Genomic DNA, 72,089 nt, shown 5'->3' with positions numbered 1-72,089 from the left:
CCCAACCCAACTCCGGGTTAGTGTTATGGTTGGCCCCATGGATGGGTCTGACTCTGAACCCAACCCAACCCAGGGTTAGTTTTATGGTTGGCCCCATGGATGGGTCTGACTCTGAACCCAACCCAACCCAGGGTTAGTTTTATGGTTGGCCCCATGGATGGGTCTGACTCTGAACTCAACCCAACCCCGGGTTAGTGTTATGGTTGGCCCCATGGATGGGTCAGAATCTGAACCCAACCCAACCCAGGGTTAGTGTTATTGTCGGCCCCATGGATGGGTCTGACTCTGAACTCAACCCAACCCAGGGTTAGTGTTATGGTTGGTCCCATGGATGGGTCTGACTCTGAACTCAACCCAACCCAGGGTTAGTGTTATGGTTGGTCCCATGGATGGGTCTGACTCTGAACTCAACCCAACCCAGGGTTAGTGTTATGGTTGGTCCCATGGATGGGTCTGACTCTGAACTCAACCCAACCCAGGGTTAGTGTTATAGTTGGCCCCATGGATGGGTCTGACTCTGAACTCAACCCAACCCAGGGTTAGTGTTATGGTTGGCCCCATGGATGGGTCTGACACTGAACCTGGAGTTATTGTTATGGTTGGCCCCTCAGAGCGCTGTTCCATCCCTGGGCGGGAAGAAGTTTGGGTTGCTTGCCCATCTCTTGGGATGTTGGCAGTTACATGTGGTTTCTCAGAAGCCCTCTGTGGGAACAAGTGCACCGTTGGGGGTTTTCTCTTTGCGGTTTGAGCACTGTGCAGGAGCTCATGTTTTTCACTGATGTAGAGAAAGAAAGTTCACTGGGTTTCCCCCGGTACCCGTTGATACATATCTTACTTCAGTTCTGAAAGTGTTTGTGATGGGAAAAGCTAGAGGTGGTGGTGTCATTAGGTCTGTCCATTTTTCAAATCAAATCACATTTTATTAGTCACGTACAGTTTCCAGCAGGTATCAAATACGCAGTGAAATGCTTGTGCGCTAATAACTCCCTCAACATTGGCGTACAATAATACATATCAATAATAATAGTAAAAAGTACTAATAGTAGAGGTAGCGTGCATAATAATAAACTGACATGTACACAATAGGATATACATATAGATAATGAACGTGCTATGTCAAGTATGACTGCATTTGCTAATATAAAGTGGCTAGTGGCTGGTGGCTGGTGGCTAGTGGCTGGTGGCTGGTGGTTGGTGGTTGGTGGCTGGTGGCTGGTGGCTGGTGGCTGGTGGCTAGTGGCTGGTGGTTGGTGGCTAGTGGCTAGTGGCTAGTGGCTAGTGGCTGGTGGCTGGTGGCTAGTGGCTAGTGGCTAGTGGCTAGTGGCTGGTGGTTGGTGGTTGGTGGCTGGTGGCTGGTGGCTGGTGGCTGGTGGCTGGTGGCTAGTGGCTAGTGGCTAGTGGCTAGTGGCTGGTGGCTGGTGGTTGGTGGTTGGTGGCTGGTGGCTGGTGGCTGGTGGCTGGTGGCTAGTGGCTGGTGGCTGGTGGCTAGTGGCTGGTGGCTGGTGGTTGGTGGTTGGTGGCTGGTGGCTGGTGGCTGGTGGCTGGTGGCTAGTGGCTGGTGGTTGGTGGCTAGTGGCTAGTGGCTAGTGGCTAGTGGCTGGTGGCTAGTGGCTAGTGGCTAGTGGCTGGTGGCTGGTGGCTAGTGGCTAGTGGCTGGTGGCTGGTGGCTAGTGGTTGGTGGCTGGTGGCTGGTGGCTGGTGGCTGGTGGCTGGTGGCTGGTGGCTGGTGGCTAGTGGCTGGTGGCTAGTGGCTGGTGGCTGGTGGTTGGTGGCTGGTGGCTGGTGGCTGGTGGCTGGTGGCTGGTGGCTGGTGGCTGGTGGCTGGTGGCTAGTGGCTAGTGGCTGGTGGCTGGTGGCTAGGTCGCGCAGTTGTTTCAACGTTTATTCGCCACGTGCACAGGATACAACAGGTGTAAAACAGTACAGTGAAATTCTTACCTTGAGAGTTCTTTCCCAACAATGCAGTGATAATACTACTACTACTACTACTACTACTACTACTACTACTACTACTACTACTACTACTACTACTACTACTACTACTACTACTACTACTACTACTACTACTACTACTACTAATAATAATAATAATAATAATAATAATAATAATAATAATATTATAGAATAAAAAATGTAAGTAAGAATAAAAACCACACAAGAACTACGATGAGACTACAGAAACACATATACAGGTCAGTGTCAGTACCTTATTCAATGTGCAGGGGTACTGGAGTGGTTGGATATACAGGTCAGTGTCAGTACCTTATTCAATGTGCAGGGGTACTGGAGTGGTTGAATACACAGGTCAGTGTCAGTACCTTATTCAATGTGCAGGGGTACTGGAGTGGTTGAATACACAGGTCAGTGTCAGTACCTTATTCAATGTGCAGGGGTACTGGAGTGGTTGTATATACAGGTCAGTGTCAGTACCTTATTCAATGTGCAGGGGTACTGGAGTGTATGAATATACAGGTCAGTGTCAGTACACATATATACAGTGGGGAAAAAAAGTATTTAGTCAGCCACCAATTGTGCAAGTTCTCCCACTTAAAAAGATGAGAGAGGCCTGTAATTTTCATCATAGGTACACGTCAACTATGACAGACAAAATGAGAAAAAAAATCCAGAAAATCACATTGTAGGATTTTTAATGAATTTATTTGCAAATTATGGTGGAAAATAAGTATTTATAAGTATTATGGTGAAAAGTAAGTACTACACTGGCTCTGACGATCGTCGGATGTGGCAGGGCTTGAAAACTATTACAGACTACAAAGGGAAGCACAGCCGCGAGCTGCCCAGTGACACAAGCCTACCAGACGAGCTAAACCACTTCTATGCTCGCTTCGAGGCAAGCAACACTGAAGCATGCATGAGAGCACCAGCTGTTCCGGATGACTATGTGATCACACTCTCCGTAGCCGATGTGAGTAAGACTTTTAAGCAGGTCAACATTCACAAGGCCGCAGGGCCAGACGGATTACCAGGACGTGTACTCCGAGCATGTGCTGACCAACTGGCAAGTGTCTTCACTGACATTTTCAACATGTCCCTGACTGAGTCTGTAATACCAACATGTTTCAAGCAGACCACCATAGTCCCCGTGCCCAAGGACTCTAAGATAACCTGCCTAAATGACTACCGACCCGTAGCACTGACGTCTGTAGCCATGAAGTGCTTTGAAAGGCTGGTCATGGCTCACATCAACGGCATTATCCCAGAAACCCTAGACCCACTCCAATTTGCATACCGCCCCAACAGATCCACAGATGATGCAATCTCTATTGCACTCCACACTGCCCTTTCCCACCTGGACAAGAGGAACACCTACGTGAGAATGCTATTCATTGACTACAGCTCAGCAATCAACACCATAGTGCCCTCTAAGCTCATCACTAAGCTAAGGATCCTGGGACTAAACACCTCCCTCTGTAACTGGATCCTGGACTTCCTGACGGGCCGCCGCCCAGGTGGTAAGGGTAGGTAACAACACATCTGGCACACTGATCCTCAACACGGGGGCCCCTCAGGGGTGCGTGCTCAGTCCCCTCCTGTACTCTCTGTTCACCCATGACTGCATGGCCAGGCACGACTCCAACACCATCATTAAGTTTGCCGACGACACAACAGTGGTAGGCCTGATCACCGACAACGATGAGACAGCCTATAGGGAGGAGGTCAGAGACCTGGCCGTGTGGTGCCAGGACAACAACCTCTCCCTCAACGTGACCAAGACAAAGGAGATGATTGTGGACTACAGGAAAAAAAAGAGGACTGAGTACGCCCCCATTCTCATCGACGGGGCTGTAGTGGAACAGGTTGAGAGCTTCAAGTTCCTTGGTGTCCACATCACCAACGAACTATCATGGTCCAAACACACCAAGACAGTTGTGAAGAGGGCACGACAAAGCCTATTCCCCCTCAGGAGACTGAAAAGATTTGGCATGGGTCCTCAGATCCTCAAAAGATTCTACAGCTGCACCATCGAGAGCATCCTGACTGGTTGCATCACCGCCTGGTATGGCAACTGCTTGGCCTCCGACCGCAAGGCACTACAGAGGGTAGTGCGTACGGCCCAGTACATCACTGGGGCCAAGCTTCCTGCCATCCAGGACCTCTATACCAGGCGGTGTCAGAGGAAGGCCCTCAAAATTGTCAAAGACTCCAGCCACCCTAGTCATAGACTGTTCTCTCTGCTACCACACGGCAAGCGGTACCGGAGTGCCAAGTCTAGGTCCAAAAGACTTCTCAACAGCTTCTACCCCCAAGCCATAAGACTCCTGAACAGCTAATCATGGCTACCCGGACTATTTGCACTGCCCCCCCACCCCATCTTTTTACGCTGCTGCTACACTGTTAATTATTTATGCATAGTCACTTTAACTCTACCCACATGTACATATTACTTCAACTACCTCAACTAGCCGGTGCCCCTGCACATTGACACTGCACCGGTACCCCCCTGTATATATAGCCTCCCTACTGTTATTTTATTTTACTTCTGCTCTTTTTTTCTCAACACTTTTTTGTTGTTGTTTTATTTTACTTTTTTATTTAAAATAAATGCACTGTTGGTTAAGGGCTGTAAGTAAGCATTTCACTGTAATGTCTGAACCTGTTGTATTCGGCGCATGTGGCCAATAAAATTTGATTTGATTTGATGCATGGTGGTGGCAGCATCATGCTGTGGGGATGTTTTTCATTGGCAGGGACTGGGAAACTGGTCAGAATTGAAGGAATGATAGATGGCGCTGAATACAGGGAAATTCTTGAGGGAAACCTGTTTCTGTCTTCCAGAGATTTGAGACTGGGACGGCGGTTCACCTTCCAGCAGGACAATGACCCTAAGCATACTGCTAAAGCAACAAGGGGAAACATTTAAATGTCTTGGAATGGCCTAGTCAAAGCCCAGACCTCAATCCAATTGAGAATCTGTGGTATGACTTAAAGATTGCTGTACACCAGCGGAACCCATCCAACATGAAGGAGCTGGAGCAGTTTTGCCTTGAAGAATGGGCAAAAATCCCAGTGGCTAGATGTGCCAAGCTTATAGAGACATACCCCAAGAGACTTTTAGCTATAATTGCTGCAAAAGGTGGCTCTACAAAGTATTGACCTTTGGGGGGGGATTGGGGTGAATAGTTATGCACGCTCAATTGTATTTATTGTTTGTTTCACAATAAAACATATTTTCCATCTTCAAAGTGGTAGGCATGTTGTGTAAATCAAATGATACATACCCCCCCCCCCAAAAAAAAACCCAACAACAACAATATTTATTCCAGGTTGTAAGGCAACAAAATAGGAAAAATGCCAAGGGGGGGGTGAATATTTTCGCAAGCCACTGTATTGTCCTCTTTCCTGTTGAGTAATTTAGGGGTGTGTCAGTGATTAGGGTTGTGTCGGAGTAAATGTGTTCTAACCTGTTTGAAGTGGGTGTGTGTGTTCAGATGCAAAATAGCACATAGATTAGTAATATGTAAGTATGAGAGGTTACTGTAGGTTAGAGTGATAGAGTGTGAGAGATTGTGAGTGTATGTGCTTGCATGAGTGAAATCTTGTCAGGCTTTGATTGTCATGCTACGCCATCCCATCTGGTTTGGGCTTAGTGGGACTATCATTTGTTTTTCCACAGGACAATGACCCAACACACCTCCAGGCTGTGTAAAGTCTATATAACCAAGAAGGAGAGTGATTGAGTGCTGCATCAGATGACCTGGCGTCCACAGTCCCCCCGACCTCAACCCAATTGAGATGGTTTGGGATGAGTCGGACCGCAGAGTGAAGGAAAAGCAGCCAACAAGTGCTCAGCTTATGTGGGAACTCCTTCAAGACTGTTGGAAAAGCATTCCAGGTGAAGCTGGTTGAGAGAATGCCAAGCGTGTGCAAAGCTGTCATCAAGGCAAAGGGTGGCTATTTGAAGAATCTCAAATATAAAATACATTTTGATTTGTTTAACACTTTTTTTGGTTATTACATGATTCCATATGTGTTATTTCATAGTTTTGATGTCTTCACTATTATTATACAATGTAGAAAATAGTAAAAATAAAGAAAATCCCTGGAAGGAGTAGGCCCCGTGTAGCTCAGTTGGTAGAGCATGGCGCTTGCAACGCCAGGGTTGTGGGTTCGTTTCCCACGGGGGGCCAGTATGATTTTTTTTTATTCACTCACTAACTGTAAGTCGCTCTGGATAAGAGCGTCTGCTAAATGACTAAAATGTGTGTCCAAACGTTTGACTGGTACTGTATGTGTGGAATTATTTTTGACTTAGAATGGCCCACACATTAGCCTGCAATGGAACAGCAAATGGAGGTTACATGCGGTTAAGTTTTTAATATGCCAAGTAGGCTACACCATTTGTAAAGCGGATTTTAAGAATTTAGCAATAAATATAGCAGCACGAGAAAGCTGGGATCCTCTTTTAAAACAGTAGCCAGTCAAAACACTGTTTTCACACGTGATTGAACAAAGACTGGGCTTACAAGAACACATGTTTCACTAGGCTCTGTAGGATAAAGGCTCTCCAACCGTGTTCCAGGGGTCTTTGGCCTACAGGCTGCGTTTGGATTTAATTTTGCTACTTTAGTTGTGATACATTTTACATTTACATTTTAGTCATTTAGCAGACGCTCTTATCCAGAGCGACTTACAGTTAGTGAGTGCATACATTTTTCATACTGGCACCCCCGTGGGAATCGAACCCACAACCCTGGCGTTGCAGGGGGCCATACAAACCTTAGGCCTACATGATGCATGCGACTATGATTAGAAAATGTTCACTTGCCAGCCAGGTAGGCTACTCCGGTTGTAAAGCGAAGCAATGTGCTTGATATTAGGAAAGTTAAGAAGATAATATAGTAGGTCTAGCCTATAGAAGACTGATGGGATCCTCCTCTTTTTAATAGAGGCCATCACTCTGTTTTCTCATACCATAGTCTATAAACATGTTGCACAACATGGGCTTATACATTTTACATTTTAGTCATTTAGCAGACGCTCTTATCCAGAGCGACCTTACAGTTAGTGAGTGCATAAATTTTTTTCATACTGGCCCCCCGTGGGAATCAAACTCACAACCCTGGCATTGCAAACGCCACGCTCTACCAACTGAGCTACATCCCTGCCGGCCATTCCCTCCCCTACCCTGTGTGCCGCCCCATGGGATAGGAACACGTATTTCATTCCATGCATCAACCAGCTATGAGGAGCTGTCACTCGTTGCACAACAGGTGATCCTATTCCACTCAAACTCTGAATGCCAGGGCTCTCATGAAGTGTTTGTTTTGATTTTCGGTTATTTGCATTGAGGTCAGAGTGATTAGGGGGACAAAAGAGCGCTGACTACCAGGCCATTAGACACTGGCCGTTTAGCAAGTTTGATACTAATGACCATCAGAGGCATCAGATCGCAGTTTTGGAGAACCCTAGTGACGTGACTCAACGGTGGAATTTGACTGCGGTCATGACACTTTAACAGCCCTAGGTATGCATGCTTTGCCGGAGTTGCTATGGATCCAGATATGACGTGTGTTTATATCTGTGTGTTTAGTTTCATACAAATACACTTCTGTTAGCGTGAGGGGGTTGAGCGTGAGGGGGTTTGTTTGTTTATGTGTATGTGTATGCCTGCATGTGTGTTTAAGTCCCCGTGTAACTCAGTTGGTAGAGCTTGGCGCTTGCAACGCCAGGGTTGTGGGTTCGTTTCCCACGGGGACCCAGTATGAAAAATGCATGCACTCACTAACTGTCACTCTGGATAAGAGCGTCTGCTAAATGACTGAAATGTGTGTGTGTGCTAACATGTGTGTATGTATGTGTGTGCGTGCGTCTGTTCCCCCGCTATGAATGACCCAGTCTCTGAAGACCCTCCCTGTGAGTCCCCACTGTCAGTGACCCAGTCTCTGAAGACCCTCCCTGTGAGTCCCCACTGTCAGTGACCCAGTCTCTGAAGACCCTCCCTGTGAGTCCCCACTGTCAGTGACCCAGTCTCTGAAGACCCTCCCTGTGAGTCCCCACTGTCAGTGACCCAGTCTCTGAAGACCCTCCCTGTGAGTCCCCACTGTCAGTGACCCAGTCTCTGAAGACCCTCCCTGTGAATCCCCACTGTCAGTGACCCAGTCTCTGAAGACCCTCCCTGTGAGTCCCCTCTGTCAGTGACCCAGTCTCTGAAGACCCTCCCTGTGAGTCCCCACTGTCAGTGACCCAGTCTCTGAAGACCCTCCCTGTGAGTCCCCACTGTCAGTGACCCAGTCTCTGAAGACCCTCCCTGTGAGTCCCCACTGTAAGTGACCCAGTCTCTGAAGACCCTCCCTGTGAATCCCCACTGTCAGTGACCCAGTCTCTGAAGACCCTCCCTGTGAGTCCCCACTGTCAGTGACCCAGTCTCTGAAGACCCTCCCTGTGAGTCCCCTCTGTTAGTGACCCAGTCTCTGAAGACCCTCTCTGTGTGACCCAGTCTCTGAAGACCCTCCCTGTGAGCCCCCATTATGAGTGACCCAGTCTCTGAAGACCCTCTCTGTGTGACCCAGTCTCTGAAGACCCTCCCTGTGAGCCCCCATTATGAGTGACCCAGTCTCTGAAGACCCTCCCTGTGAACCCCCATTATGAGTGACCCAGTCTCTGAAGAGCCCCCATTATGAGTGACCCAGTCTCTGAAGAGCCCCCATTATGAGTGACCCAGTCTCTGAAGACCCTCCCTGTGACCCAGTCTCTGAAGACCCTCCCTGTGAGCCCCCAGTCTCTGAAAACCCTCGCTGCGAGCCCCTACTGTCAGTAACCCAGTCTCTGAAGAGCCCCCATTATGAGTGACCCAGTCTCTGTAGACCCTCCCTGTGAGCCAGTCTCTGAAGACCCTCCCTGTGAGCCCCCATTATGAGTGACCCAGTCTCTGAAGACCCTCCCTGTGAGTCCCCTCTGTCAGTGACCCAGTCTCTGAAGACCCTCCCTGTGAGTCCCCACTGTCAGTGACCCAGTCTCTGAAGACCCTCCCTGTGAGTCCCCACTGTCAGTGACCCAGTCTCTGAAGACCCTCCCTGTGAGCCCCCTTTATGAGTGACCCAGTCTCTAAAGACCCTCCCTGTGAGCCCCCATTATGAGTGACCCAGTCTCTGAAGACCCTCGCTGGCTGATGTGTGGCATACTGCCAAGTAACCACACCACCACATGCTGCTTCTGTGTGTTCTCCTCCGCGTGCGTGGATGCTACTTTGTGTGTGAGTTCATGTTGCGTGTGTGTGTTTCCCTCCCTGCTGCCGCCCTGTGCTCCACAGCATCCATCTCAGCCGGAGTCACAGCAGCATTCTAGGTGTCTTTTCACGTGGACTTTGCAAACATATCGAGCCCAGAAAGAACCTCCTTTTGACTGGGGGGAGCCATGGAAACTGGCAGCGACCACAGCGCTCAGCTTCTAGGAGTCCAGAATGGCAGGGTGGTTGTCCCGGGCCGGCGGGCTGAAAGCAGCAGAGCTAGAGGTGGCGGCGAGAGCGTGAAACAGGTTTTCAGGGGGCCTCTGATTGATGTCTGGGAAACAGAGCGGCCATTCTCTGTGGGATGTGCCAGGGGAATTTAAAAGAGGACTTTTGGCGATGGGAGATGCCACAGAGCAATAGATGGGAGATGCTACCGAGCAGTAGAGCACACTGTGGGAGGAGAGAGGAGGGGAGAGGTGGGGTGGGGAGGGGTGAGGAGGGGAGGGGTGAAGAGGGGAGAGGTGGTGTGAGGAGGGGAGGGGTGAAGAGGGGAGAGGTGGGGTGGGGAGGGGTGAAGAGGGGAGGGGAGGGGTGAGGAGGGGAGGGTTGAGGAGGGGTGGGGTGGGGAGGGGAGAGAAGGTGAGGGGGGAGGGGAGGGGTGGGTTGTGAAGGGGTGAGGAGGGGAGAGGTGGGGTGAGGAGTGGTGAGGAGGGGAGAGGTGGGGTGAGGAGGGGTGAGTAGGGGAGGGAAGAGGAGGGGTGAGGAGGGGAGGGAAGAGGTGGGGTGATGGAATTAATGGAACTGTAAACTAGGCGTTGTGTTGGGGTGTGTTTGCCTATCTGTATGGGTGTGGGTGTGTGTCAGTGGAGGCTGGTGGGAGGAACTATAGGAGGACGGCTCATTGTAATGGCTCGAATGGAATAAATGTAACGGAGTCAAACATGTGGTGTCCATATGTTTATTGTGTTTGATACCGTTCCAAAGATTCCATCCAGCCATTACAATGAGCCTGTCCTCCTATAGCTCCTCCCACCAGCCTCCACTGACACACACCCACACCCATACAAAAGTGTTAAACAAATCAAAATATATTTTATATTTGAGATTCTTCAAATAGCCACCCTTTGCCTTGATGACAGCTTTGCACACTCTTGGCATTCTCTCAACCAGCTTCTCTCAATTAACAGGTGTGCCTTCTTAAAAGTTAATTTGTGGAATGTCTTTCCTTCTTAATGCGTTTGAGCCAATCAGTTGTGTTGTGACAAGGTAGGGCGGGGGGGGGGGGTATGGGTATACATAAGATAGCCCTATTTGGTAAAACACCAAGTCCATATTATGGCAAGAACAGCTCAAATAAGCAAAGAGAAACGACAGTCCAACATTACTTTAAGCTCCCCCCATTATAGTATACTTGATGCACCATGTAAACCTCCTTCACTATGGCAGTCTGCCTGTGTGATGACATAGCAGATTATCCAGGCCCAATGGTTGGATTGGATTTACTGTACTCATGCTTCCCTGTAAAAGTCTCCCAGACTTTAATAAAAACTAAGATGTCCATCCCTCTATCATCCCCAGGTGAGTCTGCTGGGCGATGGAACTCAGTTCGCTGATGAAGGATGCAACTATCAAGTTTTTCAATGGCCACATTTTGGGGTGGACCAAACGCAATAAAGTTTTGTATAAACAACTCATTCATTTTAATTGTAAGATTACAAAACAATAACTTTTTCATAGCATGTTTGTCACGCTGGTCTTCACATTTTTACTACCTCCTATGGTAAATTAAACATAAAGACAAATACATTGTACACTTATGATTCAAAAGGTCTCAAATAAATGCAAGTCTCATGTCCAGAGTGATTACATGTCTATTCATGTATATCATGCCGTGTCTAGACTTGACGGTCCAAGCAGCTTTAGTAGAATGGAATTCTGATAATGGAATTCTGATCATGGAATTCTGGTCATGGAATTCTGATCATGGAATTCTGATCATGGAATTCTGGTCATGGAATTCTGATCATGGAATTCTGTTCATGGAATTCCGAAAGCGCCATGCGTCTACACCTACATTTAAATGTCTCTACCGTGTCTAAAGTGTGTCCGGATTCCCTTTTCCCGCGCTATATTCAAATGCCAGTATGCATGTTAAAACAGTTGAATCAGCTAAATATGATAATAACACAACACCAACTGACGGTAGTAGCTAACTACTGTCGCTAACTAGCCAGCTAACCTCTGTTGCTAACTAGCCAGCTAACCTCTGTTGCTAGCATTTATGAGGCCAGCGAATATGTTCCTCACACGCTAGCAACGTGTTTCCTCCAACGTTATAATGAAAAGGTGCCTCTCGCTCCGAAAAAAAACCACACATTTTCTGGAGACTTGTGGTAGGAGTGCTGATGAGGAGAAATCCGCACCCAATGCATCCCTGACCACCTCCTGAGGTGGTCAGCCAGATCTGAACTACAATCCGACCACAAAGCGACTTTTGTGCGTCTAGACCCGTCTTTTCAATGTGATCTTCGTATTCTGATAGCAGAAGTCGCATGTAAGTGTCAAGTGTAGACACGACCTCAGACACATCACACAGGTCAACTAAATATAGAATACAGGCCCTGGCTTTCTAGTGATCCAACTCCCAACTCTAGTCAGTCAGTAACTTAGCTAGCTAACGAATGAAACACTTGTGTAAATGTGCACAAGCCTGTTCTTAAATTATACCAAAACAACACAGCCTATTTGCAGTGAAATCAAGAGGGGCAATTTTCTTGGCAACTTTTTCAGTAACCAATGGATCAATAAACAGGCAGGGGAACAAAGTAGTTTGACAAAAGTGTTCAATAGTCAGTAAATATAGCTAGCAAATACAGTGCCTTGAGCAAGTAGTCACACCCTTTGATTTTTTCCACATTTTGTTGTCTTACAGCCTGAATTTAAAATGGATTAAATAGAGGTTTTTGGCACTGGCCTACACACAATACCCCATAATGTCAAAGTGGAATAATGTTTTTAGAAATGTTTACAAATTATTTAAAAATATGAAAAGCTTTAATGTCTTGACTCAATAAGTATTCAACCCCTTTGTTATGGTAAGCCTAAATAGGTTCATGAGTAAAAATGTACTTAACAAGTCACATGAGTTGCATGGACTCACTGTGTGCAATAATAGAGTTTAACATTATTTTTGAACAACTACCTCATCTCTGTACCCCACACATACAATTATCTATGAGGTTCCTCAGCGAAGCAGTGAATTTCAAAGACAGATTCAATTACAAAGACCAGCAAGGTTTTCCAATGCCTCGCAAGGAAGGGCACCTATTGGTAGATGGGTAAAAAACAAAACAAAAAATACATTGAATATCCCTTTGAGCATAGGGAAGTTATTAATTACACTTTGGATGGTACAGTATATCTATACACCAAGTCACGACAAAGATACAGGTGTCCTTCCTAACTTCGTTGCCGGAGAGGAAGGAAACCGCTCAGGGATTTCACCATGAGGCCACTTTAAAACAGTTACATTCCACAACGTCCAGGGGGTGAGCACACTCTACCACTAAGGGACAGTTTAGTAGGCACAACGTAAGACCAATTGGTTGTTTTAGTAGCGTGAATCGTTCCTGTTCACACCGAGGTGAAGAGAGGAATAATTGAAGGAATGAATCCGAGCCTCACGCTTTTCACCTGTGGAAGGCGGGGCTTCCAGCGAGGCGCGGATTTCATTGGCCTTGTCAGGCGTGATTGTAGACCCTTCAACCGAAGTCGTGAGAGTGTGACTCTCCCATAGTATGGTGTACCGAAGTTGACTGACTGAAAGGGAACAGGCAGACAGACTGGCAGGCTGACAGCTGAGTGTAGAGTATAGAGTCAGCCTTTGGGTCACATCTGCACCAAAACACCATTGGACCATTTGACTACACTTAGAAAACAAATTCCTAGAAAACTCAGAACATGAAAACATAACATGTTCTCTTCAGGCTCAATACTACAGGTGAGTGCAGGTTTTTAGCTAAAATAGACTAGAAGGGGATGAAAACAGGTTACAAAAACATCACAAAATAAACAAACCTGCCAATTGATAAGAGCATTTTCAACACAGTGACATACTGTGAATAATTCTCAGAATCATGCAATACATGCGTGTTGTTATGGTTTTTGTGGGGTCGTAATGTTCCTGGGAAAAGCTTACTAAGATCTCCTGTAAGTAAGACCATTACACAACCCGGCCGTGGCGTGCAAAAACATATGCATGCGGGTTGGGTCTGCATGAGACTGCTCTCTGCTGTGAAACAACAGGTTTCCCTGATGTTTCTCAGAGGTTTGGAAACACATTCACGTATTATAAAGACACACTCTCACAGATTATAGAAACAAACATGTACATTTAATCTCTCCTACGTGACGTCACTTTTAACATACCAAACTTTCAACGTCTTTAAACTCCCACACCAGCGAAAATCGATGCCCAGAGCTTATCCATGATGTTGTACAATGATTTATGTCAATAAGTCATTGTTTTAGTCAAAGTATGATATATATTTTAGCTTGAAGTGGGAAATCCGAAATGGGAACTTCGCGGAAATCCGTGTCAATGACATGTAAGTTCTTTCTGACTTAAGCGTCAGTTATAGGGCTGGCTTTAGTTCATTTGGAACCACCTACCTACAAACACGTTAGAGTCATGTTACACGCGTGACTTCCTTACTTCTTGTTTACAGCCTGTTGCTACTGAGGCTTACTGCAGTCTGCAACGCCCTCTGTCGCCGGTGAGGGCGTCAGCGGCTAGCTTCCGGGTTAAGCGGGCGGGTGTTAAGAAGGGCGGTTTGGCGGGTCATGTTTCGGAGGACGCATGACTCGACCTTCGCCTCCCGAGCCCTTTGGGGAGTTGCAGCGATGAGACAAGATCGAAAATTGGGGGAGAAAAAGTGGGTAAAATACAAAAAATTAAATAATAATAATATTGGTCCACATTCTAGCTAGTATCCATCCCTGATACAGGCTTTCCTTGGCTCGCTACAAAAAGCTTTAGGGCCAACTGTTGTATTGGTCGTCTAGTTGCCAGCTAGTGGGGTACTTGTAAACATAACAGCCTAACCTTTACTCTTCAGATAATTAGTTTATCAGAAAAACAGCTGAATGGTAGCTAGCTAGCATGGTAACAGGTACTCTTAACCTTGAAACAACTTTGGAACCAATTATCCACAGCTAATAGTTACTTGTAGCTTGCTACCTGGCTAGCTAGCTAGCTAGCTTTATTGGTCCAGGGAGTAGGTTAGCTAGCCTTTAGCTTCACCTAATGGAAACAGGTTATTTTGGACAATGGTTACACCTAATGGAAACAGGTTATTTTGGGCAGTAGTTACTTCAAATGGAAACAGGTTATGTTTTACATGAAATTATTAGTACAGATCTATTTAATTGTGTTATTGAAACACTATTGAATTGAGAAATAATAATTAGAAATAATTATGTCAGATTGACAAATTGTACTCAGGTAATCATGTTTGAACTCAATTAAAACAAGTACAGTTGAAGACAGAAGTTTACATACACCTTAGCCAAATACATTTAAACTCTGTTTTTTGCAATTCCTGACATTTAATCCAAGTAAATATTACCTGTTTTTAGGTCAGTTAGAATCACCACTTTATTTTAAGAATGTGAAATGTCAGAATAATAGTAGAGAGAATTATTTATTTCAGCTTTTATTTATTTCATCACATTCCCAGTGGGTCAGAAGTTTACATACACTCAATTAGTATTTGGTAGCATTGCCTTCAAATTGTTAAACTTGGGTCAAACGTTTCGGGTAGCCTTCCACAAGCTTCCCACAATAAGTTGGGTGAATTTTGGCCCATTCCTCCTGACGGAGCTGGTGTAACTGAGTCAGGTTTGTAGGCCTCCTTGCTCGCACACGCTTTTTCAGTTCTGCCCACACATTTTCTATAGGATTGAGGTCAGGGCTTTGTGATGGCCACTCCAATACCTTGACTTTGTTGTCCTTTTGTCATTTTGCCACAAATTTGGAAGTATGCTTGGGGTCATTGTCCATTTGGAAGACCCATTTGCGACCAAGCTTTAACTTCCTGACTGATGTCTTGAGATGTTGCTTCAATATATCCACATAATGTTCCTTCCTCGTGATGCCATCTATTTTGTGAAGTGCACCAGTCCCTCCTGCAGCAAAGCACCCCCACAGCATGATGCTGCACCCCCGTGCTTCACGGTTGGGATGGTGTTCTTTGGCTTGCAAGCACCCCACTTTTTCCTCCAAACATAACGATGGTCATTATGGCCAAACAGTTCTATTTTTGTTTCATCAGACCAGAGGACAGTTCTCCAAAAAGTATGATCTTTGTCCCAATGTGCAGTTGCAAACCGTAGTCTGGCTTTTTTATGGCGGTTTTGGAGCAGTGGCTTCTTCCTTGCTGAGCGGCCTTTCAGGTTATGTCGATATAGGACTTGTTTTACTGTGGATATAGATACTTTTGTACCTGTTTCCTCCAGCATCTTCACAAGGTCCTTTGCTGTTGTTCTGGGATTGATTTGCACTTTTTGCACCAAACTACGTTCATCTCTAGGAGACAGAACGCGTCTCCTTCCTGAGCGGTATGATGGCTGCGTGGTCCCATGGTGTTTATACTTGCGTACTATTGTTTGTACAGATGAACATGTACCTTCAGGCATTTTGAAATTGCTACCAAGGATGAACCAGATTTTTCAACAAAAAAAAATCTGAGGTCTTGGCTGATTTCTTTTGATTTTCCCATGATGTCAAGTAAAGAGGCACTGAGTTTGAAGATAGGCCTTGAAATACATCCACAGGTACACCTCCAATTGATTCAAATGATGTCAATTAGAAGCTTCTAAAGCCATGACATCATTTTCTGGAATTTTCCAAGCTGTTTAAAGGCACAGTCAACTTAGTGTATGTAAACTTATACAGTGAATTATAATTGAAATAATCTGTCTGTAAACAATTATTGGAAATATTACTTGTGTCATGCACAAAGTAGATGTCCTAAACGACTTGCCAAAACTATAGTTTGTTAACAAGTTGTGGTTGAAAAACGAGTTTAATGACTCCAACCTGAGTGTATGTAAATTTCCGACTTCAACTGTACCTCCCAAATGAATCAGTTGTGTCAGTTCTAGCTCTTTTGAGATGTGTTCATCGGAACTACTAAATGAAAAAAGCACTTCTTAAATTCAAAAGTTTTATTTCCAATTAACAATGGTATAGTGAGGATTTCAGTAGGAAGCTTTCAGCTATGTGCTCCCATCTGCTTCTTGCTCATCCAGGAGATTCTCCGCCAGCTCCAGGAGCTAGCATGGCTCAAGGTAACAGTGAACTAACAAACAGTCCAGTTTAACTACAACAACATTCTCAGAAATGGTTGCATATACGTTTTACATGTGGTTGTTTACCCACCTTAGTTGAATGCACTGACTGAAGGCGCTCTCAATAGAAGTGTCTGCTAAATGACCAAAAATGGTAAATGTACAGTTGCGGAACACAATGAGTTCTTCTCCCCAAAAAGACAAACTCTTTGGCCAAAGAAAATTTGGTCAGTTAATTTCTACATGAATGAATCTGGTGCACATCAAGTTCCGCTGAGTTAAGAAAATTCTACAAGATAAAATTACATTCCGGCATTAAACATGAATTGGATTGGTTAATGTTAACAAAATATGATAGAGCAACAAAACAAATTGTGGGGAGTGGCTCGCTGTGCTGTGCTCCGTAACGATTAGACTCTGGCTTTTTGTTTTGTTTACAAATCGCAGACTGTGGGCTGTGCCAGAAACCATCTGGGCTGTGCACACAAAGGAAGATGTGCACGCCCGATTAATCAATATTTATGAGGAGCCATATGTCAGTGTTCAGAGGGTGGAGCTAAACAAGCATTTCCTCACAAGGACAGGAATTAGGTCGAAATAGTGGCTGCAACTTCCTCTGGAGGGATCCTTTAACTCTCTCTGGGGTCAGTGTGAGGTCAGATGGGGTGGTCCATGTTGTCACTTCTAGGAGTTCCCCTTTCTCAATAATTTGACAGTCAAAGAGGGGTCATGTTATTAAAGGAATTATCTTTTATTATTTTCAATTATACTGTTCACAGAGTCATTTCCAATAATTACACTGAACAAAAATATAAACGCAACATGTGAAGTGTTGGTCCCATGTTTCATGAGCTGAAATAAAAAATCACAGACATCTTTCATACGCACAAAAAGCTTATTTATCTCAGATTTTGTGCACACATTTGTTTACATCCCTGTTGGTGAGCAATTCTACTTCGCCAAGACAATCCATCCACCTGACAGGTGTGGCACGTCAAGAAGCTGATTAAACAGCATGATCATTACACAGGTGCACCTTGTGCTGGGGACAATAAAAATGCCACAACATTTTGAAGACAGTCGTGATCAAGCTCTCACATTCTCACATCTGAATTCGACGTTCATGCATGTTTCTCAAACGACAAATTTCAAAGTGTTTGGTTACTTCTCTGTATCGTTCCAAGATTAAGATTAGGCCGTTAACTCCGAACTCTTAAGATTAGGCATTAACTCCGAACTCTTAAGATTAGGCATTAACTCCGAACTCTTAAGAATAGGCATTAATTCCGAACACTTAAGATTAGGCATTAACTCCGAACTCTTAAGATTAGGCATTAATTCCGAACTCTTAAGATTAGGCGTTAACTCCGAACTCTTAAGATTAGGCATTAACTCCGAACTCTTAAGATTAGGCATTAATTCCGAACTCTTAATATTAGGCATTAGCTCCGAACTCTTAAGATTAGGTATTAACTCAGAATTTTTAAGTTTAGGCAATCAACTCCGAACTCTTAAGATTAGGCATTAACCTCGAATTTGTAAGGTAAGGCATTAGCTCCGAATGGTTAAGGTAAGGGTTGAGGTTTGGGATTGGCCTAAAACAAAATCATAAAAAACAGCTTTCTTTCGCTGGATTACGCCCATCCGCCATCCCCGTCCACAACGCCCTAGCAAAACCAAAGGCTACTTGAAGGGAACAGCGCTCACTGTTGCCCCTAGTGTCTGGTTTCCACGTCATCTCCCGATGTCCTCAGACATGGATGGACATTGAATACGTTTGGAGAAATAGCGAAATTAGACCTTTGGAGAAATGTGGACAAACGTCGGAATCTGAAGTCAAATTTGTAAAACCATGAGATCTTGTTGATATCCCACAGGAGTCATTCCTCAACTATACTAGTCCCACAGGAGGACGTGTCTATGTCTAACTTGAACCATGATCTTAGTCCCACAGGAGGACGTGTCTATGTCTAACATTAACCATGATCTTAGTCCCACAGGAGGACGTGTCTATGTCTAACATTAACCATGATCTTAGTCCCACAGGAGGACGTGTCTATGTCTAACATTAACCATGATCTTAGTCCCACAGGAGTACATGGCTATGTCTAACATTAACCATGATCTTAGTCCCACAGGAGGACGTGTCTATGTCTAACATTAACCATGATCTTAGTCCCACAGGAGGACGTGTCTATGTCTAACATTAACCATGATCTTAGTCCCACAGGAGTACATGGCTATGTCTAACATTAACCATGATCTTAGTCCCACAGGAGGACGTGTCTATGTCTAACATTAACCATGATCTTAGTCCCACAGGAGGACGTGTCTCCTGACATGACTACTGAATGTCAATCTTAGATCAGTGTTTAAGAGCAACATAATTTCCCCCTTCAGACTGGGATAAAGCAAGGCCGAATATAAAGTCAACTGCAGAAACAGAATTGCTCGCACGGGCGCACACACTCTCACACACACACACACACACACACACACACACACACACACACACACACACACACACACACACACACACACACACACACACACACACACACACACACACACACACACACACACACACACACACACACACACACACACACACACACACACACACACACACACACACACAGGGATAAAATAAGGCCCTAATGTTAGTAGAAAACTGCAGAAACAGTTGAGACATGGAAACGGTGAAGCACTCTCAGTCTCCACCTCTCCACTGGTATCATGTGGCACTGCAGTCAGAAACTGTATCAGATTCTAATTGCTCCGTAACTCTCTGTTGGTCTGCGTTCCGAATGGCACCCTATTCCCTAAATAGCGCAGCTCTATGGGCCCTGGTCAAAAGTAGTGCACTGTGTAGGGAATAGGGTGACATTTGGGATGCATGCTTGGTCTTTACAGAGGTAAAGATAGAGAGCTATCAGTGGCAGAGTAAATCTAGTCGTCGTCCTACGTCCGTGAAACCGGATCGCAGAAAATATTCCAGTTCACCAAGTGCATTTTGGAAAGGTTATGTGAAGGGGTAAACGGGTCAGGAAAGGTGCCCAGCATTCCGACCGGACTTCTGGTGTGGTAACCTGCGGTTACAGACCCCAGCGTACCACAACCACATCCTATGCTGTGTGACAGTTTCCATAGTAACACAGCCCTCACCTGTTGGTGCATAAAGGGAATGGGTGGAGCAAACAGAGACTGTTCTAAAGGGAATGGGTGGAGCAAACAGAGACTGTTTTAAAGGGAATGGGTGGAGCAAACAGAGACTGTTTTAAAGGGAATGGGTGGAGCAAACAGAGACTGTTTTAAAGGGAATGGGTGGAGCAAACAGAGACTGTTTTAAAGGGAATGGGTGGAGCAAACAGAGACTGTTTTAAAGGGAATGGGTGGAGCAAACAGAGACTGTTTTAAAGGGAATGGGTGGAGCAAACAGAGACTGTTTTAAAGGGAATGGGTGGAGCAAACAGACTGTTTTAAACTTCCATTTCATTTGATATGAAGCCACCAATTTGTTATTACATTATAACATATGCATAACATATCCCTTTCATGCATGAATTACGAAAACCTTCAATTTTTTTTTTTTTTTTACACATTTTAGCTTTCGTGGAAATCTTAATGTGAATTGCAACAAAAATGTCTTCTGGACTTCAGACTGGAAAGCTCAACTTCTTACAACGGAAGTGGGACGTCTGCTTCCTCTTCTGCTTCCTCTTCTGCTTCCTCTTCTGCTTCTATTGCTAGCTCTATGATCTCCACAGTAGCTCTCTAAGCCCTAACCTCCCCCCTTCACCCCCAACCCCCAGATAGTGGATGAAACCCTAAACCTCCCTTAGGCTGTGTTCACACGTCCCCACCCACCCGACCCCTGCCCTGCCACACAGAGTGGAGACCCCTGCCCTGCCACACAGAGTGGAGACCCCTGCCCTGCCACACAGAGTGGAGACCCCTGCCCTGCCACACAGAGTGGAGACCCCTGCCCTGCCACACAGAGTGGAGACCCCTGCCCTGCCACACAGAGTGGAGACCCCTGCCCTGCCACACAGAGTGGAGACCCCTGCCCTGCCACACAGAGTGGAGACCCCTGCCCTGCCACACAGAGTGGAGACCCCTGCCCTGCCACACAGAGTGGAGACCCCTGCCCTGCCACACAGAGTGGAGACCCCTGCCCTGCCACACAGAGTGGAGACTACTGCCCTGCCACACAGAGTGGAGACCCCTGCCCTGCCACACAGAGTGGAGACCCCTGCCCTGCCACACAGAGTGGAGACCCCTGCCCTGCCACACAGAGTGGAGACTACTGCCCTGCCACACAGAGTGGAGACCCCTGCCCTGCCACACAGAGTGGAGACCCCTGCCCTGCCACACAGAGTGGAGACCCCTGCCCTGCCACACAGAGTGGAGACCCCTGCCCTGCCACACAGAGTGGAGACCCCTGCCCTGCCACACAGAGTGGAGACCCCTGCCCTGCCACACAGAGTGGAGACCCCTGCCCTGCCGGTGGGGTGGTCTGATGTTTGCAAGGAGTGGGTGGGTATACACATGGGCGGAGTTACTGTGTGTGTGTGTGTGTGTGTGTGTGTGTGCGTCATAGTATGTGAGCGTGCCCAATTTGACTGGAGCGTGGCGCCAAATTCCCAAGGGCTGGAGGGTCGGCCTTCTCAAGCCCGCTCCAATTTCGCTCCATTAGCGCCCCAGTAGCGCTCGCTTCACCAGCTCAGGGCGTGGCCGGCCCAGCATGCATCTGTAGTGTAACTGTGTGCTGCTATAGCCCCTTGCTTTAGCTACTGTCATGGAGTTCGCTAAATCTTTTCATAAAGAAACTGATAAAACACACAGGTGCTAAATCAAGGTGACTTACGAAGATGAGGACCAAGAGCAAGAGAAGGCGCTCCACATCCTTTCCAACCACTACCGCTAAAAACTGCCTCTCCGAATTGGTTCCATTCATTAAAATCACAATTTAACCAACACCGCTGTATTTTTGTGACTACGTGGACCTACCATTTGGTTTTGAAGCATTGAAACCAAACCATATGATTTGAATGAAAAGTATTTTAATAAATATGAAAAGGTGAATGTAAGAAGCGCTCATCATTTCAAATAGGCTACATGTCGTATTAAACCAGCACATAAACACTCTGAATAGGTCAGGAGCCAGACAGGGAGCCTAAGAAGGAACAGAAATGAATTATTTAGGCGATATTATTTCAATTATTTCAAGGCTATAGCCTACAAAGAAATACATTGTGAAGCCTTTGCGAGGGAGACACACTAGGTTGGTAGGGACATTAAGCGCTCAGCATTTAAACAACATCTCGTCTATAAATTGTGCATATATACAAAGCCAACACCTCCTTTGGTCGCCATTCCTTCCAGTTCTCTGCTGCCAATGACTGGAACGAACTGCAAAAATCTCCGAAGCTGGAGACACTTATCTCCCTCACTAACTTTAAGCATCAGTTGTCAGAGCAGCTTACCGATCACTGCACCTGTAGACAGCCCATCTGCAATTAGCCCACCCAACTACCTCATCCCCATATTGTTATTTATTTTGCTCATTTGCACCCCAGTATCTCTATTTGCACATGATCTTCTGCACATCTATCACTCCAGTGTTAATACTAAATTAGAATTATTTTGCACTATGGCCTATTTATTGCCTTACATCCATAGCTTACTACATTTGCACACACTGTATATATATTTTCTGTTGTATTTTTTGACTTTATGTTTTGTTTACCCCATATGTAACTCTGTGTTGTTGTTTTTATCGCACTGCTTTGCTTTATCTTGGCCAGGTCGCAGTTGTAAATGAGAACTTGTTCTCAACTGGCTTACCTGGTTAAATAAAGGTGAAATAAAAAATCTTCGTAAGTCACCTTGATTTAGCACCTGTGTGTTTTATCAGTTTCTTTATGAAAATATTTAGCGAACTCCATGACAGTAGCTAAAGCAAGGGGCTATAGCAGCACACAGTTACACTACAGATGCATGCTGGGCCGGCCACGCCCTGAGCTGGTGAAGCGAGCGCTACTGGGGCGCTAATGGAGCGAAATTGGAGCGGGCTTGAGAAGGCCGACGCTCCAGCCTTTGGGGAATCTCCCACAGCACTCCAGTCAAATTCAACATGCTCCGCACCTCGCTCCGCACCTCGCTCCTCGCTCCTCGCTCCGCTCCAGCTCTGCTCCGCTCACATACTCTGATGTCCGCGACTAAAGAATAATTGTGGAATCTGAAGACACATTTCCCGAAAGCATGATTGTGTACTTATTACGTGCACATGCTAAAAGAAAGGAATGAGGTGGGGTAGCTAATTAAGTGTGTCATTGTAGCAAAGTATTTATCAACTACAAATCTGATCTCTTAAACATTTCCTTCATTTATGTTCTATTATCTTGACAATAGGCCATCCTTGATGTTGGCCAAATAGGCCTGGCATATTCCAACTTTCAAGGAGCTTTCCGTTTGATTGGGTTATTTTGTCTAAAAAACCTTTAGGCCTACCTATAGAAAAATTGTGATTTTAATGAATGGAGCCGATTTGGAGCAGCAGTTGTTTTTCTTCAGCTGAGTGGTTGGAAAGGAGGTGGAGCGCCAGACTGCTCCATGAACAGTGAGCGGGATTTCTGACCAGCTCAACTCTGCTCACATACTCTGGTGTGTACAGTTGAAGTCTGAAGTTTACATACACCTTAGCCAAATACATTTAAACTCAGTTTTTCACAATTCCTGACATTTAATCCTAGTAAAAATGCCCTGTCTCAGGTCAGTTAGGATCACCACTTTATTTTAAGAATGTGAAATCTCAGAATAATAGTAGAGAGAATGATTTATTTAAGCTTTTATTTATTTCATCACATTCCCAGTATTTGGTAGCATTGCCTTTAAATTGTTTAACTTGGGTCAAACGTTTCGGGTAGCCTCCCACAAGCTTCCCACAATAAGTTGGGTGAATTTTGGCCCATTCCTCCTGACAGAGCTGGTGTAACTGAGTCAGGTTTGTAGGCCTCCTTGCTCGCACACACTTTTTCATTTCTTCCCACAAATGTTCTATAGGATTGAGGTCAGGGCTTTGTGATGGCCACTCCAGTACCTTGACTTTGTTGTCCTTAAGCCATTTTGCTACAACTTTGGAAGTATGCTTGGGGTCATTGTCCATTTGGAAGGCCCATTTTGACCAAGCTTTAACTTCCTGACTGATGTCTTGAGATGTTGCTTCAATATATCCACATAATGTTCCTTCCTCATGATGCCATCTATTTTGTGAAGTGCACCAGTCCCTCCTGCAGCAAAGCACCCCCACAGCATGATGCTGCCACCCCCGTGCTTCACGGTTGGGATGGTGTTCTTCGGCTTGCAAGCATCCCCCTTTTTCCTCCAAACATAACGATGGTCATTATGGCCTAACAGTTCTATTTTTGTTTCATCAGACCAGAGGATATTTCTCCAAAAAGTACGATCTTTGTCCCCATGTGCAGTTGCAAACCGTAGTCTGGCTTTTTTATGGCGGTTTTGGAGCAGTGGCTTCATCCTTGCTGAGCGGCCTTTTAGGTTATGCGATATAGGACTCGTTATCCTGTGGATATAGATACTTTTGTACCTGTTTCCTCCAGAATCTTCACAAGGTCCTTTGCTGTTGTTCTGGGATTGATTTGCACTTTTCGCACCAAAGTACGTTCATCTCTAGGAGACAGAACGCGTCTCCTTCCTGAGCGGTATGACGACTGCGTGGTCCCATGGTGTTTATACTTGCGTACTATTGTTTGTACAGATGAATGTGGTACCTTCAGGCGTTTGGAAATTGAACCAGACTTGTGGAGGTCTACAAAAAATTTTCAGAGGTCTTTTTTTTCTGATTTCTTTTGATGTCAAGCAAAGAGGCACTGAGTTTGAAGGTAGGCCTTGAAATACATCCACAGGTACACCTCCAATTGACTCAAATGATGTCAATTAGCCTATCAGAAGCTTCTAAAGCCATGACATCATTTTCTGGAATTTTCCATGCTGTTTAAAGGCACAGTCAACTTAGTGTATGTAAACTTCTGACCCACTGGAATTGTGATATAATCTGTCTGTAAACAATTGTTGGAAAAATTACTTGTGTCATGCACAAAGTAGATGTCCTAACCGACTTGCCAAAACTATAGTTTGTTAACAAGAAATTTGTGGAGTGGTTGAAAAACTAGTTTTAATGACTCCATCCTAAGTGTATGTAAACTTCCGACTTCAACTGTATGTATGTGTGTGTGTGTGTGTGTGTGTGTGTGTGTGTGTGTGTGTGTGTGTGTGTGTGTGTGTGTGTGTGTGTGTTTGTGTGTGTGTGTGTGTGTGTGTTTGTGTGTGTGTGTGTGTGTGTGTGTGTGTGTGTGTGTGTGTGTGTGTGTGTGTGTGGGTGGGAATACAAAGGGCTGCAGTTACTTTGTGTAATTGTGTGAAGTGTGTGTGTGTGTGTGTGTGAACAGACACACAGTGAGATATGGTGTTGCATCAGTCATTAGCCATGTCATCCAGATGGTTGAACACATAACCTATGATAACCTCCTCTATGTGCCTGCTTGGGTCTATCAACAGACAGACAGACCTGTGCCAACCTCCTCTATGTGTATCTCTATGTCCTATACCCTCTATATATCCTCTATATATCCTCTATATACCCTCTATATATCCTCTATATATCCTCTATATATCCTCTATATACCCTCTATATATCCTCTATATATCCTCTATATATCCTCTATATACCCTATATATATCCTCTCTATATCCTCTATATACCCTCTATATATCCTCTATATATCCTCTATATACCCTCTATATAGCCTCTATATACCCTCTATATATCCTCTATATATCCTCTATATACCCTCTATATATCCTCTATATAGCCTCTATATACCCTCTATATATCCTCTATATACCCTCTATATACCCTCTATATATATCCTCTATATACCCTCTATATACCATCTATATACCCTCTATATATCCTCTATATAACCTCTATATACCCTCTATATACCCTCTATAGACCCTCTATATATCCTCTATATACCCTCTATATAACCTCTATATACCCTCTATATACCCTCTATATAGCCTCTATATATCCTCTATATAACCTCTATATATCCTCTATATACCCTCTATATATCATCTATATACCCTCTATATACCCTCTATATATCCTCTACATACCCTCTATATACCCTCTATATACCCTCTATATATATCCGCTATATATTCTCTATATATCCTCTATATACCCTCTATATATCCTCTATATATCCTCTATATACCCTCTATATATCCTCTATATATCCTCTATATACCCTCTATATATCCTCTATATATATCCTCTATATATCCTCTATACACCCTCTATATACCCTCTATATAGCCTCTATATACCCTCTATATACCCTCTATATATCATCTATATACCCTCTATATATCCTCTCTATATCCTCTATATACCCTCTATATATCCTCTATATAGCCTCTATATACCCTCTATATATCCTCTATATACCCTCTATATATCCTCTATATACCCTCTATATATCCTCTATATAACCTCTATATACCCTCTATATACCCTCTATATACCCTCTATAGAACATCTATATATCTTCTATATACCCTCTATATACCCTCTATATACCCTCTATATACCCTCTATATATCCTCTATATATCCTCTATATAACCTCTATATATCCTCTATATATCCTCTATATACTCTCTATATATCCTCTATATATACCCTCTATATACCCTCTATATATCCTCTATATATCCTCTATATACCCTCTATATACCCTCTATATATCCTCTATATACCCTCTATATATTCCCACCATATACCTTCTATATATCCTCTATATACCCTCTATATATCCTCTATATATCCTCTATATACCCTCTATATATATCCTCTACATACCCTCTATATACCCTCTATATACCCTCTATATATATCCGCTATATATCCTCTATATATCCTCTCTATATATCCTCTATATACCCTCTATATACCCTCTATATATAGCCTCTATATACCCTCTATATACCCTCTATATACCCTCTATATAATCTCTATATATATCCTCTATATATCCTCTATATACCCTCTATATATCCTCTATATACCCTCTATATATCATCTATATACCCTCTATATACCCTCTATATACCCTCTATATATCCTCTATATACCTTCTATATACCCTCTATATATCCTCTATATACCTTCTATATACCCTCTATATATCCTCTATATACCCTCTATATATCATCTATATACCCTCTATATACCCTCTATATACCCTCTATATATCCTCTATATACCTTCTATATACCCTCTATATATCCTCTATATACCTTCTATATATCCTCTATATACCCTCTATATACCCTCTATATACCCTCTATATATCCTCTATATACCTTCTATATACCCTCTATATATCCTCTATATACCTTCTATATATCATCTATATACCCTCTATATACCCTCTATATACCCTCTATATATCCTCTATATACCTTCTATATACCCTCTATATATCCTCTATATACCCTCTATATATATCCTCTATATACCCTCTATATACCCTCTATATCCTCTATATACCCTATATATACCCTCTATATACCCTCTATATACCCTCTATATAATCTCTATATATATCCTCTATATATCCTCTATATACCCTCTATATATCCTCTATATACCCTCTATATATCATCTATATACCCTCTATATACCCTCTATATATCCTCTATATACCTTCTATATACCCTCTATATATCCTCTATATACCTTCTATATACCCTCTATATATCCTCTATATATCCTCTATATACTCTCTATATATCATCTATATACCCTCTATACACCCTCTATATACCCTCTATATACCCTCTATATATCCTCTATATACCTTCTATATACCCTCTATATACCTTCTATATATCATCTATATACCCTCTATATACCCTCTATATACCCTCTATATACCCTCTATATATCCTCTATATACCTTCTATATACCCTCTATATATCCTCTATATACCTTCTATATATCATCTATATACCCTCTATATACTCTCTATATACCCTCTATATACCCTCTATATATCCTCTATATACCTTCTATATACCCTCTATATATCCTCTATATACCCTCTATATACCCTCTATATACCCTCTATAAAGCCTCTATATATTCTCTATATACCCTCTATATATATCCTCTATATTCCCTCTATATAATCTCTATATATATCCTCTATATATCCTCTATATACCCTCTATATACCCTCTATATCCTCTATATATCCTCTATATACCCTCTATATACCCTCTATATATCCTCTATATACCCTCTATATATTCTCTATATATCCTCTATATACCCTCTATATACCCTCTATATATCCTCTATATACCCTCTATATACCCTCTATATACACTCTATATATCCTCTATATATCCTCTATATACCCTCTATATACCCTCTATATATACCCTCTATATCCTCTATATACCCTCTATATAACCTCTATTTACCCTCTATATGCCCTCTATATACCCTCTATATATCCTCTATATACCCTCTATATACCCTCTATATATCCTCTATATACCCTCTATATACCCTCTATATATCCTCTATATACCCTCTATATATCCTCTATATACCCTCTATATATCCTCTATATAACCTCTATATACCCTCTATATATCCTCTATATACCCTCTATATACCCTCTATATATCCTCTATATACCCTCTATATATCCTCTATATACCCTCTATATACCCTCTATATATATCCTCTATATACTCTCTATATACCCTCTATATACCCTCTATATATCCTTTATATATATCCTCTATATACCCTCTATATACCCTCTATATACCCTCTATATATCCTCTATATACCCTCTATATATCCTCTATATACCCTCTATATATACCCTCTATATACCCTCTATATATCCTCTATATAAACTCTATATACCCTCTATATACCCTCTATATACCCTATATATATCCTCTATATACCCTCTATATATCCTCTATATACCCTCTATATACCCTCTATATACCCTCAATATACCCTCTATATATCCTCTATATACTCTCTATATAAACACTCTATATACCCTCTATATATCCTCTATATACCCTCTATATATCCTCTATATACCCTCTATATACCCTCTATATATCCTCTATATACCCTCTATATACCATCTATATACCCTCTATATATCCTCTATATAACCTCTATATACCCTCTATAGACCCTCTATATATATCCTCTATATACCCTCTATATACCCTCTATATACCCTCTATATATCCTCTATATATCCTCTATATAACCTCTATATATCCTCTATAAAGCCTCTATATATATCCTCTATATACCCTCTATATATCCTCTATATATCCTCTACATACCCTCTATATACCCTCTATATACCCTCTATATCCTCTATATACCCTATATATACCCTCTATATACCCTCTATATACCCTCTATATAATCTCTATATATATCCTCTATATATCCTCTATATACCCTCTATACATCCTCTATATACCTTCTATATATCATCTATATACCCTCTATATACCCTCTATATACCCTCTTCATATCCTCTATATACCTTCTATATACCCTCTATATATCCTCTATATACCTTCTATATACCCTCTATATATCCTCTATATAACCTCTATATACCCTCTATATATCATCTATATACCCTCTATATACCCTCTATATACCCTCTATATATCCTCTATATACCTTCTATATACCCTCTATATACCCTCTATATACCCTCTATATACCCTCTATATACCCTCTATATACCTTCTATATACCCTCTATATATCCTCTATATACCTTCTATATATCATCTATATACCCTCTATATACTCTCTATATACCCTCTATATACCCTCTATATATCCTCTATATACCTTCTATATACCCTCTATATACCCTCTATATATATCCTCTATATACCCTCTATATACCCTCTATATCCTCTATATACCCTATATATACCCTCTGTATACCCTCTATATATCCTCTATATCCTCTATATACCCTCTATATCCTCTATATACCCTCTATATACCCTCTATATATCCTCTATATATCCTCTATATATCCTCTCTATATCCTCTATATATCCTCTATATATATCCTCTATATACCCTCTATATACCCTCTATATATCCTCTATATATCCTCTACATACCCTCTATATACCCTCTATATACCCTCTATATATATCCTCTACATATCCTCTATATATCCTCTCTATATATCCTCTATATAACCTCTATATACCCTCTATATACCCTCTATATACCCTCTATAAAGCCTCTATATATTCTCTATATACCCTCTATATATATCCTCTATATTCCCTCTATATAATCTCTATATATATCCTCTATATATCCTCTATATACCCTCTATATACCCTCTATATCCTCTATATCCTCTATATACCCTCTATATACCCTCTATATATCCTCTATATACCCTCTATATATTCTCTATATATCCTCTATATACCCTCTATATACCCTCTATATATCCTATATATACCCTCTATATACCCTCTATATACACTCTATATATCCTCTATATATCCTCTATATACCCTCTATATACCCTCTATATATACCCTCTATATCCTCTATATACCCTCTATATAACCTCTATTTACCCTCTATATGCCCTCTATATACCCTCTATATATCCTCTATATACCCTCTATATACCCTCTATATATCCTCTATATACCCTCTATATACCCTCTATATATCCTCTATATACCCTCTATATATCCTCTATATACCCTCTATATATCCTCTATATAACCTCTATATACACTCTATATAACCTCTATATACCCTCTATATACCCTCTATATATCCTCTATATACCCTCTATATATCCTCTATATACCCTCTATATACCCTCTATATACCCTCTATATACTCTCTATATACCCTCTATATACCCTCTATATATCCTTTATATATATCCTCTATATACCCTCTATATACACTCTATATACCCTCTATATACCCTCTATATATCCTCTATATACCCTCTATATATACCCTCTATATACCCTCTATATATACCCACTATATACCCTCTATATATCCTCTATATAAACTCTATATACCCTCTATATACCCTCTATATACCCTCTATATACCCTCTATATACCCTATATATATCCTCTATATACCCTCTATATATCCTCTATATACCCTCTATATACCCTCTATATACCCTCAATATACCCTCTATATATCCTCTATATACTCTCTATATATACCCTCTATTTACCCTCTATATATCCTCTATATACCCTCTATATATATCCTCTATATACCCTCTATATACCCTCTATATATCCTCTATATACCCTCTATATACCATCTATATACTCTCTATATATCCTCTATATAACCTCTATATACCCTCTATAGACCCTCTATATATATCCTCTATATACCCTCTATATACCCTCTATATACCCTCTATATACCCTCTATATATCCTCTATATATCCTCTATATAACCTCTATATATCCTCTATATATCCTCTATATACTCTCTATAAAGCCTCTATATATATTCTCTATATACCCTCTATATATCCTCTATATATCCTCTACATACCCTCTATATACCCTCTATATACCCTCTATATCCTCTATATAGCCTCTATATACCCTCTATATATCCTCTATATACCCTCTATATACCCTCTATATATATCCGCTATATATCCTCTATATATCCTCTCTATATATCCTCTATATAGCCTCTATATACCCTCTATATATCCTCTATATATATCCTCTATATACCCTCTATATATTCTCTATATACCCTCTATATATCCTCTATATACCCTCTATATACCCTCTATATAGCCTCTATATACCCTCTATATACCCTCTATATATCATCTATATACCCTCTATATACCCTCTATATATCCTCTATATACCCTCTATATACCCTCTATATATCCTCTATATACCCTCTATATATCCTCTATATACCCTCTATATATCCTCTATATAACCTCTATATACACTCTATATAACCTCTATATACCCTCTATATACCCTCTATATATCCTCTATATACCCTCTATATATCCTCTATATACCCTCTATATACCCTCTATATACCCTCTATATACTCTCTATATACCCTCTATATACCCTCTATATATCCTTTATATATATCCTCTATATACCCTCTATATACACTCTATATACCCTCTATATACCCTCTATATATCCTCTATATACCCTCTATATATACCCTCTATATACCCTCTATATATACCCACTATATACCCTCTATATATCCTCTATATAAACTCTATATACCCTCTATATACCCTCTATATACCCTCTATATACCCTATATATATCCTCTATATACCCTCTATATATCCTCTATATACCCTCTATATACCCTCTATATACCCTCAATATACCCTCTATATACCTCTATATACTCTCTATATATACCCTCTATTTACCCTCTATATATCCTCTATATACCCTCTATATATATCCTCTATATACCCTCTATATACCCTCTATATATCCTCTATATACCCTCTATATACTCTCTATATATCCTCTATATAACCTCTATATACCCTCTATAGACCCTCTATATATATCCTCTATATACCCTCTATATACCCTCTATATACCCTCTATATACCCTCTATATATCCTCTATATATCCTCTATATAACCTCTATAATATCCTCTATATATCCTCTATATACTCTCTATAAAGCCTCTATATATAGTTCTCTATATACCCTCTATATATCCTCTATATATCCTCTACATACCCTCTATATACCCTCTATATACCCTCTATATCCTCTATATAGCCTCTATATACCCTCTATATATCCTCTATATACCCTCTATATACCCTCTATATACCCTCTATATATATCCGCTATATATCCTCTATATATCCTCTCTATATATCCTCTATATAGCCTCTATATACCCTCTATATATCCTCTATATATATCCTCTATATACCCTCTATATATTCTCTATATACCCTCTATATATATCCTCTATATACCCTCTATATACCCTCTATATAGCCTCTATATACCCTCTATATACCCTCTATATATCATCTATATACCCTCTATATATCCTCTCTATATCCTCTATATACCCTCTATATACCCTCTATATCCTCTATATAGCCTCTATATACCCTCTATATATCCTCTATATACCCTCTATATACCCTCTATATATCCTCTATATACCCTCTATATACCCTCTATATATCCTCTATATAACCTCTATATACCCTCTATATACCCTCTATAGAACATCTATATATCTTCTATATACCCTCTATATATCCTCTATATACCCTCTATATACCCTCTATATATATCCGCTATATATTCTCTATATATCCTCTATATATCCTCTATATATCCTCTATATATCCTCTATATACCCTCTATATATCCTCTATATATCCTCTATATACCCTCTATATATCCTCTATATATCCTCTATATATCCTCTATACACCCTCTATATACCCTCTATATAGCCTCTATATACCCTCTATATACCCTCTATATATCATCTATATACCCTCTATATATAATCTCTATATCCTCTATATACCCTCTATATACCCTCTATATATCCTCTATATAGCCTCTATATACCCTCTATATATCCTCTATATACCCTCTATATATCCTCTATATAACCTCTATATCCCTCTATATACCCTCTATATACCCTCTATAGAACATCTATATATCTTCTATATACCCTCTATATATCCTCTATATACCCTCTATATACCCTCTATATACCCTCTATATATCCTCTATATATCCTCTATATAACCTCTATATATCCTCTATACATCCTCTATATCCTCTATATATATCCTCTATATACCCTCTATATATCCTCTATATATCCTCTATATACCCTCTATATACCCTCTATATATCCTCTATATACCCTCTATATATTCCCACAATATACCTTCTATATATCCTCTATATACCCTCTATATATCCTCTATATACCCTCTATATACCCTCTATCTATATCCTCTACATACCCTCTATATACCCTCTATATACCCCTCTATATACCTCTATATATATCCGCTATATATCCTCTATATATTCTCTCTATATAATCCTTATATACCCTCTATAACCCTCTATATATAGCCTCTATATACCCTCTATATACCCTCTATATACCCTCTATACCCTCTATATAATCTCTATATATATCCTCTATATATCCTCTATATACCCTCTATATATCCTCTATATACCCTCTATATATCATCTATATACCCTCTATATACCCTCTATATACCCTCTATATACCCTCTATATACCTCTATATATCCTCTATATAAGTCTATATACCCTCTATATACCTCTATATACCTTCTATATACCCTCTATATATCCTCTATATATCCTGTATATACCCTCTATATACCATCTATATACCCTCTATATACCCTCTATATACCCTACATACCCTCTATATATCCTCTATATACCTTCTATATACCTCTATATATCCTCTATATACCTTCTATATATCATCTATATACCCTCTATATACCCTCTATATACCCTCTATATACCCTCTATATCCTCTATATACCTCTATATACCCTCTATATATCCTCTATATACCCTCTATATATCCTCTATATACCTCTATATACCCTCTATATCCTCTATATACCCTATATATACCCTCTATATACCCTCTATATATCCTCTATATCCTCTATATACCCTCTATATCCTCTATATACCCTCTATATACCCTCTATATACCCTCTATATTCCTCTATATATCCTCTATATATCCTCTCTATATCCTCTATATAACCTCTATATATCCTCTATATATCCTCTATATACCCTCTATATATCCTCTATATATATCCTCTATATACCCTCTATATACCCTCTATATATCCTCTATATATCCTCTACATACCCTCTATATACCCTCTATATACCCTCTATATATATCCTCTATATATCCTCTATATATCCTCTCTATATCCTCTATATACCCTCTATATACCCTCTATATACCCTCTATAAAGCCTCCATATATTCTCTATATACCCTCTATATATATCCTCTATATTCCCTCTATATACCCACCATATACCCTCTATATACCCTCTATATAATCTCTATATATATCCTCTATATATCCTCTATATACCCTCTATATACCCTCTATATCCTCTATATATCCTCTATATACCCTCTACATACCCTCTATATATCCTCTATATACCCTCTATATATTCTCTATATATCCTCTATATACCCTCTATATACCCACTATATATCCTCTATATACCCTCTATATACCCTCTATATACACTCTATATATCCTCTATATATCCTCTATATACCCTCTATATACCCTCTATATATACCCTCTATATCCTCTATATACCCTCTATATAACCTCTATTTACCCTCTATATGCCCTCTATATACCCTCTATATATCCTCTATATATCCTCTATATACCCTCTATATACCCTCTATATATCCTCTATATTTCCTCTGTATACCCTCTATATATCCTCTATATATATCCTCTTTATACCCTCTATATACCCTCTATATATCCTCTATATAACCTCTATATACCCTCTATATAACCTCTATATACCCTCTATATACCCTCTATATACCCTCTATATATCCTCTATATACCCTCTATATACCCTCTATATATCCTCTATATACCCTCTATATATCCTCTATATACCCTCTATATACCCTCTATATATATCCTCTATATACCCTCTATATATCCTCTATATATATCCTCTATATACCCTCTATATACCCTCTATATACCCTCTATATATCCTCTATATACCCTCTATATACCCTCTATATACCCTCTATATATACCCTCTATATACCCTTTATATACCCTCTATATATACCCTCTATATACCCTCTATATATCCTCTATATAAACTCTATATACCCTCTATATACCCTCTATATACCCTATATATATCCTCTATATACCCTCTATATCCTCTATATACCCTCTATATACCCTCTATATACCCTCTATATATATCCTCTATATACCCTCAATATACCCTCTATATATCCTCTATATACTCTCTATATATACCCTCTATATACCCTCTATATATCCTCTATATACCCTCTATATATCCTCTATATACCCTCTATATACCCTCTATATATATCCTCTATATAACCTCTATATACCCTCTATATACCCTCTATATATCCTCTATATCCTCTATATACCCTCTATATACCCTCTATATATCCTCTATATACCCTCTATATACCCTCTATATATATCCTCTATATACCCTCTATATACCCTCTATATATCCTCTATATATATCCTCTATATACCCTCTATATACCCTCTATATACCCTCTATATATCCTCTATATACCCTCTATATACCCTCTATATACCCTCTATATATACCCTCTATATACCCTCTATATACCCTCTATATATACCCTCTATATACCCTCTATATTCCTCTATATAAACTCTATATACCCTCTATATACCCTCTATATTCCCTCTATATACCCTCTATATACCCTCTATATAATCTCTATATATATCCTCTATATATCCTCTATATACCCTCTATATACCCTCTATATATATCCTCTATATACCCTCAATATACCCTCTATATATCCTCTATATACTCTCTATATATACCCTCTATATACCCTCTATATATCCTCTATATACCCTCTATATATCCTCTATATACCCTCTATATACCCTCTATATATATCCTCTATATAACCTCTATATACCCTCTATATACCCTCTATATATCCTCTATATATCCTCTATATACCCTCTATATACCCTCTATATATCCTCTATATACCCTCTATATACCCTCTATATACCCTCTATATCCTCTATATACCCTCTATATAGCCTCTATATACCCTCTATATACCCTCTATATATCATCTATATACCCTCTATATATCCTATATATATCCTCTATATACCCTCTATATACCCTCTATATATCCTCTATATAGCCTCTATAAACCCTCTATATATCCTCTATATACCCTCTATATACTCTCTATATATCCTCTATATACCCTCTATATACCATCTATATACCCTCTATATATCCTCTATATAACCTCTATATTTTTACATTTACATTTTAGTCATTTAGCAGACGCTCTTATCCAGAACGACTTACAGGAGCAATTAGGGTTAAGTGCCTTGCTCAAGGGCACATTAACGTCATTTAGCAGACGCTCTTAGCCAGAGCGACTCGCAAATTGGTGCGTTCACCCTATAGCCAGTGGGATAACCACTTTACAATTTGGGGGGGGGGGGGGGTTAGAAGGAACACTTTATCCTATCCCAGGTATTCCTTAAAGAGGTGGGGTTTCAAATGTCTCCGGAAGGTGGTGAGTGACTCCGCTGTCCTGGCGTCGTGAGGGAGCTTGTTCCACCATTGGGGTGCCAGAGCAGCGAACAGTTTTGACTGGGCTGAGCGGGAGCTATGCTTCCGCAGAGGAAGGGGAGCCAGCAGGCCAGAGGTGGATGAACGCAATGCCCTCGTTTGGGTGTAGGGACTGATCAGAGCCTGAAGGTACAGAGGTGCCGTTCCCCTCACTGCTCCATAGGCAAGCACCATGGTCTTGTAGCGGATGCGAGCTTCAACTGGAAGCCAGTGGAGTGTGCGGAGGAGGGGGGTGACGTGAGAGAACTTGGGAAGGTTGAACACCAGACGGGCTGCGGCATTCTGGATGAGTTGTAGGGGTTTAATGGCACAGGCAGGGAGGCCAGCCAACAGCGAGTTGCAGTAGTCCAGACGGGAGATGACAAGTGCCTGGATTAGGACCTGTGCCGCTTCCTGTGTAAGGCAGGGTCGTACTCTCCGAATGTTGTAGAGCATGAACCTGCAGGAGCGGGTCACCGCCTTGATGTTGGCGGAGAACGACAGGGTGTTGTCCAGGGTCACGCCTAGGCTCTTCGCACTCTGGGAGGAGGACACAGCGGAGTTGTCAACCGTGATGGCGAGATCATGGAACGGGCAGTCCTTCCAAGGGAGGAAGAGCAGCTCCGTCTTGCCAGGGTTCAGCTTGAGGTGGTGATCCGTCATCCATACTGATATGTCTGCCAGACATGCAGAGATGCGATTCGCCACCTGGTTATCAGAAGGGGGAAAGGAGAAGATTAGTTGTGTATCGTCAGCGTAGCAATGATAGGAAAGGCCATGTGAGGATATGACAGAGCCAAGTGACTTGGTGTATAGGGAGAAAAGGAGAGGGCCTAGAACTGAGCCCTGGGGGACACCAGTGGTGAGACCACGTGGTGCGGAGACAGCTTCTCGCCACGCCACTTGGTAGGAGCGACCGGTCAGGTAGGACGCAATCCAGGAGTGAGCCGCGCCGGAGATGCCCAGCTCGGAGAGGGTGGAGAGGAGGATCTGATGGTTCACAGTATCAAAGGCAGCAGACAGGTCTAGAAGGACAAGAGCAGAGGAGAGAGAGTTAGCTTTAGCAGTGCGGAGAGTCTCCGTGACACAGAGAAGAGCAGTCTCAGTTGAATGACCAGTCCTGAAACCTGATTGGTTTGGATCAAGAAGGTCATTCTGAGAGAGATAGCAAGAGAGTTGGCTAAAGACGGCACGCTCAATAGTTTTGGAAAGAAAAGAAAGAAGGGATACTGGTCTGTAGTTGTTGACATCAGTGGGGTCGAGTGTTGGTTTTTTGAGAAGGGGAGCAACTCTCGCTCTCTTGAAGACGGAAGGGACATGGCCAGCGGTCAAGGATGAGTTGATCAGCGAGGTGAGGTAGGGGAGAAGGTCACCGGAGATGGTCTGGAGAAGGGAGGAGGGGATGGGGTCAAGCGGGCAGGTTGTTGGGCGGCCTGCAGTCACAAGTCGCAGGATTTTATCTGGAGAGAGAGGGGAGAAAGAAGTCAAAGCATAGGGTAGGGCAGTGTGAGCAGGACCAGCAGTGTCATTAGACTTAACAAACGAGGATCGGATGTCGTCAACCTTCTTTTCAAAGTGGTTGACGAAGTCATCTACAGAGAGAGAGGAGGGGGGGGGGGAAATGTGGCAAAGAGCTTCCTAGGGTTAGAGGCAGATGCTTGGAATTTAGAGTGGTAGAAGGTGGCCTTAGCAGCAGAAACAGATGAAGAAAATGTAGAGAGGAGGGAGTGAAAAGATGCCAGGTCGGCAGGGAGTTTAGTTTTCTTCCATTTCCGCTCCGCTGCCCGGAGCTCTGTTCTGTGAGCTCGCAATGAGTCATCAAGCCACGGAGCTGGAGGGGAGGACCGAGCCGGCCGGGAGGATAGGGGACACAGAGAGTCAAAGGATGCAGAAAGGGAGGAGAGGAGGGTTGAGGAGGCAGAATCAGGAGATTGGAGGGAGAAGGATTGAGCAGAGGGAAGAGATGATAGGATGGAAGAGGAGAGAGTAGTGGGAGAGAGAGAGCGAAGGTTGCGGCGGCGCATTACCATCTGTGTAGGGGCAGAGTGAGTAGTGTGGGAGGAGAGCGAGAGAGAAAAGGAAACAAAGTAGTGGTCGGAGACATGGAGGGGAGTTGCAGTGAGATTAGTAGAGGAGCAGCATCTAGTGAAGATGAGGTCAAGCGTATTGCCTGCCTTGTGAGTAGGGGGGGACGGTGAGAGGGTGAGGTCAAAAGAGGAGAGGAGTGGAAAGAAGGAGGCAGAGAGAAATGAGTCAGATGTGGACATAGGGAGGTTGAAATCCCCCAAAACTGTGAGGGGTGAGCCATCCTCAGGGAAGGAACTTATCAAGGCGTCAAGCTCATTGATGAACTCTCCAAGGGAACCTGGAGGGCGATAGATGACAAGGATATTAAGCTTAAATGGGCTAGTGACTGTGACAGCATGGAATTCAAATGAGGAGATAGACAGATGGGTTAGGGGAAAAATTGAGAATGTCCACTTGGGAGAGATGAGGATTCCTGTACCACCACCCCTCTGACCAGATGCTCTCGGGGTATGCGAGAACACATGGTCAGACGAGGAGAGAGCAGTAGGAGTAGCAGTGTTTTCAGTGGTGAACCATGTTTCCGTCAGCGCCAGGAAGTCGAGGGACTGGAGGTTGGCATAGGCTGGGATGAAGTCAGCTTTGTTGGCAGCAGAACGGCAGTTCCAGAGGCTGCCTGCGACCTGGAACTCCACGTGGGTGGTGCGTGCAGGGACCACCAGGTTAGAGAGGCAGCAGCCACGCGGTGTGGTGCGTTTGTGTAGCCTGTGCAGAGAGGAGAGAACAGGGATAGGCAGAGACATAGTTGACAGGCTGTGGCAGATGGCTACAAAAATGCAGAGGAGATCGGAATGAAATGAGCTACGCATCTGGGAGCGGAGGGAGCAGGGACTCCCTCACCAAAAACGTCTACCTCAGAAACTAAAATGGTTTCACTGAACCACCCGAACAAAAACTCTCCCAACTTCCGCCTTTAGAAATCAGAATTGTTGTGAACCACAGCGGTTCAATGTACCCTCTATATATACCCTCTATATACCCTCTATATACCCTCTATAGACCCTCTATATATCCTCTATATACCCTCTATATACCCTCTATATACCCTCTATATACCCTCTATATATCCTCTATATAACCTCTATATATCCTCTATATATCCTCTATATACTCTCTATAAAGCCTCTATATATATCCTCTATATACCCTCTATATATCCTCTATATATCCTCTACATACCCTCTATATACCCTCTATATCCTCTATATACCCTCTATATATTCCCTCTATATACCTTCTATATATCCTCTATATACCCTCTATATATCCTCTATATACCCTCTATATACCCTCTATATATATCCTCTACATACCCTCTATATACCCTCTATATACCCTCTATATATATCCGCTATATATCCTCTATATATCGTCTCTATATATCCTCTATATATCCTCTATATACCCTCTATATATCCTCTATATATCCTCTATATACCCTCTATATATCCTCTATATATCCTCTATATACCCTCTATATATCCTCTATATACCTTCTATATATCCTCTATATATCCTCTATATAACCTCTATATACCCTCTATATACCCTCTATATACCCTCTATATACCCTCTATATACCCTCTATATATCCTCTATATACCCTCTATATATCCTTTATATATCCTCTATATACCCTCTATATACCCTCTATATATACCCTCTATATATCCTCTCTATACCCTCTATATACCCTCTATATATCCTCTATATACCCTCTATGTATGCTCTATATATCCTCTATATACCCTCTATATACCCTCTATATATACCCTCTATATATCCTCTATATACCCTCTATGTATCCTCTATATATCCTCTATATATCCTCTCTGTGTAGCTCTAACTGCATATGAGATGATAATAATATCCCTGTCTGTTCTCTCTGTCTGTCTGTGGTACCCCTGTCTGTCTGTCTGTCTGTCTGTCTGTCTGTCTGTCTGTCTGTCTGTCTGTCTGTCTGTCTGTCTGTCTGTCTGTCTGTCTGTCTGTCTGTCTGTCTGTCTGTCTGTCTGTCTGTCTGTCTGTCTGTCTGTCTGTCTGTCTGTCTGTCTGTCTGTCTGTCTGTGGTAACCCTGTCTGTCTGTCTGTCTGTGGTAACCCTGTCTGTCTGTCTGTCTGTCTGTCTGTCTGTCTGTGGTAACCCTGTCTGTCTGTCTGTCTGTCAGTGGTAACCCTGTCTGTAGTCAGTGGTAACCCTGTCTGTAGTCAGTGGTAACCCCAATGTGCCCCTCTGGGGATCAAATATAGTTTATTCATAGAATGTAGGTTGTATGATAAAATACAGACAAATTGTATGAGATGAAACCTTGTTGTCATCGGTTTTTGCATTTAAAGAATGTAAAGCATTTAAAGTCTGGTGTGAAGACGACCTATATTTCAGCATACAGGGGCAACCTTCATGGGATGACGGGAAAATGATCCTGCCCGCTCATCTGTGTACGGTGATTACACGGACCGTTAATCATGATCACTATAAAACAGCTGTATAATCAGAAGCTCTAAGGAATGAAGGAATCCTAGACACATAGAAATACTCTGTTATATTTGTCTTTTCAACCTTCATTTCTTTTGGTGTATTTTAGTGTGTGTGTGTGTGTGTGTGTGTGCGTGCGTGTGTGCGTGTGTGTGTGTGTGTGCGTGTGTGTGTGCGTGCGTCTGTGCACACCTATGTGTGTGTGTGTGTGTGTGTGTGTGTGTGTGTGTGTGTGTGTGTGTGTGTGTGTGTGTTTATTTGAACGAACGTGTGTGTGTTTAGCAGAATTCAATCTCACAGATCTCTATTGTAATCAGACAGAGGTGTTCTGCCCGGTGAGATTCATGTGGTCCCCAGCTGTGCAGGATAACACCTCACTGACCTCTAGACCTGTGTGTGTGTGTGTGTGTGTGTGTGTGTGTGTGTGTGTGTGTGTGTGTGTGTGTGTCCAGCCACAAATAGCTGCTACATATAGTACAGCTGTATTTCTTATAGTAAACACTTCACAGGACCACTACATTCTCTGTAGTAAACACTTCACAGGACCACTATATTCTCTATAGTAAACACTTCACAGGACCACTACATTCTCTGTAGTAAACACTTCACAGGATCCCTATATTCTCTACAGTAAACACTTCACAGGACCACTATATGCTCTATAGTAAACACTTCACAGGACCACTATATTCTCTGCAGTAAACACTTCACAGGACCACTATATTCTCTACAGTAAACACTTCACAGGACCACTATATTCTCTACAGTAAACACTTCACAGGACCACTATATTCTCTATAGTAAACATTTCACAGGACCACTATATTCTCTACAGTAAACACTTCACAGGACCACTATATGCTCTATAGTAAACACTTCACAGGACCACTATATTCTCTACAGTAAACACTTCACAGGACCACTATATTCTCTACAGTAAACACTTCACAGGACCACTATATGCTCTATAGTAAACACTTCACAGGATCCCTATATTCTCTACAGTAAACACTTCACAGGACCACTATATTCTCTACAGTAAACACTTCACATGATCCCTATATTCTCTACAGTAAACACTTCACAGGATCCCTATATTCTCTACAGTAAACACTTCACAGGACCACTATATTCTCTACAGTAAACACTTCACAGGACCACTATATGCTCTATAGTAAACACTTCACAGGACCACTATATTCTCTACAGTAAACACTTCACAGGACCACTATATTCTCTACAGTAAACACTTCACAGGACCACTATATTCTCTACAGTAAACACTTCACAGGATCCCTATATTCTCTACAGTAAACACTTCACAGGATCCCTATATTCTCTACAGTAAACACTTCACAGGACCACTATATGCTCTATAGTAAACACTTCACAGGACCACTATATTCTCTACAGTAAACACTTCACAGGATCCCTATATTCTCTACAGTAAACACTTCACAGGATCCCTATATTCTCTACAGTAAACACTTCACAGGACCACTATATGCTCTATAGTAAACACTTCACAGGACCACTATATTCTCTACAGTAAACACTTCACAGGACCACTATATTCTCTACAGTAAACACTTCAGAGGATCCCTATATTCTCTACAGTAAATACTTCACATGACCACTATATTCTCTACAGTAAACACTTCACAGGATTCCTATATTCTCTACAGGAAACACTTCACAGGACCACTATATTCTCTACAGTAAACACTTCACAGGATCCCTATATTCTCTACAGTAAACACTTCACAGGACCACTATATTCTCTACAGTAAACACTTCACATGATCCCTATATTCTCTACAGTAAACACTTCACAGGACCACTATATTCTCTACAGTAAACACTTCACAGGATCCCTATATTCTCTACAGTAAACACTTCACAGGACCACTATATTCTCTACAGTAAACACTTCACAGGATCCCTATATTCTCTACAGTAAACACTTCACAGGATCCCTATATTCTCTACAGTAAACACTTCACAGGACCACTATATCCTCTATAGTAAACACTTCACAGGACCACTATATTCTCTATAGTAAACACTTCACAGGACCACTATATTCTCTACAGTAAACACTTCACAGGATCCCTATATTCTCTACAGTAAACACTTCACAGGACCACTATATGCTCTATAGTAAACACTTCACAGGACCACTATATTCTCTACAGTAAACACTTCACAGGATCCCTATATTCTCTACAGTAAACACTTCACAGGATCCCTATATTCTCTACAGTAAACACTTCACAGGACCACTATATGCTCTATAGTAAACACTTCACAGGACCACTATATTCTCTACAGTAAACACTTCACAGGACCACTATATTCTCTACAGTAAACACTTCAGAGGATCCCTATATTCTCTACAGTAAATACTTCACATGACCACTATATTCTCTACAGTAAACACTTCACAGGATTCCTATATTCTCTACAGGAAACACTTCACAGGACCACTATATTCTCTACAGTAAACACTTCACAGGATCCCTATATTCTCTACAGTAAACACTTCACAGGACCACTATATTCTCTACAGTAAACACTTCACATGATCCCTATATTCTCTACAGTAAACACTTCACAGGACCACTATATTCTCTACAGTAAACACTTCACAGGATCCCTATATTCTCTACAGTAAACACTTCACAGGACCACTATATTCTCTACAGTAAACACTTCACAGGATCCCTATATTCTCTACAGTAAACACTTCACAGGATCCCTATATTCTCTACAGTAAACACTTCACAGGACCACTATATCCTCTATAGTAAACACTTCACAGGACCACTATATTTTCTATAGTAAACACTTCACAGGACCACTATATTCTCTACAGTAAACACTTCACAGGATCCCTATATTATCTACAGTAAACACTTCACAGGACCACTATATTCTCTATAGTAAACACTTCACAGGACCACTATATTCTCTGCAGTAAACACTTCACAGGACCACTATAGTCTCTACAGTAAACACTTCACAGGATCCCTATATTCTCTACAGTAAACACTTCACAGGATCCCTATATTCTCTACAGTAAACACTTCACAGGACCACTATATGCTCTATAGTAAACACTTCACAGGACCACTATATTCTCTACAGTAAACACTTCACAGGACCACTATATTCTCTACAGTAAACACTTCACAGGACCACTATATGCTCTATAGTAAACACTTCACAGGACCACAATATTCTCTACAGTAAACACTTCACAGGACCACTATATTCTCTACAGTAAACACTTCACAGGACCACAATATTCTCTACAGTAAACACTTCACAGGACCACTATATTCTCTACAGTAAACACTTCACAGGACCACTATATGCTCTATAGTAAACACTTCACAGGACCACTATATTCTCTACAGTAAACACTTCACAGGACCACTATATTCTCTACAGTAAACACTTCACAGGATCCCTATATTCTCTACAGTAAACACTTCACAGGACCACTATATTCTCTGTAGTAAACACTTCACAGGACCACTATATTCTCTACAGTAAACACTTCACAGGACCACTATATTCTCTACAGTAAACACTTCACAGGACCACTATATTCTCTACAGTAAACACTTCACAGGACCACTATATTCTCTACAGTAAACACTTCACAGGATCCCTATATTCTCTACAGTAAACACTTCACAGGACCACTATATTCTCTACAGTAAACACTTCACAGGATCCCTATATTCTCTACAGTTAACACTTCACAGGACCACTATATTCTCTACAGTAAACACTTCACAGGACCACTATATTCTCTACAGTAAACACTTCACAGGACCACTATATTCTCTACAGTAAACACTTCACAGGATCCCTATATTCTCTGTAGTAAACACTTCACAGGACCACTATATTCTCTATAGTAAACGCTTCACAGGACCCCTATATTTTTCAGGGTATGTCCCGAGTATTCCATGAATCATTTCTGTCTCTTATTTAGCTTGAAATGTTTTCCAGGTTTCATTATGAAACCACTAAGAGTGACAGATGCAGACAAGACGGGCAAATATTTATGTGTGACCTGGGAGGTGGGAAATAGAGTGAGAATAAACAGGAGTGAACCAAACTGTCTGGCAACACGTCACAGGCTGGGCAGTGTGTAGGGTCTGGCTATATACCTGGAATTAGGGATTAAAACATTCTGATAAAGCTGGGTTTACGTTTACATTCGGACATTTTTAGTCGTTTAGCAGACGTTGTTATCCAGAGCGACTTACAGTTAGTGAGTGCATACAGTGTGCACATGTTTGTTTTACTGTTGAGAATGGTTACATTTCTCCAGCCCAATCCCTCATATTTTTATAGAAAGGGTGGCGGGGAGTCTCTTTGTTATTGTTTCAACTGCTGATCGCCCCTTTATTATAATAATTATATATACTGTATATACTGTATATATAATATAATATATTTATCCAAAGCGACCTACATTCGTGCGTGCATACATTTTACCAATGGGTGGCCCCGGGAATCAAACCCACAATCCTGGCGTTGCAAGCGCCTTGCTCTACCAACTGAACCGCAAAGATGTACGTTCTAATTAGTGTATTTCTATGTGTCTGAATGCCCCAATGTGGGTTAACATATGGTGCGGCAGTAATCTTAGCTCTGCAGACTAGGTTGTGATGGGATCAGGAGAGCAGGGAGCTGGTTATAATCAGTGGGCTCTGGTATGACCACTACCGCTGCAACGCACACACTCCTGACAACAGATGGGCTTCTTCTGAGAAAAGCCTCCCACAAACCCACAATGAAATAGGCCTGGAGACACACACACACACACACACAGACACACACACACACACACACACACACACACACACACTGATATACACGCAATGTCTCTCTCTCTCTCTCTCTCTCTCTCTCGTTCTCTTACATACACACTCTCTCAGAACGTAACTGAACTGGAGTAACCCTCTTTTAAAGGTGAGGCCATACCTCTCGGCCAATCACAATGCACCCAGAATCAGGCAGTGTGCTGTGAGCCAATCAACACGTTTGTGTATTTTTTTTTTTTTCCTCCTTCTTTTCAGTCTTTTGAAATACTATTTCATGTGAATAACTCCAACACCCCAGAGGCGGAAGCGGTAAACGGCTGTCAGCTTTGCGGACGCTCGCACCACCTTTTGTCTGAGCTCTCTTATCCAGGATCCTATCTCCTGGGATGTGCTCTGGCTCTGTGGCAGGCTACCGTTGACTAGTCATTCAGTCATTCATAGACACACAGACAACACACAAAGAGGAAATCCCACCATGTCTAACTGATAACCCTCTTAAACATTTCTAACACTTCTAACCCCCCTAACTTCTGAAGAGTGTTCGGTCCCTTGACCCCCCCCCCCCCCCCCCCCCCCCCTGAGCGAGTCTGACAAGGTGTGTTAAAGTGCAGTAAACTACACGGTTCGACAAAACACTTCTTAAAGGCATTTTCTCTGACGTTCGTGGAGATTGCATTCATGTTAAGCGCTGCACATGTCGGTTCAAGTGTAAATTACCTTTAAAAAGCCCAGCCACTGAAACATACCATTCTATACCACAACGCAACATAACACAACGCAACATACCACAACACAACATAACACAACGCAACATAACAGCACCCAACATACCCCATAGGTCACTGTCAGGTTTTAAAACAGACAGTCCTGTTGTTTCCTCTGATGTTCACCTGCTAGACATCAGTAAACAGCTAGAGGGGACAGGATGGAGTTTAAATTAATGTCTTTTTCCACATCTACAGATACATAAGCTTAAAGAAACAAAGTGATACTGCCAAGAGCAGTGGACAGGTTTAAAAAAAAAAGATATCATACTCAAAACATATAATAACTAGACATACTCCAAAATCGATACAGGAAGTTTATTTCATGTTTATGTTTCCATGTCTATGTGCCAAGTAACCACCCTCTTGTTTTTGACAGCAAGTATAGAAGCCGTAATAAAGTCACTGAATATCTAATCATACAGGTGGATCAACATTTCTGAAATGGTTCCCACGCCCTCTCGGGCAAGGTGTGTACATCACACGTTTTAACGCAATCTATGTCTCTTATTACTCGTATAAAATATAAAACAAATATTCCATACCACGAGGTCCTCCACTGTACTACATTTTACATTTTTACATTTTTAGTTCATTTTAGCAGACGCTCTTATCCAGAGCGACCTTACAGTTAGTGAGTGCATACATCACATTGTCATGTGACCTGTGCAGGTCCTATGGAGGAGGATTATGGCTGTCTGAAAACGTCACTAGCTGTCAAATCCCACCGTTTCCTCAATTCCTCTCAAAGCTCATTGGAGGATGAGGTCCGAGTGAGGGACCTCGGATCCTCTCCTACGATGCACTTTGAGAGGGAGGTTTGGAGGAAACAAGGACAAATGGAAGCAAGGAAAGGAAAGTTAGTAAAATTGGACGGTTAACAGACAACCAACACAGGTGCTAATGTGCCACATACCTGTACAGCGTAATCAACCCCCTGTGTGCTGGAGGCAGACGGCAGCATGTTGTTAGGTCAATGTCTTGTTTGATGTTCTTAGACCGTTTCATTGGTGCGTTAAAGTTTAAACCAATAAAGTAATTCGGCCAAAACAAGTCGGTGACGAAGGCCGATAGGTTTATACGTAAGCTTGAATAAACAAAGTGATACTGGGGACGAGCTTCTACTAAGATATCATACACAAAACATATACAACTAGACAAACTCCAACATTACATTTTGTTTGGAGTTTGTCTTCTTTTTAACAGCTAGAATAATACAAGTCACTGAATTCCCACAGCTTATCACCTAACGTATGTAAAACAACCAGGTATCTTACATTGGCTTAGTAGTAATGCCCATGTCTCATCTGGATTGGTGGGGAGTCAGTCGTTGGTCACCGTGGTCTCTCTGGCCCCATTACAGCTCAACTAAACTACCATACACAGCCATGTAGCAACATAGCCATGGCAACCTCACCAGACTACCATTACAGACCTGTGAGAAACGAGGCCCATGGCAACCTCACCAGACCTCTCGGTGTCTATGTATGGGGTGGGGGGGACAGACTGGGTGAAACAAATCACAATGTAGGATGTACCATAAATAAACAAACAACTGGAAGTGCTATGTGTCATACATAGCGTAATCCCTCCCCCCAAAAATACTCCAGTGTGGAGTCAAACGCAGATCGTTTTTTTCACTGTAAAAAACACACACTGGAGAGGGGAGAGGGGGGAGGCGAAAGGGGAGGCGAGAGGGGAGGGGGAGGTGAGAGGGGAGGGGGGAGGTGAGAGGTGAGAGGTGAGAGGGGAGGTGAGAGGTGAGAGGGGAGAGGCGAAAGGGGAGGGGGAGGTGAGGGGGGACGGGGGAGGCGAGAGGGGAGGGGCGAGGTGAGGTGAGAGGGGAGAAGAGGGGGGAGGCGAGAGGGGAGGGGCGAGGTGAGAGGGGAGGGGCGAGGTGAGAGGGGAGGGGAGGGGAGAGGGGAGGGGGGAAAGGTGGGAGGGAGGAGGGGGGGAGGATGGGAGGGAGGGAAGGTGGGCGATCGGGGGGCACCACATTGTTTGATCTATGTGGGTGACTCCCACAGGAATTACTGTCTATGAATCATATGAATTGAGCCATGTGACTCTGAGGCCCTAACAGAGCATAGGATGGGAGTGCCGAGCTGACAGGCCATAGGAAGGATGGGGGGCGCTGAGCTGACAGGCCATAGGAAGGATGGGAGCGCTGAGCTGACAGGCCATAGGAAGGATGGGAGCGCTGAGCTGACAGGCCATAGGAAGGATGGGGGGCGCTGAGCTGACAGGCCATAGGAAGGATGGGGGGCGCTGAGCTGACAGGCCATAGGAAGGATGGGAGCGCTGAGCTGACAGGCCATAGGAAGGATGGGAGCGCTGAGCTGACAGGCCATAGGAAGGATGGGAGCGCTGAGCTGACAGGCCATAGGAAGGATGGGGGGCGCTGAGCTGACAGGCCATAGGAAGGATGGGGGGCGCTGAGCTGACAGGCCATAGGAAGGATGGGAGCGCTGAGCTGACAGGCCATAGGAAGGATGGGAGCGCTGAGCTGACAGGCCATAGGAAGGATGGGGGCGCTGAGCTGACAGGCCATAGGAAGGATGGGAGCGCTGAGCTGACAGGCCATAGGAAGGATGGGGGGCGCTGAGCTGACAGGCCATAGGAAGGATGGGAGTGCCGAGCTGACAGGCCATAGGAAGGATGGGAGCGCTGAGCTGACAGGCCATAGGAAGGATGGGGGGCGCTGAGCCAACCTAGACTCAGGGGTGGACGTAACGTAGTAAATGTAAATCTGGGACACTTTAAACACAACATGCAACAATTTCAAAGATTTTACTGAGTTACAGTTCATATAAGGAAATCAGCCAACTGAAATAAAGTCATTAGGCCCTAATCTATGGATATCACATGACTGGGAATACAGATATGCACCTGTTGGTCACAGATACCTTTAAAAATAAAGTAGGGGTGTGGATATTTTTTTTTTTTTAAATGTATGCACTAACTGTAAGTCGCTCTGGATAAGAGTGTCTGCCAAATGACGTAAATGTAAAAATGTAAATGATCAGAAAACCAGTCAGTATCTGGTGTGACCACCATTTGCCTCATGCAGCGCGACATATCTCCTTCACATAGAGTTGATCAGGCTGTTGATTGTGGCCTGTGGAATGTTGTCCCACTCCTCTTCACTGGCTGTGCGATGTTGCTGGATATTGGCGGGAACTGGCAAACACTGTCGTACCTGTAGATCCAGATAATTTCAAGCATGCTCAATGGGTGACATGTCTGGTGAGTATGCAGGCCAGGAAGAACTGGGACATTTTCAGCTTCCAGGAATTGTGTACAGATCCTTGCGACATGGGGACGTGCATTGTCATGCTGAAACATGAGGTGATGGCGGCGAAAGAATGGCGCGACAATGGGCCTCAGGATCTCGTCACGGTATCTCTGTGCATTCCAATTGCCATAGATAAAATACAATTGTGTTCGTTGTCCGTAGCTTATGCCTGCCCATACCATAAGCCCACCGCCACCATGGGGCACTCTGTTCACAACGTTGACATCAGCAAACCGCTCGCCCACACGATGCCATACACAAAAATATAAACACAACATGTAAAGTGTTGGGCTCATGTTTCATGAGCTGAAATAAAAGAGGCCAGAGATTTTTCATATGCACAAAAAGCAACATGATCATTACACAGGTGCACCTTGTGCTGGGGACAATAAAAGGCCACTTTAAAATGTGTGGTTTTGTCACACAACATACAGTTGAAACCGGGATTCATCTGTGAAGAGCACACTTCTCCAGCGTGCCAGTGACCATCGAAGGTGAGTATTTGCCCACTGAAGTCGGTAACGACGACGAACTGCAGTCAGGTCAAGACCCTGGTGAGGACAACGAGCACGCTGATGAGCTTCCCTGAGACGGTTTCTGACAGTTTGTGCAGAAATTCTTCGGTTGTGTAAACCCACAGTTTCAACAGCTGTCCGGGTGGCTGGTCTCAGACGATCCCGCAGATGAAGAAGCCGGATGTAGAGGTCCTGGGCTAGCGTGGTAACATGTGGTCTGCTGTTGTGAGGCCGGTTGGAGGTACTGCCAAATTCTCTAAAACGACATTGGAGGCAGTTTATGGTAGAGAAATCAACATAAGATTATCTGGCAACAGCTCTGGTGGACATTCCTGCAGTCCTCCCTCAAGACATCTGTGGCATTGTGTTGTGTGACAAAACCGCACATTTTAAAGTGGCCTTTTATTGTCCCCAGCACAAGGTGCACCTGTGTAATGATCATGTTGCTTTTTGTGCATATGAAAAATCTCTGGCCTCTTTTATTTCAGCTCATGAAACATGAGCCCAACACTTTACATGTTGTGTTTATATTTTTGTTCAGCGTAGTATGATTTGTTTCGTATGGTGCACTATATATAAAAAAGTATGTGGACACCCCTTCAAATTTGTGGATTCGGCTATTTCAGCCACACCCGTTGCTGACAGGTGTATAAAATCGTGCACACAGACATGCAATCTCCATAGACAAACATTGGCAGTAGAATGGCCGTACTGAAGACCTCAGTGACTTTTAACGTGGCACCGTCATAGGATGCCACCTTTCCAACAGGTCAGTTCACCAAAGTTCTGCCCTGCTAGAGCTTCCCCGGTCAACTGTAAGTGCTGTTATTGTGAAGTGGAAACGTCTAGGAGCAACTACCGCTCAGCCGCAAAGTGTTTTTAAAAAGGGTTAGGGTTAGGGGAAGGGTTAGGGTTAGGGGAAGGGTTAGGGTTAGGGTTAGGGTTAGGGGAAGGGTTAGGGTTAGGGTTAGGGTTAGGGTTAGGGGAAGGGTTAGGGTTAGGGTTAGGGGAAGGGTTAGGGTTAGGGGAAGGGTTAGGGGAAGGGTTAGGGTTAGGGGAAGGGTTAGGGTTAGGGGAAGGGTTAGGGTTAGGGGAAGGGTTAGGGTTAGGGGAAGGGTTAGGGTTAGGGTTAGGGTTAGGGTTAGGGGAAGGGTTAGGGTTAGGGTTAAGGTTAGGGGAAGGGGAAGGGTTAAGGTTAGGGTTAGGGGAAGGGTTAGGGTTAGGGTTAGGGTTAGGGTTAGGGTTAGGGGAAGGGTTAGGGTTAGGGTTAGGGGAAGGGTTAGGGTTAGGGTTAGGGGAAGGGTTAGGGTTAGGGGAAGGGGAAGGATTAGGGTTAGGGTTAGGGTTAGGGTTAGGGTTAGGGGAAGGGTTAGGGTTAGGGTTAGGGTTAAGGTTAAGGTTAGGGGAAGGGTTAGGGTTAGGGGAAGGGTTAGGGTTAGGGTTAGGGGAAGGGTTAGGGGAAGGGTTAAGGTTAGGGTTAAGGTTAGGGGAAGGGTTAGGGTTAAGGTTAGGGTTAGGGGAAGGGTTAAGGTTAGGGGAAGGGGAAGGGTTAGGGGTTAAGGTTAGGGTTAGGAGTTAGGTTAATGGGTTAGCTAACATGCTAATTAGTAGCAAAGTAGCTAAAAAGTAGTAAGTAGTCGCAAAGTTGCCGATGATCTAAAATGCTGCAGTTGTCCCTGTTGAGATGCTTCAACCTTTGGGTTGCTAAACGTTCGCGTTATTCATCTACCCATCCACCCCGACCAACCAACCAACCTACGTTTGCCTTAAGTAACCTTCAGTCTTATGTAACCGTACCAAACTTATCACATCATTCTCATTGAAGCGTTTCCGGATTTACCTTTAGTATGTTACGTCTGGTCTATGAGACCAGGCTGGCTGAGCTGACAGGCCATAGGACTGACGGGGCATTAGAGTATCCTGCCAGTGATCTTTATATAGTGCTACAACGGGACAAATAGTGTTTAATGTTACTGCACTGTGATGGGATGGGTTATAGTGTTTAATGTTGCTGTAATCTACTGTAATGGGTTATAATGTTTATAACGAAAAGACTGTATCAAATAAATAATACAAATACTCAGCCACTGTTATATGCAAACATTTGTTTTATTTTATACTAATACTTTTGCTTCATTTTGTGGTCAATTAACCATTTCTTTGTGGATTTTGATTAATGCTTGGGTTTATTGTCTTGCTGGAAGATCCACTTTTGGCCAAGTTTCATCCTCCTGGCAGAGGCATCCAGGTTTTTGTTTAAAACGTCCTGGTACTGGGTAAAATTAATTATGCCGTTGACCTTAACAAAGGCCTCAGGACCAGTGGAAGCAAAATAGCCCCATAACATCAAAGATCCACTGCCATATTTTACTGTAGGTATTTTTGTATTTGTATTTGTTATGGATCCCTATCAGTTCCTGCCAAGGCAGCAGCTACTCTTCCTGGGGTTTATTATGGATCCCCATTAGTTCCTGCCAAGGCAGCAGCTACTCTTCCTGGGGTTTATTATGGATCCCCATTAGTTCCTGCCAAGGTAGCAGCTACTCTTCCTGGGGTTTATTATGGATCCCCATTAGTTCCTGCCAAGGCAGCAGCTACTCTTCCTGGGGTTTATTATGGATCCCCATTAGTTCCTGCCAAGGCAGCAGCTACTCTTCCTGGGGTTTATTATGGATCCCCATTAGTTCCTGCCAAGGCAGCAGCTACTCTTCCTGGGGTTTATTATGGATCCCCATTAGTTCCTGCCAAGGCAGCAACTACTCTTCCTGGGGTTTATTATGGATCCCCATTAGTTCCTGCCAAGGCAGCAGCTACTCTTCCTGAGGTTTATTATGGATCCCCATTAGTTCCTGCCAAGGCAGCAGCTACTCTTCCTGGGGTTTATTATGGATCCCCATTAGTTCCTGCCAAGGCAGCAGCTACTCTTCCTGGGGTTTATTATGGATCCCCATTAGTTCCTGTCAAAGCAGTAGCTACTCTTCCTGGGGTCATGCAACATTAAGGCAGTTATATACAATTTAAAATATTACACTTTTCAGAACACATTAAGTGTGTTCCCTCAGGCCACTTATCTACTATCACATATTTACAATACAATATCCATGTGTACGTGTGTGTAGAGTGAGTGTCTTATCATGTGTATGTGTGTCTGTGCCTGTGTGTGTGTCTCTTCACAGTCCCCGTTGTTCCATAAGGTGTATTTTTATCTGTTTTTTAAATCTGATTCTACTGCTTGCATCAGTTACCTGATGTGGAATAGAGTTCCATGTAGCCATGGCTCTATGTAGTATTGTGCACCTCCCATAGTCTGTTCTGGAGTTTTATTTTTTATTTTATTTAACCTTTATTTAACTAGGCAAGTCAGTTAAGAATACATTTTTATTTACAATGACGGCCTACCAAAAGGCAAAAGGCTTCCTGCGGGGACGGGGGCTGGGATAAAACATTTAAATATAGGACAAAACACACATTACGACAAGAGAGACACCACAACACTACATAAAGAGAGACACCACAACACTACATAAAGAGAGCCGCCACAACACTACATAAAGAGACGCCACAACACTACATAAAGAGAGACACCACAACACTACATAAAGAGAGACGCCACAACACTACATAAAGAGAGACACCACAACACTACATAAAGAGAGACACCACAACACTACATAAAGAGAGACACCACAACACTACATAAAGAGACACCACAACACTACATAAAGAGAGACACCACAACACTACATAAAGAGAGACACCACAACACTACATAAAGAGAGACACCACAACACTACATAAAGAGAGACACCACAACACTACATAAAGAGACACCACAACACTACATAAAGAGAGACACCACAACACTACATAAAGAGAGACACCACAACACTACATAAAGAGAGACACCAAAACACTACATAAAGAGAGACACCACAACACTACATAAAGAGAGACACCACAACACTACATAAAGAGAGACGCCACAACACTACATAAAGAGAGCCACCACAACACTACATAAAGAGAGACACCACAACACTACATAAAGAGAGCCACCACAACACAGGGGAAGAAGGTAGAGACAACAATACATCACGCGAAGCAGCCACAACTGTCAGTAAGAGTGTCCATGATGGAGTCTTTGAATGAAGAGATGGAGATAAAACTGTCCAGTTTGAGTGTTTTTTGCAACTCGCTCCAGTCGCTAGCTGCAGCGAACTGGAAAGAGGAGTGACCCAGGGATGTGTGTGCTTTGGGGACCTTGGGGATTGTGAAGGGACCTCCGGTGGCATGTCTTGTGGGGTATGCATGGGTGTCCGAGCTGAGTGCCAGCAGCATGGAGTTATTTTCTTTTTCGATGCCAAATCCACCACTGGTGTGTGTTGCCACAGCGCTCGATTTTCATGTTATCCAATAAATGTAAATGCCTGGAGTTTGTTAAACGACATTGGCAATTGGATTGGAACCGGTGCTATGGTCAGATAACATGAAAATACAGCTCTTTGGCCACGCACGCCAGTGGTGGGTTTGGCGTCTAAAAGAGGAATCATATGCAGAAAAGAACCCCATACCTACTGTAAAATATGCTGGTGGATCTTTGATGTTATGGGGCTATTTTGCTCCCACTGGTCCTGGGGCCCTTGTTAAGGTCAAAAGCATAATTAACTTTACCCAGTACCGGGACATTTTAGCCAAAAACCTGGATGCCTCTGCCAGGAGGCTGAAACTTGGCGGATCTTTCAGCAAGACAAGCACACATAAAAATCCACAAACAAATTGTCACACCCTGGCTCTGGGACTCTATATGTTGAGCCAGGGTGTGGAATTTCTATAGGTTGGTCCGGCCCGTTCCTACTCCACGCACCAAGCCAGGGGTGCGCATCGTCAGCCCGGTCCGGCCCGTTCCGGCTCCACGCACCAAGCCAGGGGTGCGTGTCGTCAGTCCAGCACAACCCGTGCCTGGGTCACCGGTGCCTGGTAAGGTACCGGTCAGCGGCTCCACACTGGAGCCAAAGCGGTCCGCTTCTACGATGTCCGGTCCAGCTCCAGCCAGCGGGGCCAGACCGGACCAGGGGCGCCACGGGGGGATGGTGGAAGGGTGGTGGTCAAGCCCGGAGCCGGAACCGCCTCCAAGGAGGAATGCCCACCCAGCCCTCCCCTGGTTTGTGTACGTTTAGGCGCGGTCGCAGTCCGCGCCTTTAGGGGGGGGTACTGTCACACCCTGGCTCTGGGACTCTATACGTTGAGCCAGGGTGTGGAATTTCTATAGGTTGTATTTCTGTGTTGGCCAGAGTGGTTCCCAATCAGAGGCGACGAGTGTCAGCTGTGGCTGGTTGTCTCTGATTGGGAGCCATATTTATGGAGGCTATTTGCCCACAAATGTTGTGGGATCTTGTTTCTAGTCTGTTTATGTTAGACCGTAAACTGTCACGTATCGTTTGTTGTTTTTGATCGTGTCGCTAAATAAAGAGTATGTTTGCCTGCAACGCTGCGCCTTGGTCCTCATCTGTTCTGGACGATCGTGACACAAATGGTTAATTGACCACAAAAGGAACAGTTTGTAAAGGTAATCTCAGTCTCCAGACTTGAACCCCATTGAAAACCTGTGGTTTGAATTGAAGAGGGAAGTCCATAAGCGCAGAGGAAGGATATCAAAGGGGTGCCAAGCATTTTGACCCCTATCTTTTTTTATTAGTATTTTTTTGCATTAATTGGTCAACTTTAAAATAAAAAAATAAATTGTGTTAGTATAAAATATAGCTCAGTATTTGAATTTTTTATTTTATACAGTCTTTTTTGCTCATCATTATCAAGGGTGCCAATACTTTTGTCTCTGAGACAGACCCTTAGAGCATGAACTTTGTTGAACTCTTATGGAATGAGTCTGCTATGTACGTCACTGTGACAGATACACAACCCTGTAATCAAACACAGCAAGAAACAATAACAAACTCAAAATAATATATACATTTGAAGTCGGAAGTTTACATACACCTTAGCCAAATACATTTAAACTCAGTTTTTCGCAATTCCTGACATTTAATCCTAGTAAAAATTCCCTGTTTTAGGTCAGTTAGGATCACCACTTTATTTTAAGAATGTGAAATGTCAGAATAATAGTAGAGAGAATTATTTCTTTCAGCTTTTATTTCTTTCATCACATTCCCAGAGTGTCAGAAGTTTACATACACTCAATTAGTATTTGGTAGCATTGCCTTTAAATTGTTTAGTTGGGTCAAATGTTTCGGGGAGCGTTCCACAAGCTTCCTACAATAAGTTGGGTGAATTTTGACCCATTCTTTTTTTCTGAGGTCGTGGCTGATTTCTTTAAATTTTCCCATGATGTCAAGCAAAGATGCACTGAGTTTGAAGGTAGGCCTTGAAATACATCCACAGGTACACCTCCAATTGACTCAAATGATGTCAATTAGCCTATCAGAAGATTCTAAAGCCATGACATCATTTTCTAGAATTTTCCAAGCTGTTTAAAGGCACAGTCAACTTAGTGTATGTAAACTTCTGACCCACTGGAATTGTGATACAGCGAATTATAAGTGAAATAATCTGTCTGTAAACAATTTTTGGAAAAATTACTTCTGTCATGCACAAAGTAGATGTCCTAACCGACTTGCCAAAACTATAGTTTGTTAACAAGAATTTTGTGGAGTGGTTGAAAAACAAGTTTTAATGACTCCAACCTGAGTGTATGTAAACTTACGACTTCAACTGTATAATAATCTCAACAATTCTGCAAATGCACATGTACAGTGTGCAACGTAACACGCAACTGAAACAACGCGTGATACCGGCAACCGGCGACTACCACAGCACACACATCCATCCGTTCATAATACTCTGCTGTCATAAGCCTCGTTAAAATTCAGTGTCCACACATTGTAATTACCAAACACAACAGTATTCCACAGTCCTCAGCACATGACCTGATTTCTTCCAGACACGTTCTAGTACAATCACCATTCTGATTTTAGCAGGCAGCAATTAAATCACGTAGCAATCTAAATAACTCAGCCATATTATTGAAGGACTCAACTCCTAAACTCCTTATTTCACTTTTAATCCCCCTCATGCTCACCCCCCCCCCCCCCCCCACCCCCCCACCCCCGGCAGACTGTCCCCCTCCCAACCTCACTCTGAATGGACCTTTTAATATAGGATTTTAGAACGTGTGATAATTACATAAATCCTTTTCAGCATCAGATTACTGTACTTTCTCCCCCCCCTCAATAACGACGAAGACAGGGGGGCATTTCTATTCTCACATTCCTCCTAATGTCGTCCGGACATTTTCCCATGAGAAAGTTGTACAATTTTTAAGTCCATAGGCAGGGAGACGGAGAACTGCTTGGCCTGAGTCGACACATTAAAGCTCCATTGTGTGCGAGGGAGTGTTTGGGGGCCAGTGTTGGAATCTGATATCGTTCTGCCTAACAGACACCTCTCAGTGGTATGGAATGTGGTCTACATGGGGCTACTGCCCTCTGGCCACATCAGCTCTTCACCAGGCTGACAAGGGGAGGGGGTTGAAGGGTCTGGGAGGTCTTAAAAAAGGGGCTATAATGCATTATAAAGGTATACCACTTTGCATAGTGATCATGTACATTGATCGAAACATAGGTTGCCCTATAGAGGTAATGCATGATGGCGGTCGAAGGCTGATACATGATGGTAGCACAGAGTTTTGTGGCGTAGAAGCTAACTGCTAAGTAGGTTATGTACGCTATGTCGACGGTAACATAAAAGTAATGAAGATCCTCTCACACTCTCATTGTCTAGAACAGGACTCTAATTGTTCCATACATGAAGTCTCTCGCATGACTGTTGTCTTCATGTTCTGTGTCCTGGTTGGCTAATGGCTGTAGTGACTGACTAGCGTTCTGTGTCCTGGTTGGCCAATGGCTGTAGTGACTGGCTAGTGTTCTGTGTCCTGGTTGGCTAATGGCTGTAGTGACTGACTAGCGTTCTGTGTCCTGGTTGGCCAATGGCTGTAGTGACTGGCTAGTGTTCTGTGTCCTGGTTGGCTAATGGCTGTAGTGACTGGCTAGTGTATAGGGAATAGGCTGTCATGTGGGACACAACCACCTCCACTCGGTGGCGTGGCGTGATGTGGTGTGCCCTTTGACCCCAGTGGTAGCGCTCTCCTAAAGGCTGAAGGTCAGGAACGGGGTCCAAGCTGCCTCTGAATCTGTTTTACCTTGGTCGTGTTGATATTTCCACTGAGGCCCACAAAAACATTGTGAAAAAAAGAAGTGTTTCTTCCTGGACACGTTCAGATGAGAACCTCCTCGTTTCAGACCGTTTTCTTCCGTTTTGTACCATCTGAACCCGACCGAGAGGTGTATAGGCACATTCAGTGCCTTCAGAAAGTATTCACACCCCTTGACTTGTTCCACATGTTGTTGTGTTACAAGCCTGAATTTAAAAATGCATTTAAAATTGACCTTTTTCTGTCACTGGCCTATACACAATAACCCATAATGTCAAAGTGGAATTATATTTTAATTTATTTTTACTAACTAATTAAAAATGAAAAGCGGAAATGCATTGAGTCAATAAGTATTCAACCCCTTTGTTATGGCAAGCCTAAATAAGTTCAGGAGTAAAAAATATGCTTAACAAGTCACATAATAAGTTGCATGGACTCTGTGTACAATCATAGTGTTGAACATGATTTTTGAATGACTACCTCATCTCTGTACCCCACACCTCATCACTGTACCCCACACCTCATCTCTGTACCCCACACCTCATCTCTGTACCCCACACATACAATTATCTGTAAGGTCCCTCAGTCGAGCAGTGAATTTCAAACACAGATTCAACCACAAAGACCAGGGAGGTTTTTCCAACGCCTCGCAAAGAAAGACACCTATTGGTTGATGGGTAAAAATAAATAGATTGAATATCCCTTTGAGCATGGTGGAGTTATTAATTACACTTTGGATGGTGTATCAATACAACCAGTCACTACAAAGATACAGGCGTCCTTCCTAACTCAGTTGACGGAGAGGAAGGAAACCGCTCAGGGATTTCACCATGAGGCCAATGATGATTTTTAAAACAGTTACAAAGTTTAATGGTTGTGATAGGAGAAAACTGAGGATGGATCAACAACATCGAAGTTATTCCACAATACTAACCTAAATGACAGAGTGAAAAGAAGGAAGCTTGTACAGAATAAAAATATTCCAAAACATGCATCCTGTTTGCAACAAGGCATGACAGTAATACTGCCAAAAAATTGGCTAAGCAATTAACTGAATACAAAGTGTTATGTTTGGGGCAAATCCAATACAACACATTACTGAGTACCACTCCATATTTTCAAGCATAGTGGTGCCTGCATCATGTTATGGGTATGCTTGTTATCTTTAAGGACTAGGGAGTTGTTCAAAAAAATAAGAAAAATAAATATGGAATGGAGCTAAGCACAGGCAACATCCTAGAGGAAAACCTGGTTCAGTCTGCTTTCCAACAGACACTGGGAGATTAATTCACCTTATAGCAGGACAATAACCTAAAACACAAGACCAAATCTACGCTGGAGTTGCATATCAAGAAGACAGTGAATGTTCCTGATTGGCCGAGTTACAGTTTTAACTTAAACCTACTTGAAAATCTCTGGAAAGCCCTGAAAATGGATGTCTAGCAATGATCAACAACCAATTTGACAGAGATTGAAGAATTCTGAAAAGAACAATGAGCAAATGTGTTATAATCCAGGTGTGGAAAGCTCTGAGAGACTTACCCAGAAACACACTGCTGTAATCACTGCCAAAGGTGATTCTATAAAGTATTGACTCAGGGGTGTGAATATTTATGTAAATGAGATATTTATGTGTTTAATTTTAAATAAATGTGCAAGAATTTCTAAAAAACATGTTTTCACTTTGTCATTATGGGGTATTGTGTGTAGATGGGTGTGGAAAATAATCTATTTAATCAATTTTGAATTCAGGCTGTAACAAATCAAAATGTGGAATAAGTCAAGGGGTCTGAAGACTTTCCGAAGGCACTGTATGTCATCCACCATGGTGTTACCCACTGTATCAGCAGAAAGGCAATTGGTTTGATTCACACCCTGCAACGGGAATGTATCCATTGTGACGGTCAGAAAAAAGACCTGCAGCTTCTCATTGATTGGCTCGGGTGGGTGTGCAGTTCTCTTCTGATTGGGTGTTCTCTCTCTCCAGTTGTGTTTTCCATAAAAGGGGGCGTCGCCTGCTGAAAAAAGTAGTGCACTACACGGTGAATAGGGTGTCGTTCAGATGAGTAGCCTTGGGAAGCTAAAGGGGTGTGGTCAAGGCCAGCCATGGAAGGTGAACCTGTCAGGTGACCTGCTGGTAGTAAACACAAAAGGAGTGTGTGGTAGTGTTCTTATTAAGCAGGGGGATGGTGTAGTATGAGAAGGTCTTTGTGAAGGGGAAAGGGCATCATTCTGGCACCAGATTTATGCATATGAGGGACTTTCCAAAGATTGTGTAGGGAAAGTGAAATTCTTGAGAATTACTATATTGATGGAAACAGACGTTTTTCCCTGTAGATTTTCTACTGTACTGCATTGTGGGAAAGTGCTCCCCCATCTCCTCTGCTCTTTCCCACGGCAGGCAGCTCACTGTTCGTCTGTGGGCTGAATCAGCCTTTCTCTCTCTCTCCATTCTGATTCTCTCTCCCCATTCTGCTTCTCTCTCTCCATTCTGCTTCTCTCTCTCTATTCTGCTTCTCTCTCTCCATTCTGCTTCTCTCTATCGATTCTGCTTCTCTCTCTCCATTCTGCTTCTCTCTCTCCATTCTGCTTCTCTATCCATTCTGCTTCTCTAACTCCATTCTGCTTCTCTCTCTCTCTCCATTCTGCTTCTCTCTCTCTCCATTCTGCTTCTCTCTCTCTCCATTCTGCTTCTCTCTCTCTATTCTGCTTCTCTCTCTCTATTCTGCTTCTCTCTCTCCATTCTGCTTCTCTCTCTCCATTCTGCTTCTCTCTCTCTATTCTGCTTCTCTCTCTCTATTCTGCTTCTCTCTCTCTATTCTGCTTCTCTCTCCCCATTCTGCTTCTCTCTCTCTCCATTCTGCTTCTCTCTCTCTCCATTCTGCTTCTCTCTCTCTATTCTGCTTCTCTCTCTCCATTCTGCTTCTCTCTATCTATTCTGCTTCTCTCTCTCTATTCTGCTTCTCTCTCTCTCCATTCTGCTTCCCTCTCTCTATTCTGCTTCTCTCTCTCTATTCTGCTTCTCTCTCTCCATTCTGCTTCTCTCTCTCTCTCCATTCTGCTTCTCTCTCTCTCCATTCTGCTTCTCTCTCTCTCCATTCTGCTTCTCTCTCTCTATTCTGCTTCTCTCTCTCCATTCTGCTTCTCTCTCTCCATTCCGCTTCTCTCTCTCTCCATTCTGCTTCTCTCTCTCCATTCTGCTTCTCTCTCTCCATTCTGCTTCTCTCTCTCTCTCCATTCTGCTTCTCTCTCCATTCTGCTTCTCTCTCTCCATTCTATTTCTCTCTCTCCATTCTGCTGCTCTCTCTCCATTCTGCTTCTCTCTCTCTCCATTCTGCTTCTCTCTCTCTCCATTCTGCTTATCTCTCTCTCCATTCTGCTTATCTCTCTCTCCATTCTGCTTCTCTCTCTCCATTCTGCTTCTCTCTCTCCATTCTGCTTCTCTCTCTCATTCTGCTTCTCTCTCTCTCCATTCTGCTTCTCTCTCTCCATTCTGCTTCTCTCTCTCTCCATTGTGCATCTCTCTCTCCATTCTGCTTCTCTCTCTCTATTCTGCTTCTCTCTCTCCATTCTGCTTCTCTCTCTCCATTCTGCTTCTCTCTCTCCATTCTGCTTCTCTCTCTCTCTCTCCATTCTGCTTCTCTCTCTCCATTCTGCTTCTCTCTCCATTCTGCTTCTCTCTCTCCATTCTATTTCTCTCTCTCCATTCTGCTTCTCTCTCTCTCCATTCTGCTTCTCTCTCTCAATTCTGCTTCTCTCTCTCTCTCCATTCTGCTTCTCTCTCTCTCTCCATTCTGCTTCTCTCTCTCTCCATTCTGCTTCTCTCTCTCTATTCTGCTTCTCTCTCTCTATTCTGCTTCTCTCTCTCCTTTCTGCTTCTCTCTCTCTCCATTCTGCTTCTCTCTCCATTCTGCTTCTCTCTCTCTCCATTCTGCTTCTCTCTCTCCATTCTGCTTCTCTCTCTCTCTCCATTCTGCTTCTCTCTCTCCATTCTGCTTCTCTCCATTCTATTTCTCTCTCTCCATTCTGCTGCTCTCTCTCCATTCTACTTCTCTCTCTCTATTCTGCTTCTCTCTCTCTCCATTCTATTTCTCTCTCTCCATTCTGCTGCTCTCTCTCCATTCTGCTTCTCTCTCTCAATTCTGCTTCTCTCTCTCTCCATTCTGCTTCTCTCTCTCTCCATTCTGCTTATCTCTCTCTCCATTCTGCTTATCTCTCTCTCCATTCTGCTTCTCTCTCTCCATTCTGCTTCTCTCTCTCCATTCTGCTTCTCTCTCTCATTCTGCTTCTCTCTCTCTCCATTCTGCTTCTCTCTCTCCATTCTGCTTCTCTCTCTCTCCATTGTGCATCTCTCTCTCCATTCTGCTTCTCTCTCTCTATTCTGCTTCTCTCTCTCCATTCTGCTTCTCTCTCTCCATTCTGCTTCTCTCTCTCCATTCTGCTTCTCTCTCTCTCTCCATTCTGCTTCTCTCTCTCCATTCTGCTTCTCTCTCCATTCTGCTTCTCTCTCTCCATTCTATTTCTCTCTCTCCATTCTGCTTCTCTCTCTCTCCATTCTGCTTCTCTCTCTCAATTCTGCTTCTCTCTCTCTCTCCATTCTGCTTCTCTCTCTCTCCATTCTGCTTCTCTCTCTCTCCATTCTGCTTCTCTCTCTCTATTCTGCTTCTCTCTCTCTATTCTGCTTCTCTCTCTCCTTTCTGCTTCTCACTCTCTCCATTCTGCTTCTCTCTCCATTCTGCTTCTCTCTCTCTCCATTCTGCTTCTCTCTCTCCATTCTGCTTCTCTCTCTCTCTCCATTCTGCTTCTCTCTCTCCATTCTGCTTCTCTCCATTCTATTTCTCTCTCTCCATTCTGCTGCTCTCTCTCCATTCTACTTCTCTCTCTCTATTCTGCTTCTCTCTCTCCATTCTGCTTCTCTCTCTCTATTCTGCTTCTCTCTCTTTATTCTGCTTCTCTCTCTCTCCATTCTGCTTCTCTCTCTCTATTCTGCTTCTATCTCTCTATTCTGCTTCTCTCTCTCCATTCTGCTTCTCTCTCTCCATTCTGCTTCTCTCTCTCCATTCTGCTTCTCTCTCTCTCTCCATTCTGCTTCTCTCTCTCCATTCTGCTTCTCTCTCCATTCTGCTTCTCTCTCTCCATTCTGCTTCTCTCTCTCCATTCTGCTTCTCTCTCTCCATTCTGCTTCTCTCTCTCAATTCTGCTTCTCTCTCTCTCCATTCTGCTTCTCTCTCTCTCCATTCTGCTTATCTCTCTCTCCATTCTGCTTATCTCTCTCTCCATTCTGCTTCTCTCTCTCCATTCTGCTTCTCTCTCTCTCCATTCTGCTTCTCTCTCTCCATTCTGATTCTCTCTCTCCATTCTGCTTCTCTCTCTCTCCATTGTGCATCTCTCTCTCCATTCTGCTTCTCTCTCTCTATTCTGCTTCTCTCTCTCCATTCTGCTTCTCTCTCTCCATTCTGCTTCCCTCTCTCCATTCTTTTTCTCTCTCTCCATTCTGCTTCTCTCTCTCTCTCCATTCTGCTTCTCTCTCTCCATTCTGCTTCTCTCTCCATTCTGCTTCTCTCTCTCCATTCTATTTCTCTCTCTCCATTCTGCTTCTCTCTCTCTCCATTCTGCTTCTCTCTCTCAATTCTGCTTCTCTCTCTCTCCATTCTGCTTCTCTCTCTCCATTCTGCTTCTCTCTCCATTCTGCTTCTCTCTCTCCATTCTATTTCTCTCTCTCCATTCTGCTGCTCTCTCTCCATTCTACTTCTCTCTCTCTATTCTGCTTCTCTCTCTCTCCATTCTGCTTCTCTCTCTCTATTCTGCTTCTCTCTCTCTATTCTGCTTCTCTCTCTCTCCATTCTGCTTCTCTCTCTCTATTCTGCTTCTCTCTCTCTATTCTGCTTCTCTCTCTCCATTCTGCTTCTCTCTCTCCATTCTGCTTCTCTCTCTCCATTCTGCTTCTCTCTCTCCATTCTGCTTCTCTCTCTCTCTCCATTCTGCTTATATCTCTCCATTCTGCTTCTCTCTCTCCATTCTGCTTCTCTCTCCATTCTGCTTCTCTCTCTCCATTCTATTTCTCTCTCTCCATTCTGCTGCTCTCTCTCCATTCTGCTTCTCTCTCTCAATTCCGCTTCTCTCTCTCTCCATTCTGCTTCTCTCTCTCTCCATTCTGCTTATCTCTCTCTCCATTCTGCTTATCTCTCTCTCCATTCTGCTTCTCTCTCTCCATTCTGCTTCTCTCTCTCCATTCTGCTTCTCTCTCTCATTCTGCTTCTCTCTCTCTCCATTCTGCTTCTCTCTCTCCATTCTGCTTCTCTCTCTCTCCATTGTGCATCTCTCTCTCCATTCTGCTTCTCTCTCTCTATTCTGCTTCTCTCTCTCCATTCTGCTTCTCTCTCTCCATTCTGCTTCTCTATCTCCATTCTGCTTCTCTCTCTCTCTCCATTCTGCTTCTCTCTCTCCATTCTGCTTCTCTCTCCATTCTGCTTCTCTCTCTCCATTCTATTTCTCTCTCTCCATTCTGCTGCTCTCTCTCCATTCTGCTTCTCTCTCTCTCCATTCTGCTTCTCTCTCTCAATTCTGCTTCTCTCTCTCCATTCTGCTTATCTCTCTCTCCATTCTGCTTCTCTCTCTCTATTCTGCTTCTCTCTCTCTATTCTGCTTCTCTCTCTCCATTCTGCTTCTCTCTCTCTCCATTCTGCTTCTCTCTCTCCATTCTGCTTCTCTCTCTCCATTCTGCTTCTCTCTCTCTCCATTCTGCTTCTCTCTCTCTCCATTCTGCTTCTCTCTCTCTCAATTCTGCTTCTCTCTCTCCATTCTGCTTATCTCTCTCTCCATTCTGCTTCTCTCTCTCCGTTCTGCTTCTCTCTCTCCATTCTGCTTCTCTCTCTCCATTCTGCTTCTCTCTCTCTCTCCATTCTGCTTCTCTCTCTCTCCATTCTGCTTCTCTCTCTCTATTCTGCTTCTCTCTCTCTATTCTATTTCTCTCTCTCCATTCTGCTGCTCTCTCTCCATTCTACTTATCTCTCTCTCTATTCTGCTTCTCTCTCTCTCTATTCTGCTTCTCTCTCTCTCCATTCTGCTTCTCTCTCTCTTCTGCTTCTATCTCTCTATTCTGCTTCTATCTCTCTCCATTCTGCTTCTCTCTCTCCATTCTGCTTCTCTCTCTCTCTCCATTCTGCTTCTCTCTCTCCATTCTGCTTCTCTCTCTCTCCATTCTGCTTCTCTCTCTCAATTCTGCTTCTCTCTCTCTCCATTCTGCTTCTCTCTCTCTCCATTCTGCTTATCTCTCTCTCCATTCTGCTTATCTCTCTCTCCATTCTGCTTCTCTCTCTCCATTCTGCTTCTCTCTCTCTCCATTCTGCTTCTCTCTCTCCATTCTGATTCTCTCTCTCCATTCTGCTTCTCTCTCTCTCCATTGTGCATCTCTCTCTCCATTCTGCTTCTCTCTCTCTATTCTGCTTCCTTCTCTCCATTCTGCTTCTCTCTCTCCATTCTGCTTCTCTCTCTCCATTCTTTTTCTCTCTCTCCATTCTGCTTCTCTCTCTCCATTCTGCTTCTCTCTCTCCATTCTGCTTCTCTCTCTCCATTCTGCTTCTCTCTCTCCATTCTGCTTCTCTCTCCATTCTGCTTCTCTCTCTCCATTCTATTTCTCTCTCTCCATTCTGCTTCTCTCTCTCTCCATTCTGCTTCTCTCTCTCTCCATTCTGCTTCTCTCTCTCTATTCTGCTTCTCTCTCTCTATTATATTTCTCTCTCTCCATTCTGCTTCTCTCTCTCTCCATTCTGCTTCTCTCTCTCAATTCTGCTTCTCTCTCTCTCTCCATTCTACTTCTCTCTCTCTCCATTCTGCTTCTCTCTCTCTCCATTCTGCTTCTCTCTCTCTATTCTGCTTCTCTCTCTCTATTCTGCTTCTCTCTCTCCTTTCTGCTTCTCTCTCTCTCCATTCTGCTTCTCTCTCCATTCTGCTTCTCTCTCTCTCTCCATTCTGCTTCTCTCTCTCCATTCTGCTTCTCTCTCTCTCTCCATTCTGCTTCTCTCTCTCCATTCTGCTTCTCTCCATTCTATTTCTCTCTCTCCATTCTGCTGCTCTCTCTCCATTCTACTTCTCTCTCTCTATTCTGCTTCTCTCTCTCTCCATTCTATTTCTCTCTCTCCATTCTGCTGCTCTCTCTCCATTCTGCTTCTCTCTCTCAATTCTGCTTCTCTCTCTCTCCATTCTGCTTCTCTCTCTCTCCATTCTGCTTATCTCTCTCTCCATTCTGCTTATCTCTCTCTCCATTCTGCTTCTCTCTCTCCATTCTGCTTCTCTCTCTCCATTCTGCTTCTCTCTCTCATTCTGCTTCTCTCTCTCTCCATTCTGCTTCTCTCTCTCCATTCTGCTTCTCTCTCTCTCCATTGTGCATCTCTCTCTCCATTCTGCTTCTCTCTCTCTATTCTGCTTCTCTCTCTCCATTCTGCTTCTCTCTCTCCATTCTGCTTCTCTCTCTCCATTCTGCTTCTCTCTCTCTCTCCATTCTGCTTCTCTCTCTCCATTCTGCTTCTCTCTCCATTCTGCTTCTCTCTCTCCATTCTATTTCTCTCTCTCCATTCTGCTTCTCTCTCTCTCCATTCTGCTTCTCTCTCTCAATTCTGCTTCTCTCTCTCTCTCCATTCTGCTTCTCTCTCTCTCCATTCTGCTTCTCTCTCTCTCCATTCTGCTTCTCTCTCTCTATTCTGCTTCTCTCTCTCTATTCTGCTTCTCTCTCTCCTTTCTGCTTCTCTCTCTCTCCATTCTGCTTCTCTCTCCATTCTGCTTCTCTCTCTCTCCATTCTGCTTCTCTCTCTCCATTCTGCTTCTCTCTCTCTCTCCATTCTGCTTCTCTCTCTCCATTCTGCTTCTCTCCATTCTATTTCTCTCTCTCCATTCTGCTGCTCTCTCTCCATTCTACTTCTCTCTCTCTATTCTGCTTCTCTCTCTCCATTCTGCTTCTCTCTCTCTATTCTGCTTCTCTCTCTTTATTCTGCTTCTCTCTCTCTCCATTCTGCTTCTCTCTCTCTATTCTGCTTATATCTCTCTATTCTGCTTCTCTCTCTCCATTCTGCTTCTCTCTCTCCATTCTGCTTCTCTCTCTCCATTCTGCTTCTCTCTCTCTCTCCATTCTGCTTCTCTCTCTCCATTCTGCTTCTCTCTCCATTCTGCTTCTCTCTCTCCATTCTGCTTCTCTCTCTCCATTCTGCTTCTCTCTCTCCATTCTGCTTCTCTCTCTCAATTCTGCTTCTCTCTCTCTCCATTCTGCTTCTCTCTCTCTCCATTCTGCTTATCTCTCTCTCCATTCTGCTTATCTCTCTCTCCATTCTGCTTCTCTCTCTCCATTCTGCTTCTCTCTCTCTCCATTCTGCTTCTCTCTCTCCATTCTGATTCTCTCTCTCCATTCTGCTTCTCTCTCTCTCCATTGTGCATCTCTCTCTCCATTCTGCTTCTCTCTCTCTATTCTGCTTCTCTCTCTCCATTCTGCTTCTCTCTCTCCATTCTGCTTCTCTCTCTCCATTCTTTTTCTCTCTCTCCATTCTGCTTCTCTCTCTCTCTCCATTCTGCTTCTCTCTCTCCATTCTGCTTCTCTCTCCATTCTGCTTCTCTCTCTCCATTCTATTTCTCTCTCTCCATTCTGCTTCTCTCTCTCTCCATTCTGCTTCTCTCTCTCAATTCTGCTTCTCTCTCTCTCCATTCTGCTTCTCTCTCTCCATTCTGCTTCTCTCTCCATTCTGCTTCTCTCTCTCCATTCTATTTCTCTCTCTCCATTCTGCTGCTCTCTCTCCATTCTACTTCTCTCTCTCTATTCTGCTTCTCTCTCTCTCCATTCTGCTTCTCTCTCTCTATTCTGCTTCTCTCTCTCTATTCTGCTTCTCTCTCTCTCCATTCTGCTTCTCTCTCTCTATTCTGCTTCTCTCTCTCTATTCTGCTTCTCTCTCTCCATTCTGCTTCTCTCTCTCCATTCTGCTTCTCTCTCTCCATTCTGCTTCTCTCTCTCCATTCTGCTTATATCTCTCCATTCTGCTTCTCTCTCTCCGTTCTGCTTCTCTCTCCATTCTGCTTCTCTCTCTCCATTCTATTTCTCTCTCTCCATTCTGCTGCTCTCTCTCCATTCTGCTTCTCTCTCTCAATTCTGCTTCTCTCTCTCTCCATTCTGCTTCTCTCTCTCTCCATTCTGCTTATCTCTCTCTCCATTCTGCTTATCTCTCTCTCCATTCTGCTTCTCTCTCTCCATTCTGCTTCTCTCTCTCCATTCTGCTTCTCTCTCTCATTCTGCTTCTCTCTCTCTCCATTCTGCTTCTCTCTCTCCATTCTGCTTCTCTCTCTCTCCATTGTGCATCTCTCTCTCCATTCTGCTTCTCTCTCTCTATTCTGCTTCTCTCTCTCCATTCTGCTTCTCTCTCTCCATTCTGCTTCTCTATCTCCATTCTGCTTCTCTCTCTCTCTCCATTCTGCTTCTCTCTCTCCATTCTGCTTCTCTCTCCATTCTGCTTCTCTCTCTCCATTCTATTTCTCTCTCTCCATTCTGCTGCTCTCTCTCCATTCTGCTTCTCTCTCTCTCCATTCTGCTTCTCTCTCTCAATTCTGCTTCTCTCTCTCCATTCTGCTTATCTCTCTCTCCATTCTGCTTCTCTCTCTCTATTCTGCTTCTCTCTCTCTATTCTGCTTCTCTCTCTCCATTCTGCTTCTCTCTCTCTCCATTCTGCTTCTCTCTCTCCATTCTGCTTCTCTCTCTCCATTCTGCTTCTCTCTCTCTCCATTCTGCTTCTCTCTCTCTCCATTCTGCTTCTCTCTCTCTCAATTCTGCTTCTCTCTCTCCATTCTGCTTATCTCTCTCTCCATTCTGCTTCTCTCTCTCCGTTCTGCTTCTCTCTCTCCATTCTGCTTCTCTCTCTCCATTCTGCTTCTCTCTCTCTCTCCATTCTGCTTCTCTCTCTCTCCATTCTGCTTCTCTCTCTCTATTCTGCTTCTCTCTCTCTATTCTATTTCTCTCTCTCCATTCTGCTGCTCTCTCTCCATTCTACTTATCTCTCTCTCTATTCTGCTTCTCTCTCTCTCTATTCTGCTTCTCTCTCTCTCCATTCTGCTTCTCTCTCTCTTCTGCTTCTATCTCTCTATTCTGCTTCTATCTCTCTCCATTCTGCTTCTCTCTCTCCATTCTGCTTCTCTCTCTCTCTCCATTCTGCTTCTCTCTCTCCATTCTGCTTCTCTCTCTCTCCATTCTGCTTCTCTCTCTCAATTCTGCTTCTCTCTCTCTCCATTCTGCTTCTCTCTCTCTCCATTCTGCTTATCTCTCTCTCCATTCTGCTTATCTCTCTCTCCATTCTGCTTCTCTCTCTCCATTCTGCTTCTCTCTCTCTCCATTCTGCTTCTCTCTCTCCATTCTGATTCTCTCTCTCCATTCTGCTTCTCTCTCTCTCCATTGTGCATCTCTCTCTCCATTCTGCTTCTCTCTCTCTATTCTGCTTCCTTCTCTCCATTCTGCTTCTCTCTCTCCATTCTGCTTCTCTCTCTCCATTATTTTCCTCTCTCTCCATTCTGCTTCTCTCTCTCCATTCTGCTTCTCTCTCTCTCCATTCTGATTCTCTCTCTCTCCATTCTGCTTCTCTCTCTCTATTCTGCTTCTCTCTCTCTATTATATTTCTCTCTCTCCATTCTGCTGCTCTCTCTCCATTCTACTTCTCTCTCTCTATTCTGCTTCTCTCTCTCTCTATTCTGCTTCTCTCTCTCTCCATTCTGCTTCTCTCTCTCTTCTGCTTCTATCTCTCTATTCTGCTTCTATCTCTCTCCATTCTGCTTCTCTCTCTCCATTCTGCTTCTCTCTCTCCATTCTGCTTCTCTCTCTCCATTCTGCTTCTCTCTCTCTCTCCATTCTGCTTCTCTCTCTCCATTCTGCTTCTCTCTCTCTCCATTCTGCTTCTCTCTCTCAATTCTGCTTCTCTCTCTCTCCATTCTGCTTCTCTCTCTCTCCATTCTGCTTATCTCTCTCTCCATTCTGCTTATCTCTCTCTCCATTCTGCTTCTCTCTCTCCATTCTGCTTCTCTCTCTCTCCATTCTGATTCTCTCTCTCCATTCTGCTTCTCTCTCTCTCCATTGTGCATCTCTCTCTCCATTCTGCTTCTCTCTCTCTATTCTGCTTCTCTCTCTCCATTCTGCTTCTCTCTCTCCATTCTGCTTCTCTCTCTCCATTCTTTTTCTCTCTCTCCATTCTGCTTCTCTCTCTCTCTCCATTCTGCTTCTCTCTCCATTCTGCTTCTCTCTCTCCATTCTATTTCTCTCTCTCCATTCTGCTGCTCTCTCTCCATTCTGCTTCTCTCTCACTCCATTCTGCTTCTCTCTCTCAATTCTGCTTCTCTCTCTCTCCATTCTGCTTCTCTCTCTCTCCATTCTGCTTATCTCTCTCTCCATTCTACTTCTCTCTCTCCATTCTGCTTCTTTCTCTCCATTCTGCTTCTCTCTCTCATTCTGCTTATCTCTCTCTCCATTCTGCTTCTCTCTCTCCATTCTGCTTCTCTCTCTCCATTCTGCTTCTCTCTCTCTCTCCATTGTGCATCTCTCTCTCCATTCTGCTTCTCTCTCTCCATTCTGCTTCTCTCTCTCCATTCTGCTTCTCTCTATCCATTCTGCTTCTCTCTCTCATTCTGCTTCTCTCTCTCTCCATTCAGCTTCTCTCTCTCTCC

Source organism: Coregonus lavaretus (genome assembly GCF_964263955.1).
Source record: "Coregonus lavaretus genome assembly, chromosome: 14".
Classification (NCBI taxonomy): Eukaryota; Metazoa; Chordata; class Actinopteri; order Salmoniformes; family Salmonidae; genus Coregonus; species Coregonus lavaretus.
Note: the sequence above shows the minus strand (reverse complement) of the source record.